We start from the raw sequence: 72,089 nt of genomic DNA on the forward strand, positions 1-72,089 counted from the left end.
ATTGCACCTGGAGGTATGTTCAGTACACCCAGAATCAACTGCCTCAGGGGTAGAAACAGGCTCTACTGTTTGCTTGTGGTAACACAGAGGAAGAATATTTTGAGAAAAGTAAGAAAATAATTAAAATTATTTTAGATGCTGGTTTTTCTATTAAAAGCAAGGTTAAAGGACCTTCATGAGACATCCTGGGTTTGGGAATTAAATGGCAAGATGGTTATCACCAGATCCCAATGGACATGGTTAATAAAATAACAGCTATGTCCCCACCAACTGACAAAAAGGAAATAGACGGCATTTTAGGTGTTTGTGGTTTCTGGAGAATGCATATCCCTGGTTACAGTCAGATTGTAAAATATCTCCATAAAGTGATTCAAAAGAAAAACAATTTTAATTGGTGCCGTGAACAAAAACAGGCCTTTTCTCATTTGTCTGTTCAATTGTGCATGCAGTAGCCATTGAGCTGGCCTGAATAAGACAGGACATTAAAAATATGCTTTATATCACAGCTGGGGTTAATGGTCCCACCTGGAGCCCATGGCAGAAAGCACCAAGGGAGCTTCAAGGTCAACCCCTGGGATTTTAGAGTCAAGGACATGAAAGCTTTTAGATCAACTATATTCCAACTGAAAAAGAAATATTGACAGCCTTTGAAGGAGAGACAGTTCAGAAGTGATTGGCACTGATGCACAGATACTTCTGGCACCACAATTGCCTGTACTGGGTTGGATGTTCAAGGGTAAGATTCCTACCACTCACCATGCCACTAATGCTGTATAGGATGAGTTATATAGATGAGTTGTGTTGAACTCAAAGAGTTCCAAGAGGAAATCTTAATCATCCAAGGGCTATAGATGTGGTTGTGAATTGGCCAGAAGGTAAAGCCTTTGGAACGCTACCAGGAGAGGTAGTGACAGGTGCTGAAGAAGCCCCACCATTACAGATAATCAAAAGGAATGTGCTCTGTTCATTGATGGATCTTTCTGTCTTGTAGGAAATAATGAGCTGAGGGAGAAGGTGAAGCAAGTCAGTCTGCAGCATTAAAAGACATCCAGATGGCCTTACATTGCTGAATGAGAAAAGCGGGCAGTACTCTGTCATTATACTGATTCATAGATGGTAGCAAATGCCTTGTGAAGATGGTTAAAACAGTGGAAATGGAGTAATAGACAATGCAAAGGTAAACCCATACGGGCTGCTATGCTACACTGTGGCAAGATACTGCTGCTCAGATAGTGAAACTATTTATAGAACTACCTCATGTAGATGCACACATACCTAAAAGTCCAGTTAATGAGGAGCATTGAAACAACCAGGAAGTGTATCAGTGTTCCAAACAGACTGGGAACACAAAGATGAACTTTTTTAGCTTGGTGGGCCCGTAATACTATATGACATCAGACAAGAGATGCAACATAAAAATGGGCTCATGACTGAGTCCTTTTAACTATGGATTTAACTATGCAGACTTATATTAGATATAAATTATCCATGATTGTTAAATGTGCACCACAGTCATGCAAGATAAATTATTAAAACCTTTGCAGTATGGGGAAAAAAAATGGTCAAAATACAGGCACAAGGAGGCCTGGTGGACTGATTACATCACAATCCCTCAAACCCTTGCAGTGGTGGAAGTAACAATTTGGCTAGAAACTTGTCATGAATCTCATGCCACTTCTTGGAGTACTATATTACCTCATGGTATTCCAAACTCTTTCTTGTCTTGAAATAGAAAAGAAAAAAGATTTTTCAGGACTAGTTACATCTGCTAATTGATAAATGACGATTTAAAAATTGTCAGGAATGCTGAAAGATAAAAATGAGGAAGATGAATTGAAGTAAGCCCTTTTATGATAGATAAGTGGTTTGTAGTTAAGATACTTATATGTAACCCTATTGAAATTTAAATGAAATAAGAGAATTCTTAATGGAGAAAAAATAATGACACTAAGAAGAGAATTTAGGGCAGAATTCATTTTTATCAAAAGAGTGCTTGGCAGCTGCCAAGGAGTAATATAATGTTCATTTCAAGTATTTCTTCAAGGCATCTTTGATACTACCAAATAACAATGGAGATTAAAATATTCCAATCCACAAAATTATAATTTGTCAAAAGACTTGGCTGTATACGGGTACCTACCACAAATTTATATGCTCTCTGAACCCAAGTCACCTTCACAGATGAGGCATATACTAGTACTGATCTTGATTCACTGGTCTTGCTGAGCTTGATCAGAAAGAGCCTAAGCTCCTCTGAAATTAATTATTTTTAATACTAAAATCAACAGTGTATAGTAGATTCACATATAAAGTCTAATGAAAAGCAGCAAGTGTCTTCCAAGAAAGGCTATTACACTTGAAGATGAGAATTATTTAATTTAATGCAATCAGTATAATGGAATTAACAATGGAGTCATATTCCACTTGGAGGCTGGTGACAGGATTTATACTGGAGCCTGTCAGATTTAATATCTTTAACAATAACTCTATAGAGGTTGTGGAGTGAATCCTAGTCAAGGCTGACGATGACTGCACTATGAACTCAGCTGATAAGCTCAAGTGCAGGTTTGACATTCAGAGGCACCTAGAGCGACTAGAGGAAAGGGTGACGGGAAACTCAGGAATTCAGCAGAGACAAACACACAAGTCCCTTGTTAAGGATAGACTAATCCCCTGTACAAGGACAGGCTGGGAACAGATGTGGGCAGCTGTGCAAAAAAGGTCTGGCAGTCCTGCAGGAGCATCAAGCTGAATCTGAGCCAACAGTAGCACCCTAGCAGCAGAGACGGCCAACAGTGTCCATGGCTATATTAATAGGAGCAGAGTCAACTGGTCAAGGGAAGAGATTACTCAGCATTCATAAGACTATACTTAAGAGCTCAATTTTAGAACCTCCGTGTAGGGAATTTATCAATAACCTGGAGCAGATTTAAACAAGTGACAGAAACAAAACCACAAACAAAAACAAACAAAAAACCCCAAAACCAACCAACCAAAAAAACCCAAACAGGAATGAAGGTGGAGTACTTGTCAGGTTATAAGAGGCTGAGAGACTGGACTTATTCAGCCTAGAGAAAAGACTGCTCCAGAGATACTGGAATATGTACCTAAGATTAGGTTATAAAAAAGATGGAGCCAGGCTTCTCACAGTGGTGCATGGCAGGAGAACTAGGTCCATCTGCAGGTTACATATAAGAGAATGTTTTTTACAACAGAGACAGTCAAGCAGCAAAACAGGCTCCTGGGAGCAGATACAAAGTCTCTGTCCTTAGAGATTTTCAAAGTCCAACTGGATGAAGCGCAGACACATCTGTCTAACCTCAGCGTTAGCTAACGGCAGGAGGTTGTATTAGAGATCTCCTGAGGTCATCCCAGCTGAATTATTCTATGCTTTGATTCTATACTTTTTCCTTATTAATGTCTGAAATGTAGATAATATGCTAAACTATTCTGATGGTTTGAAACTGTCTTTTTAATTTTTCCTTGCAAAGTTCAGAACAGAGAAAGTGAAAGAATGTAAATAAATCACTATTGGGTGTAAGAAAGCAAAATAACGATTGTTCTAAACACTTCCATTGGATAGATAGAAATGTTTAAGAACTATTACCCAAAACAAAGTAGGCACTCTGCACATTCTGCGTTCGGCAGTGGGGGCAGTTGCTGGGCTGTCTGGCTGCTGTTTCTTCTTCTCTTCTGGCTGAAGATAACACGTACTGACCTTGGCAGCTAAGTTAACAACTTTCTGCTCTAACTAAACTCTGCTTCTCTGTCCAGGGGGGTCTGGGGGGAAGCTCCTGAGAGAGAGAGAGGCCCCTTTGGGAGGGTCCCCTTGGGGGGAAGCAAAGGGAGATCGATTGTGCTTTTTCTGTTGATTGTATATATTTGTGAATGTTGTGAATTTTGTATATTTGTACATATTCATTGCATTTCATTGTAGATTTTAGACTTTGCTTGTAAATACAGCTTTTCATTTGCTTCCAGACTGAGCTAGCCTGGTTATTGTTGGGGGGGGGGGGAATTTCAGCTCACACCGACACACTTTTTATTTTTGGCGCCCAACGTGGGGCTCGATTGCTTGTGATTTATTTCTGCTCAGATTAGGAAGCAAAACGAAGCTGTTTTGGATTCTGAGTCATTCTATTTCATCTATTATTGGTGCAATTGTCTACAGATGGGCCATTTCTTGCATGATAGACAAGATTGTGAGATATGTGGCATATAAGTCATTTCTTTGGGTTAAGAACAAGTTACTGAATGTTGGTGAATTCTGTTGTGGTCTTATTGGGCTAAGAAGCTATGGTAACTCAACTATGGATCTGCTAGCAGACACATTTGAGTTTGTTACTCCTCTTACAACTACAGAGGGTCTTTGGAACCAGTGGTACCCTAGATATCTTGTACTAGCCTTAATCTTAATTTTGTTGCTTCTTGGAATAATCATATGGCTACTGATAGCACTGTGTCAAGAAAGACATAAGGCTACTTGCTCTTCCAACTCTGCTGTGAATGTGAAAACCAAGCCAGTAAATTTGGTGGCCACTGTAAGCAGAAAGCGTAAAGGAGCTGCAGGAGGAGATGCAGATGCTGCAGGAGATGGTGCAGATGGAGATGAGGGTCCTTCTACTCAGGGTCCCTCTGTTAAGAAAGATCCTTCTGATGAGGAAGAGAGGATTAGCCTTAAAACTCTGGTAGACCTCTTGAGACCCCACATGGATGATGGAGATGTAGGTCAGGATGTAGACCCTGGTAGATTAGCAACTGCTGGCAGAGCCTCTGAACTCAAGGAAATTCAACGGAGGATTACAACAGGATTATGGGGACAGCGACCTCAGGATGATGATGATGAGGATGATGACGAGGATGACATACAGTCAGCTAATGCACCCAGACAGGAAATTAGACATGTGAGGAAGGATTACATCAGAGGAGATAATGAGCCAGTCCTGTCTTGGCTAGCCAGGTGTTTTGATATGGGAGCCCCAGCACTGGTGGTAGGTGACAAGTCGGCCTCTCAGTTGGGGATGCTCTCAAAGGATACTGGCATAGACAGGCACCTAGGCAAGTGCATTGGTAAAGTTTCTCTGTGGGCACGCCTCCTACTGGCAGTCTCGCTGAGGTACCCCAGCAGAGATGATTTACCATGGAACCCTAAGCCTTGGACCACAATAGCTGAGGGAATCAAGCGTCTGAGAGAATTTGCTGTGAGAGAAATAATGTATGGAGATCATAAGACTCTGAATCCTGATGAAATTCCTGTTGGAACAGGCCTTGCCAAAAAGCTCATTAAGCTTGCTCCTCCTAATTATGCTACTATTCTGGCAAGCAGGATTGTGGCAAGAAATTATGGTGGAGTGACTCCTACTGTTGGCCATTTCACTGACCAAATGAGGCAGTTGGAAGATAGTCTTGCACGTACTTCTTTGGTTTCAGCCATTGAAACTTTGTCTGGAAAGATGGAGAATTGCATGAAAGAGCTGAAGGAGGAACTTAAAACATCCATATTCAACTTGATGAAGGGGGATGAGTCTGATTCCTCTTCCTCCAGATGGATACAAGTTTCAGCTGTCAGAAACAGATGTGCTCCAAGAAGGCCATTCCAGAATAGGTCAAACCAAAACAGACAGCAGAGGCAATCACGTGGCAGTATCTGGATAACTCTGCGTGATCAGTTTGGTGAGAACATGAACAGATGGGATGGTCAACCAACTTCTGATCTTTTCAAGAGGTTACGGGAGCTGCAGAGGGGCAGATCCCGAGGTAGCAATACCAGGAGGGTAGCTGTCGCTTCCTCAGTTTCCCAGAACAACTCTGATAGCTCCAACAGTGATCCTAATTCTGGTGCTGGACGTTGTGCCAGCTGTACATGTGGAGGTAATCCCCACCATTAGGGGTGCCCTGCCTTCCGCCAGGGGGAGGTAAGGGATAATGGAGATAACAGAATCTATTGGGATGTGTACATCCAGTGGCCTGGCACTTCAAAATTTCAGAAGTACAGGGCCTTGGTTGACACAGGAGCTCAGTGCACCATAATACCATCAAATTATCAAGGGGGAGAATCTATAACTATTCAGGGAGTCACTGGTGGATCTCAAGAGTTGTTTAAGATAGAGGTTGACATAAGTTTAACTGGGAAGCAGTGGAAGAAACATACTATTGTAACAGGACCTAATGCACCTTGTATTTTGGGAATTGACTTTCTGAGAGAAGGGCGTTTTAAAGACCCTAAGGGTTACAAATGGGCTTTTGGAATAGCAACTGTAGAAATTGATGGAGGAAAATTGAAGTTGTCCATTAGACCTGAGCTTTCAGATGAATCTGCAGTTGTGGGACAACATGAGATAGAGGATGTAAAGCTGCCGGTTGCTTCTCAAACTGTGCATCACAGACAATACAGAACCAACCGTGACTCTTTGGTGCCCATTCAAAATTTGATTCGTCAGTTGGAGAGTCAGAAGGTCATCAGCAAAACTCATTCACCTTTCAACAGTCCAATCTGGCCTGTGAGAAAGCAGAATGGAGAGTGGCGTCTGACAGTTGATTTCCGTGCCTTGAATGAAGTAACTCCACCCATGAGTGCAGCAGTACCAGACATGATGGAACTCCAATATGAGCTGGAATCCAAGCAGGCCAAATGGTATGCTACCATAGACATTGCTAATGCTTTCTTCTCTATTCCCATAGCAGAGGAATGCAGGCCTCAGTTTGCTTTCACCTGGAGAGGCATTCAGTACACATTCAATCGTTTGCCCCAGGGGTGGATTCACAGTTCAACCATCTGCCATGCAGTGATCCATGATGCTTTGGAGAAAGGTGGAGCTCCAGAACACATTCAGTTCATCGATGACATCATCGTCTGGGGTGAGACTGCTGAAGAAGTCTTCGAGAAAGGTAATAAAATCCTTGACATTCTCTTGCAAGCTGGTTTCGCTATCAAGCGAGACAAGGTGAAAGGACCTGCCAGAGAAATCCAGTTTCTGGGAGTGCGGTGGCAAGACGGTCGCCGTCACATCCCAATGGATGTGATAAACAGAGTCTCCACCATGGCAAATCCCATCAACAAGAAAGAAACTCTGCGCTTCCTAGGCATAGTGGGATTTTGGAGACTGCACATTCCTGGATACAGTCAGATTGTGAAACCTCTATATGACGTGACTCGAAAGAGAAACAGTTTCCAATGGGGTCCTGAGCAACAAGCAGCCTTTGACCAGATCAAGCGAGAGGTAGTCCAAGCGATGGGTCTGGGACCTGAACAAAAACAAACAAAAAACCCCAAAACCAACCAACCAAAAAAACCCAAACAGGAATGAAGGTGGAGTACTTGTCAGGTTATAAGAGGCTGAGAGACTGGACTTATTCAGCCTAGAGAAAAGACTGCTCCAGAGATACTGGAATATGTACCTAAGATTAGGTTATAAAAAAGATGGAGCCAGGCTTCTCACAGTGGTGCATGGCAGGAGAACTAGGTCCATCTGCAGGTTACATATAAGAGAATGTTTTTTACAACAAAGACAGTCAAGCAGCAAAACAGGCTCCTGGGAGCGGATACAAAGTCTCTGTCCTTAGAGATTTTCAAAGTCCAACTGGATGAAGCGCAGACACATCTGTCTAACCTCAGCGTTAGCTAACGGCAGGAGGTTGTATTAGAGATCTCCTGAGGTCATCCCAGCTGAATTATTCTATGCTTTGATTCTATACTTTTTCCTTATTAATGTCTGAAATGTAGATAATATGCTAAACTATTGAAATCAACTACAGTACAACTCAACTGTAATTAGTGAATGATGATTATCTCTGATGGGTATACACAAAGTTTTATCTTATTTAATGTTGGTAGAACAACTTTTTATACTACTAAGAACACTTGATCACAATTATTTGTCAGATGGGGAGATCTTGATTCTGGAAAGATAAAAGTGTGTTATGGAAATGTTGTTTACAATGCCTGAGTTTTTCCCTAGATTATTTGAGCTCAGTAGGGCAAAAATGCTGAGTAGATTAAAGTCTATGTTCCTAAGGACAGTCAAAAATTAACCAAGAAAAAGAGACTATCCCAGATGGAATAGTAACATAACAATAAAGATGTTATTAATTTCTGATAAATCAAAGATTTCTATAACAGCACAAAAACTAGCAGTTGAAACAGTAAATCTCATGTTTGTGTCTTTTTTTTATTTTTAAATGTTTTTAAAATAATTATTTATTTTTTATTAAGAAATAACTGCAATTTTTAGTTGATACTAGCTGTGATATAATGAAATCAGGTTCATCATCTGTTATTGTCATCTGTGGAAAAAAAGTGACAAACCCCACTGAAATCTATTATAGTACAGCTAGCTGGAGCAAGGAGAGTGTCAGCATTTTAACATCTAAAGGACTTGGTGAACATACATGCACCACAAGATCAAATATTGCCTTCTTTCTCTAATTTCCAACATGGAAAACACATAGAATATACGTTTCACTGTGTCTGATGGGGTAAACAGAGCTGGTTACTTCATACAGTGGTTGCCAGATTCTTTAAAAAGGAAGCAAACAAATAAAAAGCTTCCTGTGTGGTGGCTTTCTGTTCCTGTTTGTTGCCTGTACTGTGCACACTGGTGTGGAGGCAATTCATCTGGAATGTTGGTCATGTCACCTTGGAGTAATACCCCTAATTCCTTTGTTTTAATGTTGATTCCTGCTACCTCAGGAGTTCTTGGCTCATCTTCATAAGGCTTCAAGTGTGTTTCTGTTTACCCAACAGATCTCAGAGTAACAGGCTGAGGGCTCTTGCCAGCACTCCATCTCTCTAACCTTGGTCTTTCATCCCACAGTTTGTCAGATGCAAGGCTGATATCCTCCTTCACATCAAGTTTAAGCATCTGTCAATAAATCTCACTACCTCATGAGTGAAGATTCTCTTCCACCTTTGAGAAATGTGAATCTTAGCCAATGGCAGCAGGCTTGGTGCCATGTATAGCATCTTGTTATTGACAAACTTAAAATTGTGCTGGTTACCCCAGCTACAGAGGTTTCTTCCAATGTTGCTGCCTGCAATTGGAATGATAGAGGAAAAGTTTACTTGTGCTCCACATTCCCTTACCAACCATCCCAAGGTCCTTGTACTGCATCTTGTGACTTCATCACCACCCACATGGAAAACTAATACTGTGTAACAGCGCCAGGGCTGTACCAGGCTGGCAAATTTCCTAGTGTTGTCATTAACCTGAGCCCCAGAGAGTCATTAACAGTAGTAATTTTCTTTTATAGGAGTCAGTTTTCAGTTGGTAATTAATCAGATTAAACACAGTGGCAATGTGTATGTGTATGTACAACTATAATTTCAGAGCCATGGACACATTTTTTGGAGCTTAAGTTTATCTTAAGCACTGTAGAAGTGTCGTCTGCACTTTGTGAGCTCTGAATTTATTTCACTTATGCTTTTCATATACTCATCTGTATATATGCATTTCACCTATTCTATCACCTTTTAGCTTTGATAGCCTTTGATAATGATCTAAAACTACCAAAATTAGCAGTTTAACTCTCATAAACTCTCCCTAAGTAAAGAAAGATAAGTATTTCCAGGGCATTATATATATGCGTAAATACATATACATACATATATGCAAACTTTGCCTGAGTTATCCTGGCTTTCCACAACTTGGATTCACGTATGACTTCCAATATTCAGTCAGACTTTTTATCATATCTGTTCACTAGCGTTCTGTATATACACAGGCTATGCTTAAGATTCGTTCTTTTGTCTATGTTTAGAGATGACTGATTGGTTCAATATTTGGAGAATGAAAAAGGGTAGCATTGACTTTGATCTAATATAGGATGATGAATGACCACACACCACTGTCTATTCAGTAGAAATAAGTGCAAGGCAGTTTAGTAGCTACCTTATAATGGAAGGACAAAATGGGTCCTTTTACCTGTACACAGCATTAAAAAAAATAAAAAATCATAATTTGTTGGTTCAAATACATGTAAAGTTGAAAATTCTGATTCAGAATAATGTGAAACAGTTAAGATCAGTGTATAAATGTCCAAATGTTGCCTTTGATAATGCTAAATTTCCAACAAATAGCAAATATTATATAGTAAGGAGGAAATAGTAAAAAAAAGTTAGTCCCCCAGAATGTTTTAGTGCTATATCTTGTTTGTAAATGAAGGGGCACTGATAAAGAATATAAATGAAATAAATCACATGGAGAAAAAGCTTGCCCATGTAAGCACCACCAACGCTATTACAAATATTTTTGAGAAATTAAATGCTACTATCAAATTTCTCTTATTTCAATGTAAAAACATAATTTTTGTGCTGTCAGCTAATTTCACTGCATAATTTCAGATTATTTCTCAACTTGTGAATGAAAGTCCTTAGAAATAGGTACCTGAAGTTAGGCAATCAAAGTCTTAGTTTCAAAAACGGTGGTATACTCCCACAGCTTGCAATAGGAGCAATAGCAAATTTTAAATGTCCTAATAGATACTTCTGTGTACAGGAATTTTATTTCTAAAGAGTGGTAGCTAGCAGATGATTAAACCCTGAAGCAAGACTTGGGGTTTGGGGCTTTCTTTGTATGTTACATAACTGTAGAGTTTATTATCTATAAAATACTATCACAAAAATCAAGTCTTTAAGTTCCATTTAGATTTTGATGCCTTTAGTAGCAGAGTAATGAATCAGAAGATGTATTTGTCATAAGAAGGAAACATGAAGAATCAAAAGACATCTATATTGGAGTGCCTGTACACAACTTTAGGAGGATAAGAAACAAGCAAAGAAAATTAGGAAAGAAAGAAAATGCTCTTAAGTAATGGTGGCTGTGCACCTAACTGAAGCCTGGTGAGAAGATTTATGTAACTGAGATGTCAATAGAGATTATACAATCTATATAAAAGACAGGTGAAAAGGTATATTTACAGAGTATATAAAAATACATTTACCATCCCAGCAAACTACAGATTAGCAGTGATAAGTGCCAGGGTACATTTTTATGAACTAGGATACAACAGCTGGAAGGGAAAAGAAGTGTCAGTGTGTGATTGATATAGATTATAAAGTTGGGAAGAACAAGAAAACAAAGTCAGTTCAAAATATCTTGTATGCTCAGAAATTAAAAATATTTTTGATACTAAAAAAATCCAAATGCATATTTATTGAGTAATAAATACAAAAAACCAGGAAAGTAATATATTAATTTGTTCATACGTCCTTTTCCTGGAAATTCTTTTTCTTTTTCTTTTTTTTTTTTCAGTATGAGGATAATACATTTTTAAACTACAGGAAAAAAACTATCCTTTGATGCATGACAATATTTTTCTTTATGGTCTTTACAGAAAAAAAGTGATTTTTGCAATTACTATATGCTCTGTCTTTATGAAGGCTCATGTCTGCTGTCATATTGTGAACAATTGTGACTTTATATTATATGGTCATAAAGAAACTGTAACTTTGCTGAAATAATTTAGGTAATCCAGACAACAGTGTCTCATAAAAATAGATTATGATTGAAACAATAAGGAACTGTTTCAGTAGACACAGCAACTAGTGATACTACAAATAAAAATATTTGAGTAAAAAAATTAAAATCTGGTATGCTGATATTGTCTGTAAAATTTATAAGTAAAGTAAGCCTCATTTCTTTGAAATAAAGGGGCTTTATCCTCCCCCTCCCCCTGACATTTCAAAACAAAGCCAAGTAACAGTTTCCTTACCACTTTGGTCATGCCTAGAATTATGCAAATTAATTCCACATCTGAAATATTAAGTTATTTCAGAACTCCTTTCAATGTTATTTCAAGTATAGTAATGAGTTTTGACAGTGTAGTTCAACCACGTATTTTTATGACAAAGACATTAAAAATAATCTTAGAGTAGTCTAAGAAAATTGACTGTATTTAGTTGACAATATTTTGTAAGAAGAACATAGAAGAATATATAAACAATTTTAAACTACCCTGCTCTTTCAAGATGAATGACTAAGATGCTACTAATTGAATGCAGAGTGGAAGATTCTGGTAGCATTTAGCAGACCACCTTTCCATAAGCATTACAAAATTTCACCCAATCTTTAAACAAAAGGTTGTTAGGCACCTGCATGGTTGACTTTCACAGGTTAAAATCTTGTGCTAGGAGTAATTTTTTAATTCTTTGTTGGGTTTTTTTGAAAATTGGTGCATCTACCTTCCATTTTCCCACTAAGTTTGGTTTTTATTTTTATTTTTGAATTTATTTGTTTATTTGTACTATTTTCCATGCTATCTCCAGTCTAGTAATAAATTAAATATGAAAAATAAACCCCTCTTTTTTTCTTTCTACACAATATCTAACTATATAATACATGTTCTTTGACTTGCATATCCTTTGTATTTTTTTGTCTAACTTTTTGCAAATAATCTAAACATACATTTCAAGAAAAGAAAGACTAACCCTTAAATAAATAATTTGTCTATCTGAATAATTTATTATTTTCAGTGGTGAGTATGAAAAAGATTTCTGCTTGCTATAAGGACAAGTGACTTCTGAACTGAACTCAGAATCAAAAGAGGAAGCTTGGAACCAATCACTGTACCTATTTCAAGCCAGTTTACCAATTGGTCACTGGAGACTCAACACAGACCCTGAGAAGATTCAGGTAAATATTTTTAAACGGACAGACATTTGTAAATGTAGATGTTAACAACAATAAGATTGACATCTTTTTAATAAGCCAGGCAACGACTGGATATGGTCCATTACGTCCTGTGTTTAGATTTCACTGAGTGTCCCAGCAAAACTCCCTGTGTAATATAAGTTTTTTTTTTTAATTGTCACAATTATTTGACAGCGACCAGAAGATAAAATCTATTTGTAGATTTGAAAAATTGTTTAAGTTTATACCTCCTGCTTTATTGCCACAGGATTGAATTTGAAAAATAGTATTTTCAGTGGAATTTGTTTTTCCTTTTGTTTGATGTCCATTCAAGTCTGTTGCTACAGTAAAAGAATCAGATTTTTTCCTGAGTTTATTAAAATAAACTGTTCACCATGTTGAATCTCTGTGTTTGACCATGACCACAACATATCATTAGACCTCTTCTGAGTTATGTGAAGTTTGATTATGTTTGATTACTGATATCCTGATAGAATTAATAGGGCTTTTGATATTAACACCACCAAAAAAGGTCAGGAAAAGCTGGTACTTGGTTGATTTTATTGCTACTAGATTATTTGAGTGGCAAGTGAAGCTTTCTTACTCATTGATTGATAAAATCATTTCTATAGACACAAAATATTATCTGAAGTAGACTGCAACCAGGGGAAAATATCAAAGAGTGTTTGTTGTCCATCCTATGAATTATTAAATGCTATCTCTCTCATTGCAAACAGATGGCAGGCAGCCATTGTGGATAGCAGGAGGCTCTAAAATGGCAGGTGAGAATTGCTCTAGTAGAGGAAATTAATTTTTCATAAACGTCTGTTTTTAAAGGAAATTTTTGGCAGAAATATGAACAGGGTAATTGATGACTAATTAAAGAAGTCCAAAAAATGGAAATATATTAGTGCAAATATTTAGAGAGGGAAAAGGGGGTGTATTTTATGGGCTGTGATAACTGCAGACAGAAAAGAAGTACAAAACTGAATGCAGAGCCTCTGTGGTTTGTAACTTCAACTGTATGATACTTAGAGAATCACCTTGCCTATAATGACAAATAATTTGGCTCAATAGGAAAAGACTAGAAAATTGAAATGATTGCTTCTGTGGTCCTCACATTTTTTAGTGTTTGCATCAACCAAGGTATAGACTGGCAGGACTGAACATGCCTCAACACTTCACCAGTGATGTTCAAAAGAGTCAACTTGGAGGCTTGTGGCGAGTAGTGTCCCCCAGGGATAAGTATTGGGTCCAGTTTTGTTCAATATCTTTATCAATGACCTGGATGAGGGCATTGAGTGCACCCTCAGCAAGTTCTCTGATGATACAAAACTGGGGGGTTGGCTGACACCCCGTCAGGCTGTGCAGCCATCCAACGAGATCTGGACAGGCTGGAGAGCTGGGTGCAGGCAAACTTCATGAAGTTTAATAAGGACAAGTGCAGGGTCCTGCATCTGGGGAGAAATAACAGCAGGCACCAATTCAGGTTAGGAGATTTTCTGCTGGTAAGCAGCTCCACAGAGAAAGACCTTGGAGTGTTGGTGGACAGTAAGTTCTCCATGGAACAACAATGTGCCCTTGTGGCCCAGAGAGCCAATGGGATCCTGGGATGTATCAAGAAAGGTGTGTCCAGCAGGTCTAGGGAAGTTCTTCTACCTCTCTACTCTGCTCTGGTGAGACCACACCTGGAATACTGTGTCCAGTTTTGGGCTCCCTAGTTCAAGAGAGGCACAGACCTGCTGGAGAGAATCCAACTGAGAGCCACAAGGATGATTAGGGGACTTGAGCATCTCCCCTATGAAGAGAGACTGAGATCCCTGGGGCTGTTTAGTCTTGAGAAGAGAAGACTGAGAGGGGATCTGATCAATGTCTATAAATATGTGAGGGGTGGGTGTCAGGAGGAGGGGGCCACAGTGATAGGACAAGGAACAATGGGTTCAAGCTAGAACATAGACTATTTCACCTCAACATGAGGAGAAACTTCTTTACAGTGAGGGTGACAGAGCACTGGAACAGGCTGCCCAGGGGGGTTGTGGAGTCTCCTCTGGAGACTTTCAAAACCCACCTGGATGCATTCCTGCATGGACTATCTAAGGTGATCCTGCTTTGGCAGGGAGGTTGGACCTGATGATCTCTTGAGGTCCCTTCCAACCTCTGATATACTGTGAGACTGTGAAAAGCCTAGTCAGTGATTCAAAGGTCCTTTTACTCTATGAGGCTGAGGAGTCCATTTCACATGTGTTTGGAAAAGATCTTGCCGTTACATTTCCTCCAAAAGGAATCTAATTCATATTTATCAAAACTTTTCCATGAATCAAACATGTAAGTGGGAGATTCAGTGGATTTATTACAAAACTGAAAATAAATTTTCAAATATATTCCTGGGCTTCCTCTAAAATCAGTGAAAATGAAACAAAAAATACTGTAACATAATCTATAACTCTCCTTGAATGACCCTATTTCCCCCTGCTACATCCAGAGTGACTATGCAGAGATATTGTACCCTATCCTCCTTACTACTTACAACTCTCCTGTCTCAGCACCTGTCTTGTGTCTCATCTCCTTCATTATGAAATTTCAGTTGTAGATGATAGTGATTAAATTGCAATTTACAATGTTCTGTTATGATTTATGGTGTCATTAGAACTCCTCAGCAGAACTGATTGATTACTTAGCATTGCTAACCATTTTTTTCAGGGTGATACCTCTGAAAATTCCAACTGCTGCTACATGATAGAGACTTATGTTGCATTTTATGAGTTAATACATGCCATACCATGACTTCACATTATTCTGTGATTTATTTTAGTTTGCATTTCTTTTCTGTTAAAGAATACATTGCAATAATTGAACCAACCCTGAGCTACAAATTCTTCCTGAAATTAGCAAGATTTAAAAAACTGCAGCTAATTAATAAAGATAGCTTTATCTTAAAGTTAATAATTGTCTTAATGTTCTTAAAATTAAGGTTCTTTTAGATTAATTTGACATACCTGAGTTTAGAACTTATTATAAGAATTTGAAGTATAAATGTGTTATGTAATGTAGCAAGTTAGTTTTAGGATTTGAGATGAGAGAAAAACATCTTAGCAGTGTTCTTGTAAGTACACTTCTTAGTGTTATCTGAAGTACTTCTTGGAGTGTGAAAAGGGAATAAGTATATATAAAACTAAACTTCTGCTTCTTCAAGTTAATTCTCTCTGTTCCTATAAAACAAGTGGCATACTTTGAATAATTTATTGGCTGTGGGTTTATGTTTTTAAATTTTTATTCTGACTTCTTACATTCATGTCCTTAACGTTGTAAAACATATACTAAAGAAGCCTCTGTCAGGGCTTTTTGCTGTGAGCTCATCTCTCAATGGCAGCTCAGCCCCATGCAGCAGCTTGCTCACTCCAGCACAGGGGAGTTGGGGAGAAATGCAAGGGCAAGAGCAAAAAACCTCATGGGTTAAGACAAAGACAATTTGATAAGTAAAGCAAAAGCCACACAGACAAGTAAAGCAAAATAAGGAATTAATTCACTGCTTCACACCAGCAGGCAGGTGTTTGCCCTTTGCGGGAAATCAGGGTTCCATCATTCGGAACAGTTACTCAGGAAGACAAACTTTGTGACTCTGGGCATCCTCTTTTCCTCCCTCTTCCCCCATGTTTTATTGCTAAGTATGACTTCATATGGCATGAGATAACCCTCTGGTCAGTTGGGATCAACTGTCCCAGCTGTGACTCCTCCCAGCTTCTTCCATATCTCTACCATTCTCACTAGTGGGACAGTCTCAGGAGCAGAACAGGCCTTAACACTGTGTAAGCACTGCTCAGCTATATCCCAAGCGTAGATGTCAACTCAATCCCAGTCAGGCCCAGCACATTGTAAAATGTTCAACTCGCCAGCTTCAAGGCCACCCTACTGATGAGGAAGAGCTGTTTTATATGGCTCAGATGGCTTTGGGAGGAAAAAAAAATATTTGAAAGAAACCTGAAGAAGGCCCCACTGAATTGCTCTGATTGGATGCCCCTTCAAGGCCTCCCTGTTCTTTCACATGGAAGCTGCTTTTAAGCAGAGGCTCTCATGTTTGAAACTAATGTGAACCACGTTGCAATGGTACTACAGTCATATCCATGCCTGACCATGTTCCTGGCCTTGATCAGCAAACTGAGTAGCAGATTGACCAGCCTGATCTCAGACATAGCTCAGCATTAAGGACTCACCTGGTGATGACTGGGATATCTGATCCCTGTGGGTATTTCTGTTCATAAGCATGACTCTTTTTGAGTTGGTCTCTTCACAGCAAGCGGCCTGGCAGTTGGATCCTTTCCCCTTGGACTGGGACACCATCTAAGGATGGACTGAGTGTCTTTGATGAGTGTATATTTTGGGTACCCTTGAGTGGAACATTTCCTCTTTATGAATGAGGGCATGCACATTTTGGTTCATCTTTCCAGAAGGAACATTCCTTAAAGATTAAGGTTAAAGTTTTGCTAGTTGTCTAGTAGTATATTCTTGACTGACAACTTAAATTGTAATTTAATTCTGTGTGAAGGAATACAGAGTAGTTTTCATTACAATAAATCCACTTTTTTGGATTATTGCTGCTGTCTGTATTGTGGGTGTCTCTGTGACATGGCTGAGCGCTGGAGATGGTGTGCTTTTCCTGCTGGTCATGTTAACACCCTCAGATTCCCTGCCTTTCCTGCTCCCTGACAGTCCCATGCTGACAGCAAATGATGAATGTGACATTCAGCAGACAGCTGAAAGTACCAAAACTCTGAAAAACTTGCTGTCATGAGGTGATAGATAATATACATAACGGAATAATTGCTGTAAAATATTAGATGAACATATGGAGAATGAAAAATAACTTTGCAGAACAAAAGAGCTGCATGTGAGGGGCACAGATGGACAGATCAATCGCTCAAACTGAAGTGAACATGTGAGGAATGGGAATGTCTCAACAGAACCTCTGTGCAGTGAATACAAGGGATAACTAAGGAAGACACACCCCCCAAAAAAAAACACATACCTGATTTTATGATACAATCTGATCTATTTTCACTGAAAAGCAAAACAGTGATATTAAAAAAGAGATAAGAAATGCATGATACTAAATTAGGAACAGTAAATCTCCAGGATAGTAAATATTCATTCAAAAGGTAATAGGAGAAATAAAGTGACTTGGATACCTAAGTTGAAAAGACCCTGTGGTATATCCTGAACAGGTGTCCAGTCCATGCAAATTAGAGACCAAAATACTGTGTCAATACTGTAATACAGACTCAGTGCTTGACAGGAAAGCACCCATGTCTAAACAGACATACAGAGTAGTATCAAGAGAACTGAAATTAAGATATTTAACATAAAAAGATAAACTCAGTTGAAATAAGAAAAAGGCAAGCAGGAAATACTATTTTTTTAAACTTATTTTTTAACATTTTTTAGTTCTCTTGATTAGCTGTGGAGTATAACTCAAAAATATCAGGCAGCAAATTTAATTTCTGAATAAAGGAAACAAACAAAGGGGAGGAGAATTATATGTAGTGTAGGAGGAATAAATTTTTGTTAATCAGGATTCTTTTTTCAGTTTTGAATGAGATTAATGAGAATAAACATGCAAATATTTACTATTAAAATGACTAAACAGAAACATATATTGTCCTGTTTACTGCAGTCTCTGTCTACTAGTTCTGAGATTTTAAATCCAGTGCCAGCTATTCTGATTAGACTTATTTAGTATATAATTTAACCATGGTGTACAATTGAAAAATGGTTATTTAAGATTTATGTGTGAGAAGAGAAAAGAATGGTTAGGGTCAGGTCTGCCAGTGTGACCATATGGACTAGAAGAAATCAGGCAGGAAAGGCAAATAAGTGGAAAGAGGGGTACAATGCAGCTTTCAGTCCATTAGAAATGAGTTGGCAGTTTCAGGCAAAGGACAAGCTCTGACCTTTCCCAAAGAGACTACCCTGGCTACCAAAGCCAGGTAGTGTATGTGTATACACTTAATACACATACCAGCCTAGAAAAGAGAAGACTTAAGGGAGGATCTCATAAATGTGTATAAATACCTGAAGTGAGGGTGCACAGAAAATGGAGCCAGGTTCTTTTGAGTAGTTCCTAACAACAAGGCAATAGGTAATGGGCCAAACTGAAAGACAGACATTTCTCTTGGAAGATCAGGAAACAATTTTTACTGTGAGGGTGACTGAGCCCTGTCACAGATTGCCCAGAGAGACTGTAGACTCTTCATCCTTGAAGATACTCAAAGGGCATTTAGACATGGTCCTGAATACACGGCTTTAGGGTGTCCCTGCCTGAGCAGGTGGTTGGACAAGATGACCTTTAGAGATCCCTTCCAGAATCAACCATTCTGCAATTCTGTTATCAAGAGTGTTTTAAAGATGGAAAACTAGGCCAAGATTCATATTTAGGCTCATTCACTGGGGTAGAACTGTTTTCCAGTGGCTGGAGTCTTGTAAATTCAAACACGTTATTTTTTTACTATTTGGAATAGGAGGGTATTGGGTGTTAGTGTTTAATTAAAGCATAACATAGTGTAACATAAAGAAAGACTGGCATTTGAAGCAGGTTGACTTTTTGGGTCCTATATGGAAGGTTAAAGAGTCACTTATTGACCTTTAGGTTTTTTCACAATTATGTAAAAGTTGAAAAAGGTAACAACTTTGACAATGGGAACAAGAATTCAGGATTACCTGACTCTTTCCATTTCATTCATTTGTTGACATTTTCCATGGTCATGTCAGAATCTCCAGATTATGTTTGAGAAAGGCCTTGTTTTTGTTTCTGTTTTTTTTTCCTCTTCTCAATGCAATAGCATATAACCAGAAACAAAGCTAGAAAATGTTTGTATACAGGGTTCATGAACTACTAGTTTCAGCAAATGACCTTGGAATCTCAAAACATGATCCAGCCAAGCAAGCAATATTGGATTTATGTCAGAAGCGTAAAATGTTTAAAGACAAATAATACAGGATCACAGGCAATTCCAGCATAGTATGTGGGGACAGTTTGGCAGCTCTTAGATTTACAGCACCATGGTTCTATCTGCATGGGCATAAACCAGTCATGTTGTTCTGCTGCAGGTGTCATAATGATTTTACAGGGCATTTAAAAAGGAATATGCAACAAGGACACATTTTCCCTAAGGAAAGTCATAAATAAAAACAAAATAGGTTTTTGAAGAAATAGTAAAGGGCATTTAGACTGTCAGAACACATTCCCCTCTCTGTATTTCACTTTCTTTATTGTACTATATAATCACTGTTTGTTGAATGATTCTGGTCTTTTTCCTTGAATACTCTTGCCTAATACAACATTATATACATTTATTATTTTTCAGAAGCTAAATTGCTTCTTAATATCTGCATCATATGAATATGTTTTGACTTGTGTATTCTAGTTTATAGTGTTATCACTCAGGTAGATTCAAAGTTATATCATTTCTTTGTGCAGTTTCAACTATGTAATCCCTAAACTGATGTTTACTTTCATACTCACATGCACAAAATAAACTAAACAAGAAACTGAAAAGGCCTAGTCAGTGTAAATAGTAAATTTATAAATGGGAAGTTTAAACACTGAAAAAGAGGACAGTGCAAATGTAAGGTGTTAAAAGAAAGCAGGTCATACATATTGGGCCTAATTTCACATTGACCAACTGCACAGTAAATGGATAACCTAAAATAATTCTGAAGTACTTACCTGTATTAGGATTGCATAAAAGCAACATTGATAGTAATAGAGAGACAAGAAATGACATTGAAATCATAACCTGCTGTACTGGGGAAGATGAAGACAGAAGGTATTTGAGATTGCTGGCTTTCCCTTTCACTGAGATTCTGTCATGCCAGAAATAAACACAGGAAATGGAACTCTCTTATTAATGTAGTTAAAATAATCCCAAACTTTATTGATTCATTTAGGAATAGTTTTACTTTTTAAAGGCTCTTGTCTACAATCTAATTTATTTCCATTTATATCTGACCCACATCTTTTGAGTAGTTTATGCCCCTTTTTTTTTTCTGTTGTGTGTAAAGCCACAATATAACTGAATGTTTCAAAGTACTTTGGATTTAACAGGTCTGAATTGAAATTTCTCCTAGGAATGTCATGGATCAAGTCAAACCTGCTGCTGTTATTCATACCATGCCGCAGTCATGCCACCTTCAAAAAGTGAAAGTGATAACTGGAGCAAGGTATTATGGGGCTTGAAGTTCAGATTGCAACATGGGAGGCTTCCTGTTCTGGTTGTTGCTTCTGGGTTCTGGGTTCTTGGGTGTTGGCTCTTTTCTGCAGGTATAGTGGCAGAATGCGTGGGAGTTGGGTAGCACTGGTTTTGGTTTTCTGTTTTATGCTGTTTTTTTTCCCCTGTATATTTCACTGTGCTTATTCTGCAAATAGGCTACGATGAGGTAATCATGCATTGTATTATTACAATAATCAGATTATTAGCTAATGTAATTATGTATTGTCCTTATGACATCTTATGTTATATTAAACTCTTATCTCTTTGTCTCAACCCTGAGTTGTGTGTGTTACTCTTTCCCTCACTTTTGTGTTGGGGGAGCAGGCAGGTTAGACCGTGCGCTGAACCATTACAAGGATTTCTTCCCTTATTTACAAAAAGAAAATGTGTACTGTTCAGAGGCAGAATTCAAAAATTATACCACATAATCAACAAGGACATATTGATATTAGGCTTCTGTAGAAAACACAGAAATATAACGTACTGTTCTCCCCATCTCTCAATTTTTTTGGCATTTTATGCAGACAGAGAAAGAAATGTATACCTGAGTGTTCTTTTTTGGGGGCATTGGGGGTTTTTTGTTTGCTTTTGTTTTGTTTTGTTTTCTTTAATCTTTTTAATGACTACAGAATTAGAGCAGGTCCCATTTTACGTATGGTGTTGAAATAGTACATATACAGAAAAGTTTCTGAGAACGTATCAGGCTAGGCTACTGCATAGCATTAAACAAATTTAAAGCTGTAAGCAAATGAGCAAAATTAGCCTGCACAGTGTAACAGAGGTCCAACTGAGTATGCACCAGGTAATTTGTCTTGCTATTACTTACACCAGATGCACAAATGTGAACACTTTTGATGATTCAGCAGCCGTTAGTAGAAGTCCTGTATATCGTGTCACTCCAAAGGGAACTAACTGCACAATCAATGGAAAAGAAAAATGGCAAAGAATTGGGTCATTTGACTGTTAAATACAAGTTAATGGCTTTTTGCTTAGCACACCGAAACCTTTGTTATTAGACAAGTATATCACATGCAGTGGAAAACAGCAGAGGATTTGTTATTACCTTTGTGCTCGCTTGGTGTTGGGATATACATATATATTCACTTACAATATTTTCCGCTTCAGAGAAGAATCTCCGTTTTCTGAAGGCTTATCAAGAAAATACACTAACTGTACTTTCCAGACCCACATCCAATTCAAAACAGAGTGCAAGCTGATAACTAAGACTGTTGCAATCTCTTCTAAAATACTTTAAATTACTTGTTTCAATGAAATGAAGTTATAAAACCTGAAATAATTAATGAGAAGATGATTTCCTATCCAAGTATCAGTCTGAAGCAGAAAGTGATACCGATGGAAGTTCTCAGTGTTCCTCAGTTGTCTTTATAAAATAAGTGGGACAAGGGGACCCATGTGTTGTCCCGACCCATCCCATAGGGAGGTGTGCTGCCTACCTGGGGCCCAGGTGAGGGACATCACCCAAAGGTTACCTAAACTAATCCAGCTCTCTGACTATTACCCATTGCTGGTAATCCAGGCTGGAAGTGAAGAAATTGAAAAGAGCAACACCAGGAAGATTAGAAAGGAATTTAAGGCCCTTGGGAAATTGATTGACAGGGCAGGAGCTCAAGTGGTGTTCTGCTCAGTTCCCTCAGCAGCTGTGGTGTACACTGAGTGGAACAGGAAAACCCACACCATCAACAGTTGGCTTAGGAGATGGTGCCAGCAGCGGAATTTTGGCTTCTTTGATCACGGGGCAACTCTTACTGCACCTGACCTGCTGGACCAAGTTGGGTCGAATTTATCTAGAAAGGGTAAGAGGGTGCTGGCACTGGGGTTGGCAGAACTCATTGGGAGGGCTTTAAACTAGGTATGAAGGGGGTGGGTGAGGAAACCAGTCTCCCTGGAGAGGAGGGAAGACCACATAAACTGGTGAAATCAGCAGCCCAGCTGAAGTGCATGTACACCAATGCACGCAGTATGGGCAACAAACAAGAGGAACTGGAACTCTTGGTTCACCAGGAGAACTATGATGTAGTTGCCATTACAGAAACATGGTGGGACGATTCTCACAATTGGAGTACCGCACTGGGGGGTTATAAGCTCTTTAGGAGAGACAGGCAAGGGAGAAGAGGAGGAGGGGTGGCCCTGTGTATTAGGGAATCCTTTGATGCCTCAGAACTTGAGGCTGCAGATGAAAGGGTCGAATGCTTGTGGGTTAAAATCAGAGGGAGGACGCACAAAACTAACATCCTGGTTGGAGTCTGTTATAGACCACCCAACCAGGACAAGGAGGCCAATGAGATATTCTATAAGCAGCTGGAAGCTGTCTCAAGATCATCAGACCTTGTCCTTGTGGGGGACTTTAACCTACCAGACATCTGCTGGGAACTTAATTCAGCAGAGAGGAGACAGTCCAGAAGGTTCCTAGAGTGTATGGATGACATCTTCCTGATGCAGCTCTTAGGTGAACCTACCAGGGGTAAGGCTCTGCTTGATCTGCTGTTCTCAAATAGAGAAAGGCTGGTGGGAGAGTGGGAGATGTGATGGTTGGAGGCTGTCTAGGGTGCAGCGACCATGAGATAGTGGAGTTTTCAATATGCAGGGAGATAGGGAGGAGCAGTAGCAGAACCCTCACTTTGGACTTTCGGAGGGCAAACTTCAGGTTGTTCAGGCAACTTATTTGGAAAGTTCCCTGGGTAACAGCCCTTAAGAAGAAAGGGGTCCAGGATGGTTGGACCTACTTCAAACAGGAGCTCCTAAAGGCACAGGAACTGGCAGTTCCCACATGCCGTAAGACGAGCCGGCGGGGAAGACGACCAGCCTGGATGAGCAAGCAGCTCCTGAATGATTTAAAGGAAAAAAAGAGGGTTTATCGCCTTTGGAAAGGGGGGGAGGCAACTAGTGACATGTTTAAGGATGTTGTTAGATCATGTAGGAGAAAAATTAGAGAGGCAAAAGCACAGTTAGAAATTAAACTGGCTGCTTCCGTGAAGGATAACAAAAAGCATTTTTTAAAATATATTAATGCTAAAAAGAGGGGCAAGAGGAGCCTCCACTCTTTATTGGACATGGAGGGTAACATTGTAACTAAGGGTGAGGAGAAGGCTGAGATTCTAAATACCTTCTTTGCCTCCATTTTCAACAGTAAGGCAGGAAGACTTCAGGATAACTGGCCTCCTGAAGTGGTTGATGGGGTCAAGGAGCAGTGTTGTACTCCTGAAATCCATGTGGAATTAGTTCGAGACTTGTTGGAGTCACTTGGATATTCACAAGTCCATGGGACCTGATGGGATTCATCCTAGGGTGCTGAAAGAGCTGGCAGATGAGCTGGCCAAGCCTCTCTCCATCATTTTCCACCAGTCCTGGCTCACTGGAGAGGTCCCAGAAGACTGGAAACTGGCCAATGTGACGCCCATCCACAAGAAGGGGCGGACAGAAGAACCTGGGAACTACAGGCCTGTCAGCCTGACCTCAGTGCCAGGGAAAATCATGGAGCAGATTGTCTTGGGGGCAATCACTGCGTACCTGAAGGATGGCCAAGGAATCAGGCCCAGCCAACATGGATTTAGGAAGGGCAGGTCCTGCCTCACCAACCTGATCTCCTTCTATGATCAGGTGACCAGCCTGGTGGACGTGGGAAAGGCTGTGGATGTAGTCTACCTGGACTTCAGCAAGGCCTTTGACACCATCCCCCACAGCAAACTCCTGGCCAAGCTGTCAGCCTGTGACTTGGACAGCAGCACTGTGCGCTGGGTTAGAAACTGGCTGGAGGGCCGAGCCCAGAGACTGGTGGTGACTGGTGCCACATCCAGCTGGCAGCCTGTCACTAGTGGTGTCCCCCAGGGATCAGTGCTGGGCCCCATCCTGTTCAATATCTTTATTGATGATCTGGATGAGGGGAATGAGTCCATCATCAGTAAATTTGCAGATGACACCAAGCTGGGAGCAGGTGTTGATCTGTTAGAAGGTAGAAGGGCTCTGCAGAGGGACCTTGACCGTCTAGACAGAGGGGCAGAGTCCAACATGATGGCATTCAACAAATCCAAGTGCCGGGTGCTCCACTTTGGCCACAACAACCCCATGCAGAGCTACAGGCGGGGGTCAGAGTGGCTGGAGAGCAGCCAGGCTGCAAGGGACCTGGGGGTACTGGTTGACAGGCGCCTGAACATGAGCCAGCAGTGTGCCCAGGTGGCCAAGAGAGCCAATGGCATCCTGGCCTGCATCAGGCATAGTGTGGCCAGCAGGAGCAGGGAGGTCATTGTACCCCTGTACACAGCACTGGTTAGGCCACACCTTGAGTACTGTGTCCAGTTCTGGGCCCCTCAGTTTAGGAAAGATGTTGAATTGCTGGAGCATGTCCAGAGAAGGGCAACGAGGCTGGTGAGAGGCCTTGAGCACAAGCCCTATGAGGAGAGGCTGAGGGAGCTGGGACTGTTTAGCCTGGAGAAGAGGAGGATCAGGGGTGACCTCATTGCTGTCTACAACTACCTGAAGGGAGGTTGTAGCCAGGAGGGGTTTGGTCTCTTCTCCCAGGCAACCAGCACCAGAACAAGAGGACACAGTCTCAAGCTGCGCCAGGGGAGGTTTAGGCTGGAGGTGAGGAGAAAGTTCTTCACAGAGAGAGTGGTTGGCCATTGGAATGTGCTGCCCAGGGAGGTGGTGGAGTCACCATCCCTGGAGGTGTTCAAGAGGGGATTGGACGTGGCACTTGGTGCCATGGTTTAGATAGTCATGAGGTTTAGGGTGACAGGTTGGACTCGATGATCTTTGAGTTCTCTTCCAACCTTCTTTATTCTATGATTCTAAGTCTGTGAAAATAGGCAGCTGAATTGAATAGGAAATGGATAAATGCAAATTAATTAATTTGTTATTTAGATTGCCTGTCTGATACTGGTTTTAAAAACAAAATTAATTTTATTGATTATTTTAATAGAATTTTTAGATATTAAAAGATTCATGATAATTGAATATCTGTTTTCTCATTTGTTTTCCTGTTTGGTGCTAGGGGAGGTATTAGTATGACGAGTAGACAACAGCATGGTGGGATAGATTTATACATATTGGAAAACACTGTCTTTCAGCATCCATATCAGAAAGAAGTATCAAACAAATTAATCAAATAAAATATGACAGAATGTAAGATTGTCTTATAAATTTTCTAGTATCTCTGTCTGAAATTGAAACTGAAGGAATCTCACATTTATATTAGCTTTTAGAAACTATTTCTTTGCACTGTTTCACAGAGGAATCTGGCATAATCCAATATGGAGTGATAGCAAAAAAACCCAAACAAACCACAAAATGTAGTGTAACATAACACAACTACTGTATTTTTGTATTTGGTGTCTGCTTGCAGGTCAGATAAACAGTGTTCGCAAGAGATGAAACAAAGAAAATGAGAAAGCATTTCTGTGACATTCCACATTTCGCTGACTCACAATCATCATGAAGCAGTCTGATATGCTACAGTTAAAGATCCAAATTCTGCAACCCATTCTAAGCTATTTTCATTTAAAAAGTTTGCACTTCACATAAGATGGAGATGAAAAGTAGGTATTTATCAGTAAGTTTGCAGCTGACACCAAGCTGAGTGGTGCTGTTGATATGCTACAGGCATGAGTTGTCATCTGGAAGGACCTGGACAAACTGGATAGGTGAGTTCAGATGAACCTTGGGAGGTTCAGCAAGACCAAGTGCAGGATCCTGCCAGAGGGCCAATTGCATCCTGAGCTGCATTAAAAGAAATATGGCCAGCAGATCAACAGATGATTCTGTCATTCTGCACTGCACTCATAAGACTGGAGTACTGTGTCCAGCTCTGGAGACCTCAACACAGGAAGGACATGGACCTGATAGAGCAGATCCAAAGGAGGGCCACAAAAAAGGTCAGGGGGCTGGAACACCTCTTCTATGAGGATGGGCTGAGGGAGCTGGGGTTGTTCAGCTTGGAGAAGAGAAGGCTGCTTCCAGTACCTGAAGGGGGCCTACAACAAGGCTGGAGAGGGACTATTTACTGTCTTAGCATAGAGTGAGATAGATGTTTTTTTACCTCTTCCGAACGGGATAAAAGAAAAACAGTCACACAAAGGATTGGATAGAATGGAAAGTTTAACTGGAAATGTTATTCATAACTACATAAAACAGTACAAAGTTTAACTGGAAAAATGTTATTCACAACTACATAAAACAGTACAAAGCATGTAAAATTCACAAAATCCATGTCTGGCCTTAACATAGAACCCCAGTAAGCCAAAGCTTCACACACACCTCCCTTTAAACCAGGCCAACAAACCCATGCCTTCCTGCCCTCCCCCCCACTCCCCATGCCTCTCTATCCCCCATACCAAACCATTGTCACTCAGCTAAAATTTGGCTTGGCAGCTCCAGGCCCCAGTCAGGCTGCTCTCCAGACCACAGTCAGGCTGCACTCCAGGCCCCAGTCAGGCTGCTCTCCAGACCCCAGTCAGGCTGCTCTCCAGACCCCAGTCAGGCTGCTCTCCAGACCCCAGTCAGGCTGCTCTCCAGACCCCAGTCAGGCTGCTCTCCAGACCCCAGTCAGGCTGCTCTCCAGACCCCAGTCAGGCTGCTCTCCAGGCCCCAGTTAGGCTGCTCTCCAGACCCCAGTCAGGCTGCTCTCCAGACCCCAGTTAGGCTGCTCTCCAGACCCCAGTCAGGCTGCTCTCCAGGCCCCAGTCAGGCTGGTCTCCAGGCCCCAGTCAGGCTGCTCTCCAGACCCCAGTCAGGGTGCTCTCCAGACCCCAGTTAGGCTGCTCTCCAGACCCTAGCCAGGCTGCTCTCCAGACCCCAGTTAGGCTGCTCTCCAGACCCCAATTGGCCGAATTGCCAAGGCCAAAACCAGGCCTCCCCCCACAAGGGATAGCAGCCCTTGTGTCCTCCCAGGAGCAGAGAGGAAGGAAAAAAGGGGAAAAAACTGACTCTGCAGCCATTTTTATAGGGATGCAGGATTTATGGGAATGAAATGCACTTCCCAGTCCACCTCCTGGACACTTTGAGCTTCCTGGAGGTCTGCAACTTTGTGGTTTCTTAAAAGCACCTAGCCTCAAAAGCATTTACAAAGGCCTGCAGTGATAGAATCATAGAATCACAGAATCAGTCAGACTTGGAAGGGACCACAAGGATCATCTAGTTCCAACCCCCCTGCCATGGGCAGGGACACCTCACACTACAGCAGGCTGGCCAGAGCCTCAACCAGCCTGGCCTTAAACACCTCCAGGGATGGGGCCCCAACCACCTCCCTGGACAACCCATTCCAGGCTCTCACCACTCTCATGGGGAAGAACTTCTTCCTCACATCCAGCCTGAATCTCCCCACTTCCAGCTTTATTCCATTCCCCCTAGTCCTGTCACTACCTGATATCCTAAAAAGTCCCTCCCCAGCTTTCTTGTAAGCCCCCTTCAGATACTGGAAGGCCACAAGAAGGTCATCTTAGAGCCTTCTCTTCTCCAGACTGAACAGCCCCAACTCTTTCAGTCTGTCCTCATAGGAGAGGTGCTCCAGCCCTCTGATCATCCTTGTGGCCCTTCTCTGGGCATGTTCCAGCATGTCCATATCCCTCTTGTAGGAGGAGGGACAGTGGTTTAACAGAGAAGAGTAGATTTATATTGGGTGTTAAGAGCAAGTTCTTTACCATGAGGGAGGCGTAACACTGAAACAGGTTGCTCAGGGAGATAGCTGAGGTCCCATACCTGGAGCTACTCAAGGTCAAGCTCAACAAGGCTCTGAGGAACCTGATCTAGTGGACGATGTCCCTGCTCGCTGCAGGGGAGGTGGATTAGATGACTTTTGGAGGTCCTTTCCAACCCAAAATATTCTGTGATTCTGTGATTCTATGATTTAAATTCAAGGTACATTCTTTTCAGCTCTGTAGGTTTACCTTTATAGTTTTTTATATATTGATACCATGGGACCTAAACATCTAAAATGCATTTACTAAGCATATCCAGAAGTCAGTGAGTGTTCAGAGTAGAGTCATGGAATCAACATTATTAAAGTATTCATGTATTTAAAAATTTGCCCAAATGGTATTAATTATGTTAGATAAAGTCACCATAAACCAGAAAACTTCTAAATACAAATGTTAACTTATACAGAGATCCTAAGTTTTCCTTTCCAAAGAATCTATTTTCATTTACAGAACTTGTCTTAAATATTTGAGTAAAAATAAAATTAAAATTAAGATATGAAAAAATATACAAACATAGTTTGTAAAAGTAACTAGGAATGCAGGATAGTCATCCTGAAAGAATAAAAATGATCCTTATCAAAAGGGCTGAAAATCACTTCCTATACAACTAGAATTTCTTGAGGAGGTCTCAGATGAAGCAACTCAAGAAGAATACAGGGATCTAGTTATGTCATGCAGAGAGAATATCAGAAAGGCAAAAGTCCAGCTAGAACTCAATCTGGCCACTGTTATAAGAGATAATAAAAAGAGATAATAATACAAATGTATTAACAACAAAAAGAGAGCCAAGGAGAATCTCCACCCTTTTACTGGATGCAGGTGATGGGGAGAATATTGACACCAAGGATGAGGAGAAAGCTGAGCTACTTAATGCCTTCTTTGCCTCAGTCTCTAATAGTCAGAAAATTTATCATCAGGGTATTCAGCCCCCAGAGCTGGAAGACAGGGAGAAAAACCAGAATAAACTGCCCATAATACATCAAGAAGCAGTTAATGACCTGCAATGTTGTCTGCACGTTCACAAGTCTGTGAGGCCAGATGGAATCCACCACAGAGTGCTGAGGGAAGTGGCAGAGGAGCTTGCCAAAGCACTCTTCATCATCTATCAGTAGTCATGGTTTACAGGGGAGGTCCCAGATGGCTGGAGAATTGTGTGATGCCTATCTACAAGAAGGTCTGGAAGGAGGATCCAGGGAACTACAGGCCTGAAAGCCTGACTTCACTACCAGGAAAGATTATAGAGTGTTTCATCCTGGGTACATTCACGTGGTATGTGAAGGACAACCAGGGGATCAGGGCCAGCCAACATGGGTTCATCAAAGGCACCTGACCAGCCTGATCTCCTTCTATGACCTAGTGATCTGCTTAGTGGATGAGGGAAAGGCTGTGGATGTTGTCTGCCTGGACTTCAGTAAAGCCACTGAAGTCTCTGACAGTACTCTGCTAGAGAAGCTGATGGCTCATGGTTTAGACAAGTGTACTCTTCAATGGGTTAAAAACTGTCTAGGTGGCCAAGACCAGAGAGTTGTGGTGAATGAAGCTGAATCCAGGTGGTGGCCAGTTGCAAGCAGTGTTCCCCAGAGCTCAGTTTTGAGGCCAGTCTTGTTTAATATCTTTATCAATGATCTAGATGAAGGGATTGAATGCACCCACAATAAGACTGCAGATGACACTAAGCAGTAGTGTTGGTCTGCTTGAGAGTAGGAAGGTTTTACAGAGGGATCTAGACAGGCTGGATCAGTGGTCTGAAGTCTTCTATATGATATGTAACAAGTCCAAGTGGCAGGTCCTGCATTTTGGTCACAACAACCCCATGCAACTCTCCAGGATTGGGTCAGAGTGACTGGAAAGTTACCCAGCAGAAAAGGCCCTGAGGGTGCTGGTTGGCATCCAGCTAAACATAAGCCAGCAGTGTGCCTGGGTGACCAAGAAGGCAAATGGCATCCTGGCCTATACCAGGAACAGAGGAGCCAGCAGAAGGAGGGAAGTGATCATGCTGGTGTACTCAACACTAGTAAGGCCATGCCTCGAGCACTGTGCTCAGTTTTGGGCAACTCAGTGTAAGACAGACATCGAGTTGCTGGAACGAGTCCAGAAAAGAGGAACAAAGATGGTGAGGACTCTGGAGAACAAATATTATTAGGGGCAGCTGAGGGAACTGGATAGGTTTATTCTGGAGGAGACCTTACTGCAGTCAAGCTGTGGCAGGGAAGATTTAGATGGGATATTGGGGAAAAAAACCTTACACAGTTTCTCTTTTCTCAATAACAATCTCACGATCTTATCCCTTCAGCTTATTTCCATATGCAGATTTGTGCTTACTTTTAAGTGAAGACACACCAAGTCACTCTAAGAAACTAAAACTCTACTTGCAGCTCAGAATAACTGAAATCAGAGAATCACAGAATCATGCAGGTTGGAAAAGACCTCAGAGATCAACAAGTCCAACCTATGACCCAATACCTAAACTTCCTGACAACTAAACCATGGCTCCAGGTGCCACATCCAATCTTTTGTTGAACACCTTCAGGGATGGTGACTCCACCACCTCCCCGGGCAGCCCATTCCACTGCCAATTACTCTTTCTTTGAAGAACTTTCTCCTCACCTCAAGCCTAAACTTCCCCTGGCACAGCTTGAGACTGTGTCCTCTTGTTCTGTTGGTGGTTGCCTGGGAGAAGAGACCAACCCCCACCTGTCTAGAACCTCCTTTCAGGTAGTTGTAGAGAGCAATAAGGTCTCCCCTGAGTCTCCTCTTCTCCAAGCTAGACAACCCCAGCTCCTTCAACCTCTTCTCATAAGGCTTGTGCTCCAGACCTCTCACCGGCTTTGTTGCCCTTCTTTGGACACATTCAAGTATCTCAATGTCCTTCTTAAATTGAGGAGCCCAGAACTGGACACAGTACTCAAGGTGTGGTCTAACCGGTGTTAAGTATAGGGGAAAAATTACTTCCCTGCTCCTGTTGGCCACACTATTTCTGATGCAGGTCAGGATGCCATTGGCCTTCTTGGCCACCTGGGCATACTGCTGGCGCATGTTCAGAAATCTATCTCCCATCTTTAAACTGAATTTGTGTTCTATGCTTCAGCTTAAAAAATAAAACCAAACCACAAGCTACCAAGTGGGTTTCTGAGGTTGTTTGCTCTATTATTGTTAAAAAGTTTTTATTAAATATTAGGTAGTGTATTTATATACACTAGTTTCATAAGTTTCTGGACATTTCTTATTGATTGCTCCATTTATTTGTTGCAACAAAAAGTGATAACAATCAAATACAAATCAGTTAGCAGTTTTAACTCATGGAACACTTTTATACTAATTGCAAATCATTAATAAGTTATTTTAATGTATAGAAAGATGTTTTATTTAGAATTGGCATATTTAGACTACACATAGTCTCTTCTTTCCCAGATGTGTTCATAATCCTGACTGCCTCATGTGACATGCCTTCTGTGGCTTGATTGTCTCTGTGTGATGATGTACATTGTCTGTTGTAAACACAATACAGCAGAGAATAAACAGTCTAGAAGTTTCCTGAAGGTTTACTCACAGCTGGTGAGTGAGCAAACTAGGAAAGGTGCCCCACTGGACCTGTTTGTGAAGAGATACAGGTGATGTGATGGTTGAAAACCATCTTGGGGATAATGACCATGAAACAATGGAGTTTTGGATTCTTGGCAAAGTAAGGAGTGGGGGTCAGCAAAACTACTACCTTGGAATTACAGAGGGCAGATTTCAGCCTGATGAGGAACCTGGCTGATAGAAGTCCTCAGGAGACAGTCCTGGAGGACAAAGCAGTCCAGGAAGGCTGAATATTCTAGCAGTCCAGGAAGGCTGGATATTCTTCAAGAAAAGAAAAGAATCCTAGAGACACAGGAGCAGGCTGTCCTTGTGCTGAAAAGATCACAGAATCACAGAAACATTCAGGTTGGAAAAGACTCTTGGGATCACCAAGTCCACCTGATAACCCTATTCTAAAAGGTTTACCCATAAACCATATTCCCAAGCACCACATCCAAACCATCTTTAAACTCATCCAGGGTTGGTGACTCAACCACTTTCTGGGGCAGCACATTCCCATGCCTGACCACTCTTTCTGTGAAAAAATTTTTCCTAATGTCCAGATTAAACCTACCCAGTTGCAGTTTGAGGCCATTCACTCTTGTTCTACCACTTATTACCCAAGAGAAGAGACCAGCAGAAGCCTCTCTACAATGTCCTTTCAGGTAGTTGTAGAGAGTGATGAGGTATTGTTGTAGTTTAAGTTTTCCTGGAGTCCAAAAGCCCAAATGGAACAGATTTAGATTTTCTCCCTCTCCCCCTTTTCCATGGTAGGGTAAAAGTAAATTAGGCAGGAGAAAGGAGAGGTGAAATATGAAATAAATGTTCTGGAATCAATTTGGAAGTAAAAAAGGTAAGTTTAACAAAATATATATGACATTTGAGTAACAGGGAAAGTTACAAAGGTATAAGGAAAAGGGTAAATAGAAAAATACACAAAACCAGGCCCAGGTGGCATTGGATTCCCTTGATGTAAATGTGGATTGTCTTTGGATGCAGTTCTTAGAAGTGTGGATGCAGCATGGAGGCAAGCCACGTGGTAACCCATGAAGCAGGGGGGCAGCAAAGATGTCTGTCGAGCAAGCGAGGCAGGAGAAAGAGAGTGAACTAAGAAGATGGCTTCCCTTAAATGGGCTTGCTGGACAAGAAGAGGGAGTGGAATAAACCTTGACTCCAGGGACCCATCCCCCTGGGAGGGGGGACCAAATCTCTGCACACCTGGGTCAGGTTTCTTTGTCCACCTGGGTGGGGCTGGGTTCTTTCCAGCCCCTCCAGGGATGGGTGCAACGTGGCACAGGTCTCCTCTCAGCCTCCTCTTTTCCGAACTAAACAGCCCCAGCTCCTTCAGTCACTCTTTATAAGATTTATTCTCCAGGCCCTTCATCAGCTTTGTTTTCTCCACTGCAATCACGCCAGCACCTCCACATATCTCTTGTATTGAGGTGCCCAAAACTGAGCACAATACTCAAGGTGTGGCCTCACCAGAACTGAGTACAAGGGGACAATCACCTCCCTTCTGCTGCTGGATACAGCATTTCTAATACAAGCCAAGGTGCCATTGGCTTTCTTGGCCACCTGGGCACACTGCTTGTTCACATTCAGTTGCTTGTCGATTAGAACCCCCAGGTCCCTTTCTGCCAGAGAGCTTTCCAGCCATACTTCATCAAGCCTGTAGTATTTCTTGGGATTGTTGTGACCCAAGTGCAGGACCTTGCATTTGGCCTTTTTGAAGCTCATCCTGTTAACATTGGCCCACTGATCCAATCTATCCACGTCCCTCTGTAAAGCCTCCCTATCTTCATGCAGATCAACACTCCCACCTAACTGGGTGTCATCTGCAAATTTATTGATGACACACTCTATGTCTTCATCAATATCAACAGTAAAGATGTTAAACAGAAGTGGTCCTAACACTGAGCCCTGAGGAACACCACTTGTGACCAGCCGCCAGCTGGGAATAATACTGGCCAGGGTGAACAGAGAGGTTTGGCTGCAACTCAGGAATAAAAGGAGAGTTTATGGCCTTTGGAAGAAGGAGCAGGAAGCTCAGGAGGACTACAAGGATGTTGTGATGTTATGCAGAAAGATAATTAGAAGGACCTAAGCCCAACTACAATTGAATCCGACTACTGCCGTAAAAGACAGTAAAAACTCTTTCTGTAAATACATTGGCAACAAAAGAAGGGCTAAGGAGAATTTCTATTCTTTACTGGATGCAGGGGATAGTAATCCAATAGTAACAAAGGATAAGGAAAAGGCTGAGACATTTAATATCATTGCCTCAGTCTTTAATAATAAAACTAATTGTTCTCTAGGTACTCAACACCCTGAGTTGCAAGACAAGGATAGAGAGCAGAACGAAGCCCCTATAATACAAGGTCAAATGGTTAGTGACCTGCTACACCACTTAGACACACACACATATGTGGGGCCAGATGGAATTACACAAAGGTACTGAGGGAACAGCAAAAGGCTCTCACCAAAAAAAAAAAAAAAGGCTGGATGACCAGGCTCAAAGGCTTGTGCTCAGTGGAGCTAAATCCAGTTGGCAGCCAGTCACAAATGGTGTTTCCTAAGGCTCAGTACTGGGGCCAGTTCAATGATCCGGATGAGGGGATTGAGTGCACTCTCAGTAAGTCTGAAGGTGACGCTAAAATGAGAGGGACTGTTGATCTGCTTGAAAGTAGGGAGGCTTTACACAGGGCTCTGGACAGGCTAAATTGGTGGGCTGAAGCCAATGGAATGAATTTCCACGAGGCCAAGAGTCAGGTCCCGTGTTTGGGTCATAACAGTCTTATGCAGTTCTTCAGGTTTGGGAAAGAATGACTGGAAAGATGCTTGGCAGAAAAGGACCTGAAATACTGATAGATAGCCAGAGGAATAGGAGCCATCAGTGTTCCCAGCAGGTGGCCAAAAAGGCAAATAGGAACCTGGCTTGTATCAGCAATAGTGTTGCCAGCAGGATTAGAGAAGTGAGGTTGCATCTCCAATACTGTGTACAGTTTTGGATCTCTCAATGCAAGAAGGACATTGATGTGCTGGAGCAGGTCCAGAGAAGGGCACTGAAGCTATAGAAAGGTCTAGAACAAAAGTATTCCAAGGACTGGCTGAGAGAACTGAGGTTCTTTAGCCTGGAGAAAAGGAGGCTCAGGTGAGACCTTATTGCTCTCTACAACTACCTGAAAGGAGCTGGCCTGTTCTACCAAGTAACATGCAGAAATGGACAAGAGGAAGTGGAGCTAAGCTGTGCCAGGGGAGGTTTGTGGATATTAGGAAAAATTTCATCATCAAAAGGGTTGTAAACCATTGGAACAGGCTGCCTAGGGAAATGGTGGAGTTACCATCCCTGTCATTATTTAAAAGACATATAGATGTGCTGAGGGATATGGTTTAGTAGTGACTTGGCAGTGGTAAGCTACCAGTTGGACTTAATGATTGTAACCAACCAAAATTATTTTGTGATTCAATGGTTCTATGAATGTCTCTTCTACTAGTGATTCACATTTTTCATGCAGAAGAGAACATCTTCATAATTATGAAATAAATGAGTCCAAATAGTGATTGATTTAAGTGATCTTCTCAATCTACTATTTCAAATGATCATTTTTCATTTGTTCCAAGAGACAATAATTGTGTTAATATTTCTATAAGTGGGATTTCATTTTTGCATGGTTCTGTGGAAGGAAACAGTGTTGAACAGCTGTTGGAGGAAAACCTCAAATCTTGTTTAGGTTGATTAAGGCAGCATCATGTTAGTGATATTAATAGTTCAAAGAGTAAGAAATTAATGACTGTGACAACCTGCTGTAGGAGCTGAATTTCTTATGGCAGATTTGTATGTGATCTTTCATTATAATAATTCTCTCAGATTCCTGAAACACGGAGGCATTTTAATAAGAGAATCGCTACCCAGAATTCCTTCATTTTCTTTAGGTAATATATTTCACATCCCTACCACCTCCTACAAGAAACTAAATGAAGGCATTTTAAAAACTGATTTCAGTAGGTTACAAAAGATATGATTCCAAAATACTGCAGCACTGCTGGTAGTTGGCCCTGATCTTCAGACTCATGACCATGAGCAAGTGGTGAAATACAATTTTATCAGACTTATAGAGCAAATAACTACCTAAAAGGACAATATAGTGAAGTAAGTGGTGATCTCTTCTCACAAGTAATTAGTGGTAAAATGAGGGAATGGTCTCAAGTTGCACTAGGCTAGAAATTAGGAAAACTTTTTTCACTGAAAGAGTAGACAAGCATTCTAACAGGCTGGCCAGGGAGTCACCATCCCTGGATGTGTTTAAAGGTTGTTTAGATGTGGCACTAGTGATAGTTCAGTGGTGAACTTGGTAGATTAGGATTAACGATTGAACCTGATGATCTTAAAGCTGTTTTCCAACCTGATTCTATATTTCAAACAGATGAAGATGAGAAAATGGCAACATTTTGTTTGTTTCAGAGGAATTTACTTTGTGACATCTCTAATCTAGTTTTATGATATGAACTCATCAGAACTTAGAGTATATGACCCTCTGCAATGCATCCAGTGGTTTAGATATTTGCCAAAAGGAATATAAAAATTATTTTTCTGAAACCACTCCACCACATGAATGATAGAAGACAATCAGGAGGTTGTCTCCTGAACTGAATTATTCTCCGGATCTTAAACTAAAATACTGAAGTAGAATGATTCCATAGCTCTAAACCAGCTCAAATGGACCTTTCCTACCCAGTTTTCTGATAGTATAAAAAATTACAGAATCATGGACCAAGTACATTAACATGGCACTTAACCTCTTCTGTCTTTTGTTACAGTACTTAGCTTTCAAGTATTAGTAAAATAGATAACTTCACTAAATACAGGCAACTGCTCTTCAGGCACAAATTTGTAATAATGTGGAATTATCATATCAAATGGTCAATCTGTTTTCTCTGTTAGGTTTTCATAAAATGTTCACAAACCACATTCTCTATTGCCTTTTGACACTCATGGGGAGGAGGCTGGAGTGAAGCTGAACAAAGGGGTGGGTGGAAGGTGGTTTTCGTTGTTTTTATTTCTCACTATCCTACTCTGTTATTAACTGGTAATAAATTAAATTTATTTCCCCCAAGTCAAGTCTGCTTTGCCTGTGATAACAATTGGTGAGATTAATAGATTCATAGAATACCAGGTTGAAGAGACTTCAGGATCAACTAGTCCAAACTTTCAGGGTAAGAATATAGTTTACATGAGATGGCCCAGCATCCTGTCAAGCTGGGCCTTGAAACTGTCTAACGTTGCAGAACCCAACACCTTCCTTGGGAGTTTATTCCAATGTCTAGTAGTTCAAATGATGAAAAAAGTTTTCTGGCATCCAGTCCCCAGCAGCAGCTTACACCTATTAAGCCTCATCTTTACTACATGACTCTGTACAAAAGGAGTCTCCCTCCTCATGACAGATGTCCTTTATGCACTTGTGCGTGGTTATGAGGTTTCCCCTAAGCCTTCTCTTCTCACGGCTGAACAGATTCAGTTCTCTCAGCCTTCATATGACAGGTCTTCCAGTCCTCTGATCATTCTTGTGGCCCTTCTCTGGACCCTTGCCAGCCTGTCCATATCCTTCTTGTATAGCAGGGATCAAAACAGTACACAGTATCCAAGGTGTGGACTGACCAGCACTGAGTAGAGTGGGAGAATGACATCTTTATCCCCGCTTGTGATAGCCTTATCAATGCGACTCAGCATCTTGTTGCCTTTCTTTGCTGCTGCAGCACACTTACTCACTCATGTTGAGCCTTTTGTCTACCAAGACCCCCAGGTCCCTCTCCACAGTGCTATTCTCAAGACAGGTGGCTCCCAGACTGAGCTGCATTCCTCAGTTATGTGTTTCCAGGCGCAAGACCCTACACTTGTCCTCATTAAACTTCATACAATTCCTTCTTGCCCACTTGACCAGTCTGTAAAGATCTTCCTGGAGGGTGGCTCTCCTTTTCGGGGGTGTCAAATTCCCTACTTATGTTTGTGTCATCCACAAACTTCATCAGAATGTTCTTAATTCCAGTAATCTTAATCTAAATAATTAATGAAGATATCAAACAGTGTTGGGCCCAGTATTGATCCCTGGGGGACCCCACTGACAAGTTGCCAGTCTGAGAAAGAGCTATTTATTACCACCCTCTGGGTACAGCCTGCCATCCAGTTCCCCACCCACTTCCCAGGCCATTTGTCTAGGTCATAGCATGTCAGTTTCTCAAGGAGGAGGCTCTGGGGGACCATATCAGAAGCCTTGGAGAGATCCAGATAGACGATGTCCACCACTTGCCCCGCACCAACTGAGTGTGTCACTTTCGTGGAGAGGGGGAATAGGGATGGAGGATGGTGATTATTAATTATGAGTTATGAAAATATGAGTTATGAAATTATTGTTTATTATTATTAATATTAAATTAATTACTTTATATATATTGATTCAGATGCACGGTTGTAATAATATAGACCATAACTGATTTAGTATTTACAATTATACCCAATTATAATATTTACAGTCAATTTCTAATTAAGGGAATGAAAGGGTGCAGTTCCGCCGCTCGTCCACTCGATGGAGACTCGACAAGGCGCTTGCGGCTGCGAGCTATGTAAGAGATATTTATAACGTTATCACGAGGCAGGTTAAGCTGGAAATATCACGCGGCTATGCACGGGCGCTTTGAATAGAACGTTACTAAATGTTACACACATGAAAGATACAAGCAGTGAGACAAATTGCCGGATCACGCGGGCTCGCTGGGTATCTGCTTCTGCCCGAGGTTGGCCCCGTTCGGGCAGTGCTTTCTTTCTCCCTCCCAGCTCGGGGAGGGGGGGAGGTTGGCTTTCTCTTTCCGCAGTCTACGGGAAGGGCAGTTTGCTTCTTTGTTCTCCCATGGTCTGCGGGGAGGAGTGTGGCTCCCTGACCAGAGGACGGCTCAGGAGGGCCAGGTCTTTTCGGTGCTCAGCCCTATGATCAAGGATGGTTTTCCCATAGGCAGGTCTCCGGTGGGGGGTGCGGTGATGCGATGCTTCCTCCCCTCGGCTGGGCTCGAGGTGAGCTGCTGCTTCTCTGGGTGACTGCTTCCATTTAAATTATAATGGTACAGTCATTGCCTTGACTTCAATGGAGAGGCTAATCTTTGCTCTCTCTTTTCCCTTGGGGAAAGTCCCGGGTGTTTTGCCCTGATACGGGCTGCAGAGCAGCTACAGGGGGCGGCTCCTTTCACTCCCGCAGTCTGCGGGAGCCACACAAGATGCGTTTCTGCTTATTTGGCTGCTTAATTAGGTTGCAGCATTTCTGGAAAGCCAGACTTGGGCTAGTCCTTCCTCCTTTGGGTTACAGCTTACCCTCTTTGGGGGCTTCCCTCAGTCCTTTTCGACTGGGTCTACTTCGCCTCTGGCGACGGGGGTCATCCTTTGCGGATCTTCAATGCACACTCCGTGGGCTGGCTTCCATGTTCGCAGAGGCTTCCAAGTATGCTTGTGTGAAAGGCTTATAGCTTACATAATCATGAGTTGCATGATGGGTGAAAGCAAAGGAGAGAGCAACGTGGCACCAAAATGGGGCAATACTTATAGACACTCAAGGCTGGACTTAGCCAATGGGCACACTTGCCAACAACCTGCTTCCACCTATAGAAAGGTGAAGCTAGAATTATGCCCGTAGATGGACAGAGCATAGGCATCCCATTGAGATGGGTGCCTGCTTATTGTTTGCCCCTTAGGAGACAGACAGGCGCCTGAGCCTTTTGTCTTCCCTTCCTGAAAGGAGGGTGGAAGGTGGACTTCCCAGAACATGTTGGGACAAGTTAGCTGGTATCTGGGGGCATAATTCTGGGCATGTGATGCCTTCATGACAGTCCCCTTGTCATAGAAGGCAATCAGGTTTGTTAAGCATGACTTACTCCTGGTGAATCAGTTTACTTCAGGATTTGATCTATAGCTTTCCCAGGGATTGACATCAGGCTAAGGGGTCTATAATACCAGGGTCCTCTTTGGAACCTGTTTTATAGATAGGGGTGACATTAGCCTTCTTCCAGTCTTCAGGCACATCTCCTGACCTCCATGATTTCTCATATATTATGGAGAGCAGCTTCATAATGACACTGACCAGTTCCTTTAATATCTTCAGTTGCATGACATCTGGGACCATCAATTTGTATGGGTCGAGCCCTTGTAATAGTTGGCACACCAACTCTTCCTTCATTGATCGCAGTTCTCTGTCTGTATCAGTCTGGATTTTTGTTCCTCTGTTCTAGGGCCCAACAGTGCTGGTAAAGATGGAGGTGAAGAAGATGTTGAGGACCTCTGCCTTTTCAGGGTTGTTGGGAGGTGACTAGTTCACCTCTCTTGTTTAATAGTGGGCCAATATTCTCCTTCTGTTTCTGTTTAATACTACTGAAGAAGCAAGCCTTTCTTGAAGTTTCAGATGTCCGTGTCCAATTTTAATTCAAAGTGAGCCATGCTTTCTTAACTGCATCTCTGTGCATGATGGAAATGCCTCTGTAATTTTCAACAAGCAATGATCTACTTCTCCATCTTTTGTATGTTTCCTTTTTGGTTCTGAGCAGACCCAGGATATTGCAGTTAAGTCAAGGGGGTCTCTTACTTTGCTTAACTCCCTTGCTTTTGGAGGGGATGAGCAGGTTTTTTATGCATAGGAGATCATTCTTGAAGAATTTCCGGAACTCACTGCCTCCTTTATTCATGGAATGTTCCCATGGGATCCCTTCAAGTTGAGCCCTGAGTGAGCTGAAGTTTGCTCTTCTAAAGTCTAAAACCTTTGTCTTGGATCTAACCTTCAGTATGCTCATCTATGTCCTAAATTCCACAATATTACGATCACTGCAGCCAATTCTGTCACCAAGCAAAATATTACAGAGCATGTTTTCTTGGTTAGTGAGAAGCAGGTCTAGCAGTGCCCATTTCTAGTTGGTGTATCTAACATTTGTATGACATGATCTTTCTCACTTTGCTACCACTCTAAAGTTATTAGAATTCCTGGTGCAACTCTACAATATGCTTATCCAGCTGCTTTATCTGTTTTGAACAATGTCTTTGTTAGCACACCTCTCATCTGTCCTTCAAAGTGGGGCAGAAGCAAAAGCAATCAATAAACTATTAGGCACAGGCAGCTACAGCGACCCTCTATTATGGCATCTGGAAGGACAAAGTATAAAGTTAACAAAGCACAAGTTATTTTTTCATACATGCTCTTGGTCTTAATATGGTTATTTCTTCTAATATCTGTACCTAAACCTAGAAGTTTGAAAATGTTATACTGAATTCATAACCTCAGTGAAACACATAAAACGACATAATTCTTTACTGCACTCTTTTTTTGTTTCTTTTGGAGACAAACAAATTACAATGATTTTCAAGTATGCTATAATTTAATATTTATTGGAGAGAAAAAGGAAGTAAAATCTTTTAATTAATATTTTGCCTCATTGTTTAGATTGTGTCAAATGGATATGAAAGTTATATATATAAGGTCATATTGAAAGTTCATATATTCAGTTCAGCTGCCTCTTAACACATGATTAGATTCACTCTGGAAAGTTTAATAACCAGTTTCAGTCACCCAGTATCATAGATTCAGACACAATACTGACTGCATGACTAGCTTTTTCACAGAACATGCGTTTTATCCCTTCCTTGCCAGCACATTGAAGGTTTTCATGTAAAGTATTTGCCAGGTTCTCTGTCTTAAAGGGAATTTATTATAACCAGGACCAGAGATAATTAGAAGAGGAAATGAAACATTTATTGATTCATTTATATGTTTAAAAATAGTGAAGAAAAAGGATTCTAATTTAAAAAAGCCCCCTGTAACAACCTCTATAATATGAAGACATTAACTCAGTGCTGGAGAGCAAAGTGAGCTCTGAAGGTGTTTTTGTTTGGTTGGTTGGTTGGTTGGTTTTCCTCAGAAATGTATCACAACTGAATTAGAAAACTTCAAAATCATACTTTAGAATGGTTTATAGTATAGTAAATTAGAACTGGGTAAAATTTTCTTCCTTTACTAAAAGTCTGGGAGAAAAAAGTGTAGATGAAGCAGTTATAGTTGCTTCTACTAAATTGTAAAGTATTATTTATTGGTTTTAAATAAAACAATGAATTAACCAGTGAAATGCTGAAATTTGTGTTCTGACTTGTCTACTGTTGCAGAGCCATGTTTCTTCTAGATTTGAAATTATCTGATCATAATCTTTGGAAATCTTGCTACACCTTTAATTCAGGTGATGTTAATAGGATGGTGGGTGGTGATAGTAGATTAGTAGATAGTGCTAGACGAAAGTGTGACCCAGGATTTTTTTTTCAGGCTTGTATAAGGTCAAGCAACACACAACTAGAGGAAAATATTAATTCCAATGCTTCTGCTGTATACTGTGAATTAGATTTTTTTTCTAATTGTGTCAGACTGGCTTTTTAGGCAATTTATAACATGTGGCAGATTGTGAACTCCTAGATCTTTAATTGTCCTGGAACCCTTCAAAAGAGTTTTGAGTCATAAGGATTACTCTGAATTTGTCTTTGAGGAACTGTTTGACGCTATGTGGATTACTGACATTTATTTAATACCGTACTTGTCAAATGTCGTGTGTGAGCTGGCTCCCACACAAACTCATTTAGGTCAGTTCACTCTTAGTTAAACAAATCTCAAAGTAGCTGAAGAGAAAGAACAAATAAAAGTAGCAGTCTAGGTATGCAAATACATTCTTTCCAGACTTGCAGTAGCTTTGCCATTTTCCTTTAACACCTTCACTTCCATTCAGGTGACCCTATGTTTCTTTGGCATAGTCCCCACTTTTTCTTAACTTCCATGACAAAATCTAAATATTCCTTCACTTCCTTTATGGTTCCTCCTTTGAAAATATTTTATGATCTTAATTTCTGTCATGCTTTAATTCATATTCTTTACCTATTGTCATGATCCAAGAGAAGAACAAAGAAACTTGAAGGATTGGCAGTAGGCTGGACTCTGTTTTTCCAAACCCTAATTTTTAAATAAATAAGTAGTGTTCTGGCCTCAACTGGACAAGCAGTGTAATTGAAATTGGTAGTTTCAAGTTTACAAGCACTTTGAACAGACATCTTGAAGTAATATATAGTAATATATAATTCTAAAACTCTGATGAACTACAAATAATCTACTATGGAAGAACTGCAGTCATAATCAAACTGAAACAGTAAAAAGATGATGTAGAATTGAAATTCAGATAGGAGTCCCTGAAATTCAAAGGGTTAGTATTTGAAGTACCAATTTCATTAATCACATAATTCTTTAAAGTGCCTTAAGGAAAGCTCAACAGTATGGAGTGGTGGAAGACTAAACTAGTGCCCATGCCAAATATAATGTCTAATGTCTCCATTCACTGAATATTCAAAATGTTGTATAATTGATTTTGATTTTCATACACATGTTAGTATACAGTTAGCGAAGTTGGTGAAGTTTCATTTACCTTACAATAACATTGCAATATGATCCTCAAAATCCTACAGGATGTATTTACAAATATAAATGAACAAGTGCTATGATTTCAACACAGACAGATGCCATAGATTCAGTTTAACATACCTCTATTCGTTGTATTGACTAGAACTGTTATACACTAAAAATTTTGTTTGTACTGCTATGAAAAATTAAGAGATGCTATAACTAGCAAAGCATGAACTTATTATCCCTCAAGATTTTGTTGTATTTCAGTACATTGCCAAGAAAGATTAACGAATTACACTTTAACATTTGTAAATTATTATGTCAATTTTTCTTCTCATTGTCTTGTAAGAACACTGATGTACTACTGAAAAATCAGCTTCCACATGCTAAAAACCTAATGAGGTTACAAATTTATACCTTTGTTTTGTAAATAAGAAAAAAATGGTACAGTTCCATTCCAGTAACACTTTAGGGGAATACAGGTACTCAGCATAATTTCATTATTTTTTTCTAGATAACCAGTTCTGCTTTTATTATTACATGTCCATAAAAGATAAAGATGAAATGCATCTTTAGGAAAGTCATGATGCTACATAGCAAATACACACTCTGTTTCAATATAAGTGCTTTTATGGTCTTATATGTTCATTTGCCCTTTAAACATATCTATTTGTTTGTGGGTTCAGTTTGCCCAAAATATGCTTGATTATGTCAAAATTAAGATAGAATAAGATCATATTATCAGAATAGGAGACTGACTCACCGATTTTTAATGAATTCACTGATTTTTAATGAATGCTTGTCTCTTTTGTTTACCACACAAGTTAAAATAACTCCTTCAGAAAGAAACAAATGTGTATAAATTTAAACTTTTCCATGTTCCTTGGTACCAGACCTCCTATTTGCAAATGTTGGAGAGATCTACATTCCCCCTAAATTTCTTTAGAAAAGCACAAGGCAATTTCCTTTTATTCTCTGACTTACTACATATGCAGAGATACATGTTACTGCTTTTCAGATTACTCCATCTGAATAACTGAGAAGTGCCTTACCACCCCCGTGACATCTCACCTCCTTTTTGGTGAGTAAATGATGCTTCTGGATAGATGATATAGATAAAGTTATAGATTAGATATAGATATGTTTTCTTGAGTAACCTGTCATCCCTTTGTGAGTAAGTGGTCTTTTTGGGTACCCTTGACAGGTTCACCCTTTTGTGAGTATGTGTACATTTTGGGTCATCTTTCTAAAAATGTTTGTGAAAATTAGGAATTAGTTGTGTATTATTATACTCCTGTCTGACATACACACTTTGTTTCTGTCCATCAGAGTGTTGGGTAATTTCTGATTGGAATATATACATATTTTGGGTAGCTAATTCGGTCTGTTTTGTGGCTTTCTCTGTGACAAATCTCCATAGACTGTTCTTACGTGATTATGTCAATTTTGTAGTTTCTCTTGAGATAATGTAGGAAATAGTACAATATCTTCATCCGCTTAAAAACAATGTGCCCAGATTTTTCCTTGGAAATGGCTGCCTCAGAAGACAATGTTCATTATCTCTTTTCCTGTGTTTATACTCTAGCTTCCTTACTTCACACTCTGTAAAAGGGAGACTTTTCCTTCATCTTGAAAGTAATAGTACTCAAAGGTCTGATAACAGGAGGCAGCTGTACCCATATGTTTCAGAAGTATTTCAGAAATTGAAAAAGAAAAGAAAGAAAAAAGAGAAAGAAAGATGAATATTAGAATTACATAGTAATATCCATAAAATCGTCCTTGAGCTAACAAATAAGAATTTCTAACTTCAATAAATGAAATGTTCATGTGTAAAGAAACAATGACACACAGCAGTCGTTTTCAGTATGCACCATGGAATGTTCAGTCCTTTAGAATCCAGTGAATAATTTTGCATTCTTCTTAATTAGCATGTTAATTTTTGCACTTTCTGCAATATTATGGGACTAAAAACATGTGGAAATGTGTAGTGTGAATGAGCAGATGACTGCGATGCTTCTACCCTAATGATGATGGCTTAATAAGAATGGACAGGCTGGAGGAGATAAGTCTACATAAATGTTCGTGTTAAGGATCTTTAAAATGAGGAGATTAGGTTCTGTGACAGAGGACAATGAATGGAGGAATCCATCCAGATGATATATTGTACTTCTCTGAACATTTGAGCAACTTTACCCATCAAATGAATAATAAATTGAGCATTATATGCCTAATTGCAAAATGTGGGCAGATAGGTCTTAGAATTTTTTTATAAGAATTATTCATGGTTCACAAGGTAAAATGATTTATATCTCTTCAGTGTAATGTTATGTTGGAGGAAATGAGATTAGTATGAGTAGTTTATTTCATTTAAAATTTCATTTACAGTCTAATATTATATTTAATTTTAATATATCTTGATTAAAGATTCAAATCCTTTATGCAGAACAGATTGAAGTATGTGTACACTCTATGCTCAACAACAGAATCAGTAGTCACTCAGATATAAGTGGACACAGCTTTTCAGCTTATTTTAACATCTCTATACACCAGAAATATTCAACCTAGGTGAATAATAGAGTGTCAGGGGGACAGAGCCAGGCTCTTCTGAGAGATGCCCAATGCAAGGACAAGGGGCAATGGGAGCAAGCTGGAGCGTAGAAGGTTGCAAGTGAACATAATGAATTTTTTTTTTTTTTTTTCACTGTGAGGATGACAAAATGCAGGAATGATCTGTGGAGTCTCCTTCTCTGGAGTCATTCAAAATCCACCTGGATATGTTCCTGTGTGACCTATTCTAGCTGATCCTCCCCTGGCATGGGTTTGGACTATATGATCTTTTGAGGTCCCTTCCAACACCTAACACTCTGTGGTTCTGTAAATAGGATCATACTGAAGTCTCAGCAGCCTTGCTACTATTTAAATGCTGTTGTTTGACCAGTTTGTTAATTATTAGAATGGAAACATGGTAAAGGAAATGTCTTGACATTTACATACTTTGACATTTTCCGTCAATATTAATATGGCTATAAAACAGTCATCCTTGATGCCATTTAACAATGAAGCAAAGCTTATAATTAAAAATATTGTTTAATCTGTTTCAGATACTAAAGGTTATAGTTTTTTTTTTTATTATTATTCTTTACTGTGATTAATTTTAAATCTGCAGAGAAGTAAAACCATTCAGATTTTAACCCCCATAGACTTGTGGACCCTTGGTAATATTCAAAGAATGGAAAAAAAAAGGTTTCTACATTAAATGGTCTGGTTTCTACATTAAATGGTCTGCATCTGTTGCTCTGGAATCCATAAACTCTACTTTCAAGTCATGTTAAGATGAAAATATTCACTTCAATCATACAAAAAAAGTAACACATATGATTAATTAAATACATCTTGGAATAAGAATCTCTTCTGGGTACAGATATGCACCCTTTTTAGCAAGGATATTTGTAATTACTGCATGGTTTGGAGAGAAAATGAAAGTACTTTTTGCTTGTAAAAATTATATTATTTGATAGTAAACATCTGAGATGTTAAAAGATATTGTATTTGTGCAATACAAACATAATTTGAAAACAAGGAATTCCTAATTGAGCATGGCATACTTTTTCTTGCCCCTAGAGCCTATCTATATCTATATCTAATCTATGTCTATGTCTATGTCTATATCTATATCTATATCTCTATCTATCTATATATCTATATCTGTATCTATATCTATCTATATATATACACACATATATATGTACACACACAAATGCAGTTTGAATGACTTCAATAGAGTATATGTCAAGTGTTTAATATATGAATCAATGATTATTTTCACATTTCCTCCTATATCTGTCTCAGCAGAGCAAGATTTAGGATAACCAGGACTAAAAGCAAATATACTATTATAACACCATTGCTTTAACTTATAACTTTTCAAGGACAAACATTTACAGTAGTAATTTCTAACACAGTACCTCTTCTGAAATGGTATAACATGGCATTAAGAGACAAAATTTATTCTATTAAACTTTGACTATTGACTGTCAGAACCTGTTCTGCTAACTACATATATGGAATTATTAATGTCACTGAAGACCTGAAATAGTTTGAAATAATGAGAACAAATAATAAGTATTTAATCTGAATGTTTTATCTTCCATGGGTGAGCTGACTTTTTAATTGGTTTTTTTTTTGGGGGGTTGTGTGTGTAATAATTTTCATCTGCCTTCGAGTAAAGGAAAAAAGTAAAAAACAATGTGTTGGGAAATAGCTTGTTCTGGCAATCTATAAAACATTACTTGTCTTGTTTTCCCATAATCAATCAATTTCAATCATGACTGAGGAGAGATCTCTAAAGTCATAGACAATCATCCTGTTAATGCTAACTGATTTTGACTGGGCTCTTTATTTCTGCAAAACAGCATTAGAAATGGTTTTGGTTTGGTTTGGTTTGTCCTTTAGTAAGTGCTTTAATAAATGTAAATTTCAATAGTGTACTGAAATGTACCCTAGATGAAAATATGACAGCAGCATAATTTCAATGTAATAGTGATAGCATTATGCGATGTTATACCCCTGGGATTATGCTGTTATTTCAAATTTAATTACAAAATTAACACACATTTCACAAGCTTATGTGTATAAATGGAATCTGTTGCTAATCATTACACTTTACCTGAGTAACATAAACATATTAATTTATTGCCGGACTTATTCTTCAGTGTTGGCACTATGCCTGTAAAATATACATTTTTACTCTTAATACTAGGAAATAAGCTGTGATTGCTTTATATCACTAAGCAGATGCAGCTGAAAAAGGTTTTGTTTAATAGTGTTTATTGGATGAAATAGGGTTTTGCCATGACGTAAGGAAACTTGGTTTAGGGAATAAAAAGATTTATGCAGTGTTTGTAACATTGCACTCATATCTTACGGTAATTAAATTATACAATTTAAAAAGCAATTGTGACTAAGTTCAGTTGAGTACTTGTAGCCTGAAATACAGCTAGATAATGTTTTATTATGGGGATGTATTATTCACTAAAGTTTCAGAAGCTCTCTTTATTAAAAGAAGTAAAATACTATAAAATTAATTTTAGTTTTCTCTATGCCCATAATAATTAAGGGAACATAATGAAAATATGAATCTAGGTCATGTCTGAACATTGAGCTTCTACATATTTATATATTACAGATGAGCTTCTTCATATTACCTCTTTCTTCTGCAGTCTGTATACAGTTCTATTAAAAACACCTGGAATTTACATATTTGGAGATTTGGGGTTTATCAGTCTAGTGTCAGTGTGAGAAACAAGATCTTAGTAGGCTTTCACAAAGGTGTGCAGTATTTGTAGGTAGTTCTTCCAAGTAGTCCTGTTTAATAAATTTTTATTGGAAAAAAAAAAATCTCTTTAGTAGAACTGCAAGGTTATAGAGCATCAGGTCATTTAATCAACAGAATATTAACACTGAAGTTTTATAGAAACTGTAATAAATTCAGTTGATGCTATACATTGTGTTCTTAGATTATATTTACAAAATAGCCCAATTTCTCTTATCTTACTGTTAACCTCTGGTAACTCTTGAGTATTAACTAGACTTACAGCTGCTTAATCTAAAACTGTTTTTTGGGGTTTTTTTAATACCAAGAGATACCATCTAATCTAAGTAACTGCCTAATTCTAGTTAACGTCCTGAAGTTAGACATTAGGAGGATAGCATCTGATATTAAACTAGCCTCATAAATGGACAGAGAACCTGTGATTTAGCTCCTGGTGCTCACATAGCACAACATAGCTTCAGAAAATAAAGGTTTAGCCAAAAGAAATGTTGTGTGTTTGCTTCAGATCGAACATCCTACAGTTTGACCTTGAAGAAAAATTATAGTTACTTGACCAGACTAAAGGCAAAGAAAGTCTGTATCTAATGAGATCTCTTTGAGTGTATTTATTTCATGATATCACTAAAGTAAAGTAATTATAGCTTTATATTTGGAGAGGTTATATAGAGGACTGCAACCTTTCATTTAACTTTCACCAGTCTTCAAATACTTTTTTTTTCTAGAAACACTGAGCCAAGAAGGCAACATTTTTCCATCTAAACTTTGCATGCTTTTACCAAAGATGAAAAGTAAGGGAAGATTTCAAACATTTACTAACATTTGTAGCTGCTCACTGGATTTAAACTGACTGTAAGTGCCAATTTGTAAGGGGGAAATAAGGAATGAAAGCTAACACTTCCTGAGACAGAACTGGAATTATGCATTCAAATTCTACAGAAGAACTTGAATAACAGCCTCGTCCTACTTTATAACAATAGATGTCTCTCGTTGCTACCCCTTCTTTTAAAACTATATATTCTGATTGATTAGTGAGAATGGAAAGCAGAGTTTCTGCTCTTACCCTCCATGGCTTGCCTGTTTAAGCTAGCAGTCTAACTGTGTTTAATAGGTTTCTCAACTAAAGTTTTTTTCAAAGGTGTTTGCATGACCCACCTTGTTGCCAGAACCAGCTAACAGAGGTATTTTTGTATCATAACTAGAATCTGTCTTTGAAGGATTTTTTTTTTATTATTTTATTTAAGAATGGCTTCATATACCCTGGTAGATGGGCATATGCGTTGAGATGCAGAACTAATTACTAAGTAATTATTGATGAATATTGTAAGAAACCTGAAGGACAAAACAAAGGCATCCACACTTGGGACTGAGCTGAATCCTATGGTTGTACTCAGGCTGATACCAGATTAACATAAAACCCAATATCTTAATGAGTTTTTTAGAAGGCTTTTCTATTGACGGAAGGTCAGTTCAATTTCAGGGGCTCAAGTTTAGTCACCTTACCAAGTCCTGCCTGAATTCTTTCATATAAAGTGGTTTATGTCTTCAGACAGTTTTGAGACACTGAGAGGATTTAAGTCTCTCAGTCATTTCTGGATAAACAAGAACACTTGATTGTTGTGTGAAATTCAGAACAAAATCTGACTGGACAAAGGTTAGAAACCTAATTTGCATCTGGTACTCTACATAGAATTCACCTTCATAAAAACATAACTGATTTTTCTCCTTGAATAAATTCAGTAGTTTTTACTCAACATGTTTTCAGGAAATAACCTTAGGTCAAAAATTAAGTTAGTGAACAATGGAAGATGTAATCACATCTCATAGTAAATAAAGAGGATATAGAGATTTCTACTTAACATATTCATTTTCTTTACCTTTAGTGAACATAGAAGTTTGCTGTGGATATCTGACTTTTTAATTCTTTTCTCTTCCCATTTTTTTCAGAATAAGCATTGTGTTGACTTTGTTTTTAAGTGTGACCATACTTTTGTGGTCAATTCTTATTTAAATACTAATGAAAAATTTTACACAACAATCTAGAGATTTATACTCCCTGTTCTATTTGCCTGAGTCTTAGAACTGCTTTAAGCATTTAGGTCTTGGAAAGTTTTGGTAAAAGAGTGGAGTTCTGTCAATGTATTTAATAATATAGAAGTACAGTTTTTATTATTTTTTTAACTGTTCTGAGAAATTCAATTGCAGAAAAACTGGCTGTCAATTAAACAAATAGTATATTTTTTAATGTCTGAAGTTGTAAGTTAAGGCATAAACCAAATTGTCCTGAGAAGGACCAAACACTCTAGAATGATGCTACTTATTTAGGTAGGATAAATCTTGAATTTTTACAAAAAGGCTATACAAAATGAGACATAGTGAAAAAAATCTACCTTTTTAATAGCATCTTTACCCAACTAAATTTATTCATTGGAGCTGTGCATGTTCTCAATATTTATTTTTCTTTTAATTCCTCAGTTAATGGATCACAGATAAAATCATTCCTTCCTTTGATGCCGAAAGTAGCAGACAGTATTAGGAATATTGTTTAAGATTCAAAAGAAGAGTGAACACTATCTGAAAAATCTGTCTTTATTTTAGTAGCAGAAATGAAAGATTTTGTGTACTAGAGGGTATATTAGAAAACTGATATTCATATGATAGGACCCCAGATAAGTACCACATTTATACTCAGCATTCTTTTCTGTGTACGATTTGTACATTTCCACTTTTTTTTTTATTTTCTTAATTTTCTTGTAGTAGTCCAAGACTTTATTTCATCACTAATAAAGTCTTTTGACTCCAAATGTCATCTGCAGAGGAAGATTTCTGAAGAGTAAGCAGAGCAGGTGTTGCCTAGTAGGGGGGAAAACCAATGATTTGACACTTGGCAGCTGCATATTTGTATACAGTTTAATAGCTGAAAGGCAGTATACAAGAAAACTGCAGGTTGCTCACCTCCTGGGTCCAGCACACTTAGGTTTTGTAAATTATTGATGCTTAATCAAAAGGGAGTTCTTCATTTTCATAACAATATGTTTTCAAAGTTGTCTTTTTTTTCCTTAGTTCAGTGAAAAATTCTAGGTTTTAGCACTGTAAAGTTTTACTGGATAACAGATATATAAAGAGTATGTAAATATTTGTATACATATATACTTTTAGTTTTTACTTCGTTAGGAATACAATTCCTGTTTAAATAAACAGGACCTGAAGAAGATGCACAAACTTAACGTTTAATAACTGTAGGAAGAGAAAATTTGAAGGAAACCTTAATGAAACCATGGTATCTACTGTGATTTTGACAAAGCTGGGGAGGGGATTAATTACTAGCATAGTAAATGCTTAAGCACAAAGCACTGAAGAAACATTTTCATTTATGTGAATCATGCTGCTTCTAGTTTTTGTTGATAAACTATGTGTTCACACTTGAATCAACTTTATTTTGTCAGCAAAACAAAGCCTGAATGCAAAGTTAAACTTAATTGTTCAACACCATAATTTTCCCTGATAGATACATTTTAATAATAGTGCAGAAAATACATTGTCTACAGTCACATAGCATCATAGGAAAATTTAGGAGCTTTATGAAAATGAAAGTGTATTTTTGTATCTAATACATAATACAAAAATTGGAAGCGTTGAGTTTAAAAAATATATTAAAAGGGTACAGGGTGGTGCCTTTGTTACCGTCAAAATTTTTCACTTAAGAGTGTAAAGCTTTATTTGAATCACTGAATGAGGTACATGAAGTTGAAACAGGACCTGAAAAAAGGCCATGAAGTAACATGTAATATTAAACCAAAGGAATTCTATAATGCATAGTAAATATTACTCCATTGTACTTGATTCTTATCACTTTCTTCTCAAGAATGACTAATATATCTACCAATAACCTAATTTGGTTCAGTAGCAGAAAATGGTTATGATTACTATTAACTTTTCCTTTTCCTTAGGTACTCCATCAGTATATTATGATTCTGAGACTGACTCTTGAAAACTGTTTTTTAAATTGTTACAATTTTTACTGTTATCTTTTAGATGTCTGCAACTCATATGCAGACACTTCTCAGGCTTCTTCTGTTGCCAAAAGTTATGAGTTGCCTTCACCTAGTGAACATTGCACTGTTTTTCTGTAAGAGCAAAGGGAACTGGTTGTGAGAAAACGCAAGAGAAGCCAGAATGGCGTATAACTTTTGAAATTAACTTGACAGAAACTAATTGCAACCAAAAGTTGACATGGAGACTTCCCACAAGGAGTTCTAAATGGTGTACATAAAGTAGATAGATGATGAGTTGTATAAAGGAAGAAAAAGGAAACTACATTCATGTACTGGAGTGATGAAAGCTATGTAACTACCTAGAGAGATGAGAGATAGAAGGATCGTTCTTCTCTGTCATGAAGTAATCACCCACTACGCAGTAGGCACAATCAAAACAGCAACATCACTTCCACTCAATGCAAATTCTCCTCTGACTTCTGCATATACTTTTAGCATTTGCACATCCTAATTTGCAAACATTTTGTCATTGTCATTTCTCACATACTGAATTGTCAATGCATTGCTCTTACTTTCTCATTTAGACATTAAGGAGGCCAATATCTTGCTGCTCTTACACATCACATACAGTCACCTTCTGGGAATGTTTTAGTTGTCCATCACTTATAGTAAGCTGTGAAATTTATATGTGCAGAAGACCAACATTTTTCTGCTGAATAAAAACCCTCTCTTAGATTTTTATGTAGCTATATGCAAATGTCACACTTTTAAATTGCAGATGAATATGTTTACCACTTTATCTGAAGCTTCAGCTCCAGCAGAAAATAATTATACAGAAATCTCTGCTGTATGTAAAAATAAAAAAAATAAAAACAAAGCAACCCTTCAAAATATGAAAAGTGTGAATAGTAGCAGGCTAAGACCATTCATTCAAATACAGAGCCTTCAGTCAGTTAAGGCAAAGAACAATTTGGAGTCTGATACGTGAATATTTGAAGTTAACAATTTTCTGCCTGGTATTTTTATTCTTTTCCACTTTTCAAATCTGCGCTTACTCAGATGTATTTCACAAGATATCCCACCTGCACTCACTACCTTTCAGTCAACTTGAAATTCATCTCAGTAACATACAAAATATTTCCACTTGGATCTCAGTAACAATGGGTTTTTAGCCTTATCAGGCATCATCTACTATAATGCTGAAAAGAACTCCCTTTACACTGAGGCAGTCTTTAAAAATTATGGTTATAGACTGAAATAGTACAGGCTTTTCAGTTTTAATGTATTGGGCAGAGGTGGCTAGATACTGACACTTAGGGCTGTAGAAGTGGTCTCTGTGAGGAGAGGCCAGGGTACCCTGAGTCAAACACAGTCAGTTCCAGCCAGTTCCATCTGACCCACGGCAAAGACCATCAGCCAAGGTTGTGAAATCTCTGGGAGAATGCATTTCAGGAATCATATTTTAAAAACATATTTTAAAATATTTTTTAGGTGCTGCACAGCAGCTGTGAGAGACAGGAATGAGGAAGATGTGAAACTGTTCTACAGACAGCAACATGAGAGAAGAGGGAGGAAGAGAAGGTGTTCCGGGTGCCTGAGCAGAGCTTCCTCTGCAGCCTGGACCCCACCAGAGCAAACACCCACACTGCAGCCTGTGGTGAACCTGCAATGGAGTACCTTAAAAGTGTGAGGAGGAAAGAGCATCAAAGAGGAGCTGTTACGAACTGACCACAGCTCCCATTTCACATCGCCTTGGGGAAAAAAGGTGGAGCGAAGTTGTCAGGAAGGTAGTGTTTTTGCCTCTGCTTCTCACTGTCCAACTCTAATGCAATTGGCAATAAACTAAACTAATTTTTCCCATGATGGTAATCAGTAAGCAATCTCCCTGTCTTTATTTTGAGCCTTTTTGTCTAATTTACTCCCCGTATTGTAATGAGGAGGAGGAACAAGAGCGTAGCTGGATCAGTGTCTGGCAGCTAGTCAAGGTCAATACACCATATTTAGCTGACACTTGAAATTAATTTTCATACTTTTTCTGAAATTCTGAAAATGTGAGTTTATGATTTTTATTTTTTTAAAACACTTTGAATACAAAGTTTCTAAGGGCATACATTCCTAAATAGCATTAAAAATTACCCTGAGTTCTGCCTAGTTATTGCTCCAGTAAAGTTGGTATGTCCGGCTCATATCCACCAAACTTGTGGAAACAAGCTGACCAACATAAGGCACCTAAAACTGTGCTAGATGCCTATGTTTGTGGTTTCTGACTAGCCCTTGGGTTGGAATTCTGGTCCAGATTGTCTACAGATAGTGATAATTTTTTAGACTTGTTCACAGTTTTTAAATATCTGATCATTACAGTCAGTGCAACCTGAGCTAGTCAACTAAGTAACTAGATGACTTCATTGTCTATCTTGACAGTTCTAAGCAAATATTATTAAACATAATATTTAGGACACCAATCAGTTGCTGTAATATGAGTCTCAATAGGATCATTGAGACGTCTCTACAGGGCTGAAGATATGGCACAGGAACTCTAGAAGGCAAATTTCCTCCTGGACCAGAACATAGAAATCAAGGATCTATTCAGGCAAATGGCTATCCTTGTTTAGCTGGGGTTGTTTAGCCTGGAGAAGAGGAGGCTCAGGGGTAACCTCATTGCTGTCTACAACTACCTGAAGGGAGGTTGTAGCCAGGTGGGGGTCAGTCTCTTCTCCCAGGCAAACAGCAGCAGAATGAGGGGGGACAGTCTCAAATTGTGCCGGGGGAGGTATAGGCTGGATGTTAGGAGGAAGTTGCCCATTGGAATGGGCTGCCCAGGGAGGTGGTGGAGTCAATGTCCATGGAGATGTTCAAGAAAAGACTGGAAGAGGCACTTAGTGCCATGGTCTAGTTCATTAGATAGAGCTGGGTGACAGGTTGGACTGGATGATCTTGGAGGTCTCTTCCAACCTTGTTGATTGATTCTACGATTCTATGATCTTTAGGCAAATGAAACTCACAAGCAGGTATCTACATTAACAAGTTTACTACTGTAGTTCTGGCAAACATTGGAGTCACAGCAAATCCCTTTTATTCCAAAACTTTCTCCCGGAATTAGAGGGGGAAGGATAAAGCTCTAAGCCTAATTTTAATCTTGACACTATCAAAAGGTGAATTGAAAAATCCACTAGTATACACTAAAATTATTTATTAATGAATTAATAGACATGAAGATGGAATACTACCGGTGATATTCTTTTGAGGCTATGCTAATTTCTTTAAATGTCTTACTGACATTTAGAATACAATACATGTTTTTTAACTTAGGAAATAGCACAGATGTATGTACCTCAAATAGATATACAAGGATCATTTCATAGTTAATGAGGAGAAAGAATTACTTGTAAGGTATCATTTATTTTATTCTTATACAGTCATTTAACACTAAAAATACCTATTTTTCTTCAGTAGCTCTAACAGAAGCCTAAGGATATCACCTAAAGCACACACATTTACATAACAAATTACTGAAGTTAAGTGCAAGGGATTTCTCTCAAAAATTGCCATTACTGTGGATTGATGGCAGTGTGTATAGCTTAACCTTGAAATCTGAAATTTTTAGCCACTGTGTCAGATTTTAGCTCTTTCATCTTTCCATAGTTAAATTCATATACCTTCAGTTAGAGCAAGAAACCCACCATTGAAGTATTTGTAATCATTGATAAGATCTCCTCTCAGTCTTCTCTTGTCTAGAATCATAGAATCAGTCAGGGTTGGAAGGGACCACAAGGATCATCTAGTTCCAACCCCCCTGCCATGGGCAGGGACACCTCACACTAGATCAGGCTGGCTAGAGACTCATCCAGCCTGGGCTAGCCTCATCCAGTCTAGGCTAAAACCCCCAGGGTTCCTTGAGCTTTTCTTCATAAGATAAATTTTCTAGTCCCCTAATCATCTTTGTAGCCCTTTGCTGTATGGTCTGAAGCAATTCCCTGTCCTTCTTGAACTGGGAAGCCCAGAATTTGACTCTATTCCATATGAAGTCTCACCAGGGCAGAGTAGTGGGAAGAGAGGATAACCTCCCTCAACCTGCTGTAGTCCTATTATATATTGAAGCTATTGCAAAGGTTTGCATCTCCAACTTTGTTGTATGTTACCAAGGATTTATTAATCCTGAAATTATCTTGTAGTTAGTGTATTTATCACTGGCATTCCCAAATCTGTTGTATCTATTGCTTTAATAAATGAAACAATTAGATCGTTTCAACTCTCTGAGCCTGTGTTAGGGCAACTCCTTATTGGAGCACCGGAGAAAGAGAGGCAAATGTTAATTTTGTCAAATAGCTCTAGTAAGAGTGCTTGGACTCTGAGACAGGCAGACACCAGGATCTTACTTGTAACACAACAGCAAGAAACTACTTTGGAAAAATTAATATGAAAAAATCGTGGTTTTTTTTTTCTTTAGAGTAGACTACATATACAATTTAAAGTTCAGGTGTATCTAACTTTTGCATTAAACATCATAATTAAGAATGCTCATGACAATAATTCATATTATTACTTTTTCATGAGCTATTTTCACTTTTTAAAATGACACTTCATGGAAGTGTGAATCCTGGTGACTGCATCCCAAACAGCAGTTACAGTTCATTCTAAAAGAAAAAAAAAAAAGTCATTCTTATGACTTTACATGTTCCATAAAAGAGGGAGATAAATATTGTTTTATGCATGGAACAAGATGTCTTTGTCTATGCTGAATACACTTCAAGCAATAAAGAAATATTTCTCAAACCACAGAAAATATTCTGAAACACTGTATGCAAAACACCTCACCTGATTTAATGAAGACTGGAATGCGTTACTTCTAGTGTAATGCTGCCTCACTGAAAAGCAGGAATGTGAAGAAGTGTAATCTGGTTTTCCTTGCATAAGTACTTAATTTTCTACATATTTAATGGAGAGATTCAGGTACTCCTGCAAGCTTTAGTCAGCTGGATATAGGTAATAATTAGAAAATGTTTGCCATTCCTTGCCTTGACATTCCCCTCAGAATGTTTGGTTTCCAGCCACAGAATGTTAGATTTTCTTTCTCCCATGCATTGACAGGTATTAGCTGCACAAGCACCTGAAGTTTGCTTGCTGTAAAAATGGCAAAGTATATGAAATAATCTCCTCAGGAAATGTGGTCATGATTATAGATAGATACCTACTAAATCATCCATTGTACATTATTGTTCATTGTAAAGCTAATGGGCTAGAAACTCACAGCTCAATTTTGTTAGGCTTTTCATGATCAAGTCCAATTTAAAGTTAAATGAAATTAAGTACTATGAATTTAATGTTTTGCTAACAGTTATATGATTCAAATATTAATGGCATTTGTACCAAAAGCTCCAAATGAATGATAGCAACCTCCCTGCCTCCTGTAACCTAGCCTTCTTGTGTTTTTTATCAGTTGTCACAACCTTCACCTTTTCTGTCACCAGGCTGATGACAGGAGAAATTCGCTGCCCAACTTAGAATTGTCTGATTAGTCCTTGCACACTACTGGCTGCTCAAGCAACATTCTCAGCCTGTTTGTATGACAATCTGCTGCAAAATGTCAATCAGATGATACTTTTACAAAAAAAAAAAAAAAAAAAAAAAAACACACCAAACCAAAGAACGAGTAAATATGAATAACTAACAAGTTTGCAACAGAAAAATTGTTAAAAAGCACAAGAAAATGCAGAAGCAGGAGCAGAAAACACCTACCACCCTGTCCCTCTGATCCCATGTCAAACCAGCAGAAAAAGACCAACACCCCAAACCCAGAAACCAAAAGCAGCAACAGGAAGCCTCTCATGTTACAATCTGAACTCCAAGACACATGATACTTCGCTCCAGTCAGCACTTTCATTTTGAAGCTGGTATGACAGCAGCATGGTATTTGAATATCAAAAGCAGATTCAACTCAAGTCATGACAAAAATAGCTGCACATTTCACTATCCCCTCTCACTTTTGAGTCCCCTAACTCAGAATTCTTTTCCTCAGTATCTACTGAAGAGGACTTGATCTCTTAAGACTAAAGTAAAAAGATTTATGTGACAACAATGCATATCCTCCTGTTTTCTTCTTTTGTTTGGTTTGGGATTTTTAGGTGGAGAACTGTGGTGGAATGGGTTGTCCAGGGAGGTGGTTGAGGCCCCATCCCTGGAGGTGTTTAAGGCCAGGCTGGATGAGGCTCTGGCCAGCCTGATCTAGTGTGAGGTGTTCCTGCCCATGGTAGGGGAGTTGGAACTAGATGATCCTTGTGGTCCCTTCCAACCCTGACTGATTCTGTGATTCTATGATTCTAACTGCAAGTCTGACTGTACATCAACATTTTTATCTGATTGTCTCTTTATCCTGCTTTTCTGTTATAGAAATTCTATTGATGCTCAGAAGAAAGGTAAACCAATCCTCACATACTATATGAAGATGAGCATTTGGTGAATATAAATGAGATAAGATAGGGGAAATTTTTTTCAGTTGATCTTTGTAAGTAGCTGATGTAGATTTCAGTCTCTGAATTTACCATGTAATGCTTCAGAAGTACCAAGTGCTCCACTGAGGCAATGTACAGCTGGCAAGAGCTGTATATCTTCCTAAGAGCTGTCCAGTAACACACAAAAAAGACTTCATGGAACAAGAAACCTGGCTTCATCAGTACTCCACTGACTGATGAAATGAGATTTCTGGAGGACCGTATGCCTTGTTTTGTTTCCAGTCACAGTGTTATGTCCAGAGGGCTGTGCATGCCCAGGCCTTCAAGTGCTGCAGATATCTATAAAGCTTACTCTGGGAATCTGTATAAGCCACACTAAACAGGCATATACCCATGATTACTCATAATAGGAAAAAAAAAAAAAAGAGAGACCTTTCTGTAGCTTTTTAATATTCACCAGAGTATGAATAGTTTTTGTTTCTGTTTAAAAAGCCAACATGGTCTATATATGAATTTGCAAGTGTAACAAAAAGGTAGTTTAATTTTTATTTCATTCTATTTTTATTGTAAGGTACCTGTAAGTTACAAAGATGCTTATTTCTCTGCATTATAACAGTCCCAACATTCCTTTTTGCTGTTACTGACCTTTGTGTATCTGAACTACCTGATGAGAACAGTAATTTCTGTAAAAAGTGGGTGTGGCAATCTCCAATCCATTTGTGTGTGTCATTCTTTTGTCCCTTTCGGGGCAAGAGACGATCTGTCTGGTCTCAAACCAGCACAAGTTGGTAGAGAACTATACACATTATCCAAATATCCTCCTCTCATTCCAACTCCTGTTTCTGTACTTTCCACTGTCATTTTCTCCAATACAAAGCAAATGCAAAATGTTCGATTAATTTAGCAATTTTAAAAACATCCCAGTTTTAATAAATTAAACAAAAGCGGGTATTGTTGAGATTTCATAGCAATGATCTGTGCATAGACCAAGGCTATAGGTCTGAGAAGTTTCTGTAAAAAGCTAAAAACATGTGAAACTTCGCTAGTTTTATGTGAAAATTGGGGGAAAGATCACGGAAGGGTTTTTTTGGTTTTTTTAAAGAGTTGGCAAATCTCTTATTGTAGCTTTATGTTGCCCTTGTGTAGCCACAGATTTCTAAGACTGACTTTGTACTTTATTTTTGGTTTGGAAACAAAACAGGTAATAGGTGATTTGTTGAAGAAATAAGCACTAGTGACCTCATAAACAATCTATAATTGAGTTCCATTTTAGTTTCACCTTCTTTATAAGTTTGCAAGGACAAGATTTATTAAATCAAAACTCAAGGGATCTAAAACTTCAAACTTAAAGCAATTGAAAAGTGTTTTGAGATTCTAAAGAGGCACAAATGTGAGGATTTGGTATTTGTTTTTTTGGAGATTTGTGTGCTTGGAATTTTTAGTAAGTAATCTAAACAGGACTCTCTACAGTTATAATTCAGAATTAAAAACACTATGGAAGAAGTAAACACTTCCCTGTGTACTGGAACAGTGAGGAGAATTTCAAGTCCATAGATATATTTCTGCCTTCAGGTCATAAAAATCAGGGTATTCTGTTACTATAATCACATCTTATATGAAGAACTTTCAGGTAAAAAACAATTTGGCATCTCTAATTTATAATCCAAAAATTGCACAACGCACAATGAAATTGAAAATACAATAAGAGAAGACTCAGGGGCTTTCTTTCCATTTTGGTAAAATGTACTTTTTCTTTTCTGTCTCCTGCTAATGTTTTAATAAAACTTTAAAACAAACTATTCAAAGAGAAGGAAAAACTTTCAGAGATGCTCAAGACATTTAAAAGGCTTTCTTGCCAAATACCACTTTAAATTTGTAGAAAGAATTCCCAGGTTTTGAAACACAGCTTCTACAAAAACATTGCGGCTTGGCTTCATATTTCAGAATTCCCAACTGAAAAGAGACTTTCTGAAAATGTCATCTTTCTTAAGGAAGAGCCTGATTTTTAGATATAAAACTTAAAAATAACATTCTTGCCTAAACTGGAAATCAGAACATGTCCTTGAAAATTATTTCTAAAATCTAAAATTAAGAAAAATAGGACATATTGCAACCTAAAAATGAATAATGTTTTTATTCAGGATATCCTTCAGTACTTGGAATTGAGTTTAGAACACTGGAAACAGAGGTTCAGCGTCTCTTGTTGTTCTTGCAGTATAAGCTTCATGCAACTTCAAAAATCTCTGTAGTTTCCAGTGTTTTTAGTTGAGAGATGTGATTCCTACACAGGATCCCCCAAAGATTACACAAAGCAGTAGAGACATTTCCATGCGATGTTCTAGTCAGTCACACTCTGACATTATATCCGTGTGTTTGCAGTTTGCTGTTACTGACCTTTGTGTATCTGAACTACCTGATGAGAACAGTAATTTCTGTAAAAAGTTGGTAAAGAACTACACACATTATCCAAATATCCTTCTCTCATTCCAACATTTCTGTACTTTCCACTGTCATTTTCTCCAAATGCAAAATGTTTGATTAATTTAGCAACTTAAAAAATATCCCAGTTTTAATAAATTAAACAAAAATGGGTATTGTTGAGATTTCATAGCAATGATCTGTGCATAGACCAAGGCTATAGGTCTGAGAAGTTTCTGTAAAAAGCTAAAAACATGTGAAACTTCGCTAGTTTTATGTGAAAATTGGGGGAAAGATCAAGGAAGGTTTTTGTTGTTGTTGTTGTTGTTGTTGTTTTCTTTTTTTTTAAGAGGTGGCAAATCTCTTATTGTAGGTTTATGTTGCCATTGAGAGTTTTGCTCTTAGGTCTCAAAATTTCTTAAATGTATATCTGTACATTGTACACAGGAGATCTCTAGACTTTTTTAGGTTATCTTGGTATCCCACTGAGAGTCTCACTACAGTGAGACAAGCTGACATAATTTTAAGGAAAGCTTTAATTTATTTAGTTCAGTAAGCAATATATATTTAGGGATGACATTCCCTTCAATAAATTCTTTGCTTCACATCTTTTATTCAATTCCTTTAGTGAATCAGGATCACATATCTACAGTGTATCCTGCTAGGAGGCTGACATCAAATTTTAATCTCAAAATAGAATAGCTTCAGCTGAAAGTGTCCCTCTTCTAGCCTATCTGGAGGATGAGAACTTAGTGTTTGACTACCTATTGTCATGCTGTGGAGGATTCAGAATTCGTGTTCCCTACCCACTGGGTAACTAATGTTAACAACAGATCTTTATGTAAAATCTAGATGGTGGTGGCAGTTGCAATAGATGTACTTTGTAAAGTGACTGTGACTGCTGTGTGTCTTGCTGAATGCAGGGCTGTCACTATACATTAGGAATGCTCTGAACGTAAGACTGATAGCTTCCCTGTGGATGTTGTTGTGAATAGGATGGTTATTGGTTTATGAATTATGAAATTTGAATGATGAAAATAATATTTTATTAATTATTAAAAATTATTAATAACCGATTAATCACCTTTATATATATTGATTCTAATGCACAGTTGTGAAAATTTATTCCATAACTGGTTTAGTATATACAATTTGACCTAATTAAAATATTTATAGAATTAATGTCTAATTAAGGGAAAGAAGGGTGCAGTTCTGCCACTTGTCCACCAGATGGCGACTCGACAAGATGCTTGGAGCCTGCAACTATGTACACAGAAATTTACAACGCTATCAAGAGACAATTCAAGATGGAGTATCACACACCTAGTCGCCGGTGCTTTGAAATGAATGTTAGTGAGTGTTGCACACGTGAAAAGATACACTGTGTCTTTGTAGCGAAGCAGGTTGCTGCGTTACGCTGGCTGGCTGCTGTCTGCCCTGGGCTGGCCCAGGGAAGGATCCCTCTGGATGGTAACTTTCTTTCTCCTCCCGCAGCCGCGGGAGGGGCAACTTTCCTTGGCAGGGTGGTAAGGCTCTCTGAACAGAGTCGGCCCGGCAGGGCCAGTGTGGGGGAGTGGTCCTGCGAGGCAGGGCCGGGTCCTTTGGCGTTGGCCCTTGCGATCGAGGTGATGGTTCCCGGTGGGCGGGGTCGGCCATCGCCGATCCTGGAGATGGGCTTTGGGGAAGGTGCGCGGTGGCGCGGCGACTCCCCCTTGCTTGTCTCGAAGTGAGGTGTCTATGCTGATCTCGGCCACTGCTTCCCATGAAGGTGACAATGCAGTCCTTGGCTTGATCTCAAAGGACAGAATCTCTTTCTCTCTCTCTCTCTCGGGAAGAAGAAGCAGCCAGACAGCCCAGCGAGGAAGCCGAGAGCTCAGACCCCGACTGCCCCAACTTTGTTTTGAGTAGTGGTTCTTAAACATTTCTGTCTATCCAGTGGAAGTGTTTAGAACAATCATTATTTTGCTTTCTTACACCCAATAGTGACTTATTTACACTCTTTCGCTTTCTCTGCTTGAACTTTGTAAAGAAAAATTAAAAAGACAGTTTCAAACCATCACAAATATTTCTAAAATGTTCTTGGTATAAATGAAAGGTCTTTACAGATTACAAAGGTTAAATGCAACTAGATCTACAACTATGCTGGTAAATCAAAAGAATAATGATAAGCTAAATATTTGTGACCTGGGTAAACCATCATCCTCCTAAGTAATTTATGTATATGTATAAGGAATTAGAATATTCCAGGTAATACAAAACTGGTTTCATATGGTAATGAAAACTGAGTTCACAGCTTTCTGCCTCTATGACTTGGGCTTTGTGGTCCTTATTTTAATCAGCAGAAATAATTTAAAAAATTGTAAATAATGGATATGCTCAAATACAGGTTATACTTAAATTGGGGAGTAAGCAGAAAGAACAAAGGAATTAACACACCATGGCACAGAAGACTGTAATTTGAAAAATGGGTAACCTAACCAGTGAGAAGAAAAGTTTTGTAGATTTTCTTTTATTAAAGGACGAAAATAGGAGTTTATAACTTTCCACAATTAGAGATTTTACATGGATATGTGATGCGCAATTCGAAACTTTAAATAATTTTTTTTTTAAATTTAATAGATTAGTATTGCTGATTGTTTTTCAATTTTCCCCCCTAGATATTCTATGTAACATCAAACACATTTTAGACCTCTGCATTATATAAATCTTTTGGAGATCCTGCTTATATATTAAACTCATTAATCTGATGCTTAAAGTAACACATATCATACATTTTCAAATATGTTTACCAATTTAATTTAATAACTTTTTGAAGCATTTAGTTTTTGAGATATTTAGAACCTATCTTTCAATTAGAAGTGTCTTTTAAATACACTGAGATTTATATTTTAGTGAAGTGCTCAAGGTCACATCCAGTGGTGGAAGATACAGGTGCCAATTTCACAGTCCACTACTCAGATCACCAGACCACACATAATATTTTTGGTAGACAAATAGTAACAAAGTTTATTAGATGGTTACAGAGTACCATAATGTACAATATATTTTGGTATGGATTTCCTGTTATGATGAAAAGATTATCCAGCAAAGCTATATTCCAATTGTTAGCACTAATAAATATTACTGTAACTACAGTGAATAGGTCTTCACTTTAATAAAAATTTGTGTTTATGATTCACAGATTAAATTTACATACATGTCTTTCATACTGGTAAGACCAGTATTTATCAGATCTTAGGGGCTTTATTTTTTTCCTCCAAGTCTTGTTTGTTTTATTCAAATTGTGACTTAAAAACTCAAAGAACTAAGAATATTAAAACCAGAGACAATAGGGTCATTGTGTCACACTACCAGGGTAGAAACTTTGGAACAGGCTGCCCAGGGGAAGCAGTTGAGTCACCATCACTGAAGGTAGTTAGAAGACATGTAGCACTTAGGGAAAAGATTTAGTGGTGGGCATGGTAGTGCAAGGTTAATGGTTAAACTCTTTAGAGTCCTTTCCAACCTAAATGGCAATATGAGTCTATGATTCTGGGACTCTCATTCCCCAAGAATGACAGCAGAGAGAGAGATCTTGGCACACAGGAAGTTTCCTGCAGTCTTCCCTTGGTAGGGAAGTGCCAGGCAAGCAGAGAGACCCTCTAGGATACTGCAGTTCTTGTGGGACAGGTTGACAAGGTGAGGGCATTCCCACTTTAAGGCCAGCCACACCCACCCCCACACTGTTATAAAGAGCCCTGACAGAGTGCAGGGACTTGGTCTAGGTGCACCGAACAAGTTTGCAGGGAGAGTAATGCCCTCCAAGGGTGTGCTGGGAGTGGCACAGCAATTCACACAGAAGGACGTGCAGAAGGACACACAGGAGGGAGTAATGGTGTCGACGCAGCAGAAGACCATGGTGTTCCTGAGTCCTGCATCCGCCAGGTCTGATGCATCTTCAGACAGAGCTCCAGTGGGAACATGCTGCCACCATGTATCAGGCTGTACGCTGTGTCCCAATCTTTCTTTGATGTCGGATGGGAACGGTGAGTTCACCTGTCGAAAGTATGCTCAGATAGAGGACCTCCTTCACTTAGTGATGGAGCTCTGAAAGGAGGCAAGCAGGTTGAGGACCATCAGGGAGTGTGAGAAACAGATAGTCTTGAAGTTACACTCTGCCCCCTGTGAGAAAACCTCAAGAGGCAAACAGCTCAAATTAGAGAGCTCTGTCCTCTCATCCCCTGACTAAATGGAGTAACTCATGAAATAGTGGGCAATGGCAGCTAATTCCTGCCCAGTGCAACAGGCATCACAGACATGTCCCCCCAGTAACTACCCCACCTTCCCAGCTGCCTTTCCAAAACAGGTATACTGCTCTGCAAAGGGAAACAGATGATGACAAGGGGGATGGATCACCCAGATTGGAGCAGTTGTCAAGGTTTAGTCAGTCCAGAACCTGCACTAAAACCTCTTCAGTTAAGAACAGAAGAATCGTTGTTGTCATGGGTGGCTCACTTCTGAAGTGAGTGGAAGGCACAACATGCAGGCCAGACCCATGTCTTTGAGAAGTCTGCTGCTTCCCAGGGGCCCAGCTTAGTGGTGTAAGGAGAAAGCTTCCTTCCCTAGTGCAGGCCTCAGGCTACAATACACTGCTGATCTTTCATGTAAGCGGTGATGAAGTAAGGACAAGAAGTCCGAAGGCAATGAAGAGAGACTTCAGTGCCTTAGGAAGACTGGTTAAGGGATCAAGGGCACAAGTAGTGTTCTCCTCTATCCCCTGAGTCATGGTGTGTGATGAAGGAATAAGCAGGAAGAGCCAGGAGATCAATGCTTTTCTCCAAGCCTGGTGTCTCCAGCAGGACTTGGGATTCTTTAATCACAAGTTTATTTACAGGATACCAGGTAGGATACACCTGTGTCATAGGGGGAAAGGATCCCAGCCCAAGAGGTAGCAGGGCTCATTGAAAGAGCTTTAAACTAGATATGAAAAGGGAAGGGCACAAAACTAGGCTGTCTAGAAATAAGCACAGGAGCACCTGAGAGCAGCCAGGCAGAAATTTGGACTTTTCACTACAAAAAGGTGGCAAGACTTTTAGACCAACTGAAGTACATCTACACTAATGCATGCAGCATGGGAAACAAACAGAAAGATCTGGAAACCATTGTCTATTAGAAAAATTATGATCTAGTAACCATCTCAGAAACATGGCAGGATGTCTCACACCAATGGAATGCCACAATGGATGGCTATAAACTCTTCAGAGGAGATAGGCAAGGAAGGAGAGGGAGTGACGTGGCCTTGTATGTCAAGGAATGTTTTGACTGAATTGAGGATGATGGTGATGATAGAGTATTTATAGGTAGGAATCAGGGTGAAGGTCAACAAAGCAGATATCCTCGTGGGAGTCTATTGTAGGCCACCCAAGCATGATGAAGAGACAGAAAAAAAATTCTTTAGGCATCTGGCAGAAGTTGCGCTATCACTGGCCCTTTTTCTTGTCAGGGATTTCAACTTCTCTGATGTCTGCTGGAAATACAAAACATCAGAGAGGGAACAGTCTCAGAGGCTCCTAGAGCGTGTAGAGTATGACATCCTGACACAGCTGGTGATGGAGGCAACTAGGGAAAGTGCATTGCTGAACCCACTGTTTGTGAACAAAGAAGGACTTGTGGGTGATTGGGGACCATTTTGGGCACAGTGATCATGAAATGGTAGTTCTCAGCTGTTGGAGAACTAAAGAAGAGGATCAGCAGAACTGCCACCTGGGAATTCCAGCTGGGAGACTTTGGTCTGTTTCAGAGACACTTTGACAGATTCCCTTAGGAGGGACCTTGATGCCAGGGAAGGTCATGAAGCAGGCTTCTTGAGGGTGTACTCAATCACACTGTTTATATAATTCATAAATACACTAAACAATACCGGTCCCAATATGGCTCCATCAGTTTTTCCTGATCTTCATTTGGATGTAAAACCATTGACTGCAGCTCTTCAGATGCAGCCACCCAGCTGGTTCCTTACCCATCTAACAGTCCATTTATCAAACATATACCTATACAGTTTAATGGCAAGGATGTTGTGTGGGACTGCATCAGAGGCCTTACAGATGTCTAAGAAGATGACATCTGTAGCTCTTCCTTTATCCATTAATACAGGTGTTCCGCCATAGATGGCCCTTGGTGAAATCATTTTGACTCTCTAATCACTTCTCTGTCTTCCATATGGTTTCACGTATCTTATAGGAGAATATGTTCCATGATCTTACTGGGCACAGAGGTGAGAAGGACTGATTGGTAGATTCCAGGCTCTTTTTGTTCATCATTTTTAAAAATGGGATTTTTTTCCCCTTTTCCAGGAACTGAAGACTTAGTCTGACTACCTTGACTTGGTATAATGATGGTAAAGATATAGCAATGTGGGTCAATTCATATTTTCTCATGTGGTTTTTTTTTTAATTTGAAATTAAAAGGTATGCTTATATTACTGGAGAATAAAACTACAATTATTGGGGAAAGATATGCAAGCTAAATGTGTATAGGTGTGTGTGTCCTGTACCACCTAATATTATGGTATAAAATATATATAACTTACAGAAGGTGATAAATTAAGACAATATCTAGATACCAGGTAAAGAATGTGAGTCAACTATGGGAAGATATTTGGAAGAACATCGCTCCTGAAATTAGCAGTAATAATCCTGTAATTTATTATCTATTGACTGTAGTAAGTGTTTTTTTCTGCAGATGATCTTTCAATATACAAAATGAAATAATCAGAAGTAACACAAAATTCTGAGGCTGTAGTGTATGTTGGAGACTGTATATGTTTCTTCTAGAAAAATATAATATGTATAAAAAGATACTCCCATTTTCATGTAAAATAATTCCTTGTATCTCCCCTGGCATGTTTCTGAAGGACCACAAAATAATAATCTGACATTCAAATAAAATACTGTTAAGAATATCCATAAAAATCAAGGAGAATAGATAACATACATCCTGAAATTGCTTAAAATATAGTTCTGTATTGCCTTCTTTCTCTCCTTTCTGTTCTGTCCATCTGTTTTTTTTTTTTATGCTGCAATTTTTGATTCAGCAGTAGAATTGCATGATTTTCCCTTTATTTCTGTGGGTTGGTTATGATAGCCTTTCTGATTTAAAATATCTTATTCATGTGGTGTCTTTTATTATTTAAACTAGACAAATATCTCTTTGTATAAACTAATATTCAACTTTGCTGTTTTTGAGCAGTGAATTTTTTTTAGCTTTTCTTATTACTGTATGCTTATAAGGACTGATCTTATTATTAAGACATTAAAATGTCAAGTGAATAAAATAAGACCTAATAATAGAATGATTAATATTCACAAGCCTTCTTTAGTTCTATATATCTTAAATAACAAAATGTATCCAGACAAAACCCACTGTATTTGTATTTCTTGAATTGACTAAATGAGTCTGACCTCATTATTAAGCTTAATTTCTAATCATACCATCATTGCCTTAATGATTTGTAAAAGGTGATTCTTTTTTTCCACTTTTTCATTTATGTCAATATCCTTGCAAGTTTCTGCTGATCTCTTCATGTATCCATGCTATAGATGACATACTTCTTTATTATGTGAGAAGAAGAGTTTATATCATTGTGGATTCAAGGTTAATATAGTCATGTACCAGAAGCAGACAGAAAGACAGGTCAGCTTTTCAACAGCCCCTTATCATGAAATTTAGACAACACAGTATCTCCATAAACATTTCCAGCAAAACAATATCCAAATGTGTCCATGAATTTACATTTTTTGCACTCTGATTACATGTATTCTCCAAGTAAACAATCTTTTTATTTATCACAAAGATTCCCCTTATAATTGTATTTCATGTCTGATGAAGTGATCATGTTACCAGATCAGCTAAATAGTTGTCTTATGTTAATCTTTATGCATACAAATTTTCACAAGTGTTTTAACTATTTCCCACTTTAGATTTGGATATTAGCATTGTTACCAATCACATATAAACACAGCTTTTACTATTTAAAAAATATACCATTAAGAAATTGTTGCATCGTTAAGGACTTTTGGAATAATTCTTCTAAGACTGTCAAAATAATTTCTTCACTTGATCTCAAGGTCTTCTAACCTTGAGGTAGCTTTATAGTCATGAATTAATGAAATGTTGTAGAAAAATCTACCCATAAACTGAGTTTTGAGATTATTCAGGCATCACAGATGTACTTGTTTGGGTTTTTTGACAGCAATAATTATGCCTAAGCAGGGTTCCAGAACTATTAAAACGTGATTCTTGTCATCTGTCTTTGAATAGTATTAAGGATATCTTCATAAAATGAAGGGAAGACTCCATTTTAGCATCTTCATTTATCTGTACTTGCTACTTGACCCAAATTGCTTGTATCAGAAGCTGCAGAGAATTCCCATAAAATCTGCACTTTTACAAAGCAGATATATTCTTTCTCCCAAATGTGTTGCCATGTTCAGACTCAAGAATTTAAAGCCACTAAAGTAGTTGAAAGTGAAAATTGTTTCAGTGGAAATATATTGTTTCTTTTAAAAAGTGTAATTATGTGTGCAGCAGTTCAGCATAAAGTTTTCATACAATCCAATTGCAATCTAAAAATGGGTCTTAACAGAGCCTAAAGTAGATTTGTACCCAAGAAATTGAACAATTCAAGTATTATCTGGGTATTCAAAATATTTTTGTTTTCTTGGATTCTTCTGATGAGAAATCAGTTCATCTCTTCAGGCATCTTTCTACTCAATATTAAAATTTGTTCACTTAGGAAATTACAGCATTCTTTTTATTGGTATTATTATTAATTATTTATCTATTAAGTGATATAACATGAAGAATATATTACATGATATACAGAATACCAGCAAGATAAGATTAAAATTTAATTATGATGCCCTACTTAAATGAATAGACTGAGTTTGAAAATCATTAACATACAGCAGAAATGACTGATACACATTAACAACTACAGCCTCTCTGAGAATATGGTAGTTAAAGCTGGGATGATGTAGTAAAGTTAATCAATGCACACACTGAAAAAAAGACTCCTTAGACTTGCTGATCCGTGCATTCTAACTTAAGCTGAGAAAGTTTTTTTCTAATTTATTCATTGAATTTCACCTCTCCCTGTTCTTGAATTCTCTGTGGGCAAATTAGAATACCCTCAAATGTATTAATCATTTTCAGTGTCCAGAAAATATTTTTTGTGAATTATTTTGTAGGCAAATAATTTAAAAGTAGCATGTAAAAAGTGTCAGATTTAAATTTCCAATCAGACTTGTCTGATTAGTTGATACATGAATCTAAAACATAAATCAAATCCTCAAATGCTTATAAATGTCTTCTGATACCTGTCTGAAATGCTGCAGGCCAAATTTAGGTGCTTAATTTTGCATAAATAGTGACCTGTTTAATATTGTGGATTAATTTTAAAATAAGTGAATACAATAACTCATTTTCAGATTGTATTTTCTGAATTATAGCAAAAAAAATACATAGATTCTAAAATGTGTCATTGTTAAAATTGCTGAGGGCATGTGAGAGCATTTAACTGCACTACATTTACCAAGTAAACCCTAAACACCAAATTTCTCAATCTAAAACACTTTTCCTATAATCTACCTCTTTCTTGTTTTAAATTAAAGTCACAGAAACATATATCATATCTAGCATATTCTAGAAAATACGCATTTGGATTTTGCTTTCTTGGTGGGTGGTGTTGACTGTGAGCAAGACAGACCAAGAAGCTAGTAATGAAATGTTAGTAAAGATGTCTGTGGTCTCTCAGTTTCTCTGCTTGCCTGCTATCAGTCTATGCTGTGTTCTCATTCAAGGCTGATGGGCACTCTACAGTGAATTCTGTGGTACAACTGTTATATTTCATACAGATTTGTGCTACATTTCTTTCAATTAATTACACTTCATAAGACTTTTTGTTAGACTTCTGTGGTCTGCTTACTTCTTTTGTTACCATCTGTTGTTCCCTGTGAGGAAATTGTTATCTGCAAAGAAAAAATCAAAAAGCTTATTCATTGTCTAAGTTGTGCAATGCACTGGCTATTTTCGATTCCTCATGAGTGACTGGGAAAAGAGAGTTTTTTTAAGGATGACATACTAAAAAAATTTAAAATATTTTGTTCCTTAAAACAAGTCTTTAGCAAAGAAAAATAAAATTTAATAGTTTTGAAAATTGTTTAACAGGCAAATATGTTAAATACTTTAATTTGAATACTGGTCTGGAAATATCAAGCACACACACACAGAGAAACAGCATTTA

Source organism: Indicator indicator, chromosome 1, assembly GCF_027791375.1.
Source record: "Indicator indicator isolate 239-I01 chromosome 1, UM_Iind_1.1, whole genome shotgun sequence".
NCBI lineage: Eukaryota > Metazoa > Chordata > Aves > Piciformes > Indicatoridae > Indicator > Indicator indicator.